Genomic DNA, 72,089 nt, shown 5'->3' with positions numbered 1-72,089 from the left:
TTCATCGCCAGAACTAACATCTGAGTTCTTAACAACCCACTTTTGGTTGTTAAGCTTCACTTTTCTTTTGTAAAAACTTTTTGAACACTCACCAACCTCAAATTTTGAATTTTTGAAAACTTTAAATTGTTTGGTTGGTGGTTCATTCTCAACCATTTTTTCTTTCAGTTTTTCAGAGACTCCCTGTTTTGTGTTGGTTGCCTTTGGACAATTCAAGGTAATGTGACCAACTACTTTGCATTGATAACAGCTTCTTGTCTCCTTCTTCTGAGCAGCTTCATTCTTCATTCCTTCTTGCTTCTTAGAAAGGAATTCTTTGTTCGTCTGTTTCTTGAACAAAGTCTCTTTTTCTTCTTCAGAAGATGTTCCTGAAACAAAAACAGTTTTTGGTTTATAAATTTTCTCATTTTTATGATTTTCTGGTGGAATAAAACCTAGACCTTTCTTTTTGAAATTACCGTTATGGTTTGGTTTCTTTTGAAAACTCGAACCAGAACTGTAACCTTTTTTCTTGTTTAACCTTCGTTGAACTCTTGAGGTGTACTTTTTAGGTTTTCCAGAAAGATTTACATCTTTTATTTTAGAAATATTAATTTCTGTTAGTTTGAAAACCTTGTTGATCATTTCAGTTTTAACACCTCTTATTGGAAATTCTTCATCAGAAAATAATTTATCAGAATCATTCAAAGTATATGCTACTTTAAATGTTTCGTCATTCAAATTATTCTTTGACATCAAAAAATCTTTATTGTAAACCCGTTTGACTGATGATTTTGAACTGTTGACTGACGAACTCGAAGTCTCAGACTCAGACTTTGACTCCTCCGTTTCATCTTTATCTAACACCTGATCGACCACTTTCTTTATTAACTCGGACTCATGATCAGTGTTAGACGATGTGAATGTGACATCAATATTATCTGGCAATCCATCTGAAGGTTCAGATTCCCACTTTAAATTGGTTGCCTTTTTTACTCTTTCTGAATTAGGATTTCGTGGAGAATATCCATTTTCAAGCGGCGGTGGACACTTGGTATAATCAGTACTATGTTTCTTACCAGTATCCTTTACTTCAGTATCCTCTTCATGTTTTGTCATTTGGTTTTAAAGATTTGCATATGGGTTTAAATTTACATATATGTCATATGGGTAGAGGCTATGATGTTTAAATTTGCACGGAAGAAGAAACAGAACATACGGTATGCCCCCTACAAAACTACATGCTTTCTTTTAATATAGCGCATCCAAATAGCATATTTATAGAGTGCTGATAATTTATGCAGAGTGCTGAATTCACCTGTCATGTTCAACTTAAGCGCATACGCAATAACCAGGAGTGGTTCACGCTGACATGTGGCGGTGGAGGCTGCATGAAAGGTGTGGTCCGTGAAGACAACAATATGTGGTGTGATGGGTGCGAAAACCCCGTTCTCTTCCCGAGAGCAAGGTTAGTTTCTGAAAGTGTGTAGTTATGTTAATTTGTGGCAATCTTCATGCAGACAAAATTGACCCTTTTATTACAAACCTTGCACAGTTTCAGGCTAGAACTCGAGGTGTTTGATTCAACAGCCGAAGCTGTCGTTGTCTGCTTTGATGACACCGCCCAACGCTTGACAAAGGCCACTGCTCATGGTATACTCACAGCAGAGTCTGGCCTATCAGGCGTCTACAACCTTTATTCCACCGACATCCAGGATAAGTTCACTCCGGTGATGGTAAGAAACCCCGACGGCAGCATTTCAGCAATGCCGAATTGTTTGCAGTCTCTTGTGGGCAGAACTCAGACCCTCCAGCTTGATTCATGTACGTACTATGATCATGGTTCTTTTGAAAGCTTTCACTGCAAGAATGTTCTTCTAGACGGAGATGGATGTGGGTGCGTTGGTTCTTCCACACCTCCTTCGCTCCCTAATAAAGACAATGGGGTAGTGCACATACCGACACCAGCTAAGCACGTTGAAACGACCGTAAGGTATATCTCGGTTTATGATTGATTTTGACTTCAAAATAGTTTTGGTATTTTGCTTCATAGGAGGTGTTTCGCCTAGCTTTTTTAAGCAAGCTTATAGCTTTTTAAGTCATCTAGAAAAGTTCTCGTTTTTTCCTTCACAGGACTACTTATGCAGATTCAGATTCAGAAGAGAACGTTGGCGATGATCCACGTGAAAGGTACACCGTTTGGACACAAACATACACCTTTAGATTTCACTTTTATAGTGTTAGTAGTAACTCATTAAATTTCAGATACCATTTAACATTTAATTCGCCTTTATTCCAAAGAAACTACCAAAGTCCATTTAACAGTTTCATTTGACTTTATTCTTAGTTAGGCTGCATACATTAGATAAAAAAAATGCATAACCTACCACTTTTTAACATTCTTCCTTTCGTTAATTCACTGCAGGCAGTCGACTGGTGATGGGATTGGGGATGACAGTGCCATGCGTTAACTAAAGTTCGGTCCATGTGTTATCCAATAAGACAGGAAGGCGTGCGAGAGCTACTACGTTTTTCCATTTATGTTTCATGTTTTTGATTTTGGAAGACTTCGTTTTCCCTTTTTTTGGCACATGAGTTATGCCAACAGAACAAATTACGATCCATGGTTCAATAAAGTTTTAGCATTCCTCTTTATATGCGTCTTTGTCTTACGTACAATGCTACTATAGATTACTCGCTTTGCCTTTTGGGTTACTATATCTCAACAATTATTATGTGGTTTTACTTTGTTTGATATAATTAAGTTGTTTAACTTAACATGAGACCAGCTAATTTGTTACGACCCGTTTAACCTGTTAGTTACAACCCTTCCCCCTGTATTGTTTAAACTGTTATATTCAAGTTTTCAACTTTAATGTGGAACCTTTGGTTTGACTTTAGACAGTCAAAATACTCTCCTTTTTAGCTTATATATTTAATATTTACTGCAATTTAATTGAAATAGCTCTAGCACAGGATTTCTGGACTCTGAGATACACTACAAGTTTAGCAAATGGTAGTCTTGAGGTAAGTTTATTGTACCATTGACGGTTCACCATTATCTTTAGAAATTTACTTCTGATGTATATGTTGGTTCTTTAAATAACTGAGAAATAGGGGCGAAACGAGTTGGTTAACGGGTATTAAAACAACATCACAGGACTATAAGCACAATGACAATTGTCACAAATAGAGGACTACATTGTACCTATGCTTCAACTAAAAATAAAATTTAATTAAATGGACTAAACAACTGCATTAAGTTTGAGACCAGGGTAAAAATCTAAAACATCATTTTTGTTTATTTTTTACTTTTATAACCAGATGTGTTGCAGGCATTTGAAAATGTTACCCTGGAGTCGGTACACAAGATTGGCAAGCTGGAGTGACATACGTGTCCAGGTAACACTTTTTAAGTCCTACATACCCTATTTATTAAGTATTGGGTTAATTGTAATAAATTTTAGTAAATAAATATATAGATTATATAACTAAACACTTGAAGAACTGTTAGGATTTGTTAATTTTGTTGGTTTATAAACTGCTTTCTGATATATAAAAGGGAACAAAACTTGCAATTTGACTTTTAGATGTCATATATATATATATATATATATATATATATATATATATATATATATATATATATATATATATATATATATAGGGTAATGCTCCATAGGAAACCTTAGATTTTTAGAAAACTTTGCAAACTCAATATGTGGCCTACATTTATCCACGTATCCATAGTCAACTGATTAACCTTTTTGCCTCTAAGGGTATATCAGTAATTATACATATATCCACCCAACCCAAGATCTCTTCCCCATTTGATTTGACATTATCATTAATGCCCATCACCTCATTGTACAAATCACCCAACCCCCCCATTTCTTTTCGATTATTTCATTTTTAAAAGCCAAAATTTATAGATCTCTTCTCCATTAATGTCCCTTATATCTCCTTTAACATCTTCTCCTACATATCATCCTTTCTCCATTAATGTCCATGGAGACAAATCCACCAACCTCCGAGTTAATGTCGCCAGTTCATCTGCTCCCCAACGAGATTAAAATTTTGAATGCTATCTACTTTCAAGTATCCCCCAATCTCTTCATTTACCCCCTTCATACACACACCACAAAGAAATAGAGACAAATGTTGATGGTGAATGGTGAGTCCAGCTCTCGGGTTTGGTGATAGAACCAACAGGTATTACTGATTTTTCTTTTCATTTGGAGAGAGAGAGAGAGAGCCTGGTTCAATCAATTTCTTCGCTCCCTAAAAATCGTCATTCCCGAGTTCTTGAAGTGTCAAATTGAAGAAGAGGAAAAGGATAAAACGATAGAGGTGGAGATTTGAGGTTCTAGTTTTTAATTGAAGAAGTGTCAAATTGCAGGTTGTGTTGATGACGATTTGGGAAATCGATTTGCAGGAAGTGATGGATGAAGATGATGTGTGTACCCGGCTTCTTATGTGAAGGTTGGATTTATTTTAATCAAGTTGTTACCCTTATTTTTCTATATTTGATTTTGATATCAAGCAATCAATTTGCTTTGAAGTTCAACTGTAGGGTTTGATTTCTTTGTGTATTGTATCCATACTCTCATCAAGATTTTTGTTTGATGTTTTCTTTATTTATTATGTGGATTAGTTCAATATGATTATTTTATATCATCTTAGAAAACCTAAGATGAAATTCATACATAGATGAAGATGAATTTGTTTGATGTTTGGTTTATTAACGTCAATTTGTTTTATTTTTGCTTCTACATACACCAGTAGACCTTTGCCTATAATCTTGGCATGTTTTGGACCAACAACATTGGTTATTTCATTTTGCTTCCAATACAATGTATAAGAAAGAAAGTAAGAAACAAGGTAATAAAATACAATTTTTAGACCAAATTAGAAATTTTGAACATATTTGAGAAGAAGAAGATAGATTGCAATGTGGATCTGATTGCAATTTTGAACATCGTCATACCCTAATGCATGTTACACTTTATCCTATTAGACATAGCCATACAGTTTAAATTATTATAGTTATGACGTGTTTAACACATGCCCGATTTTTTTATTTTTAGACGTCTAATAATCGGCACATCTGTTTTTAGAAACGAAACGCCAAGTTTGTCTTACAGCACAACCAACGTAACACGTGTTATAGTCTGAACTTCTGGCTATGAATGTGTTAATATTTATGTCTGGTTAACGACTTAACGGTTATCTTATCTTTTTGTTATTAGGACGGTGATGGATTCAAGGGAAATAAGATCCAATTCTCGGGACCGTTGGTTTCATCAAACGTGAATCAGATGCTCAAGGATCATGACCATATTTATGTTACAACACAACACAACTAACACGTGTTACAGGTTGAACTTCTCGGACATGCATGTGTTACATGTGACATGAAACCCATGTACAACGTAACACGTGTTACGTGTGACATGAAAGCACATTTTTATAACTTCCCTGGCATACGCACACCCACATGTTTACAAACCGTTTCAAGACCAACCCAAACAATAAAGCAAGGGTAGCCGCTGAAAAGCTAAGGCAACAAAGGTAGCCGCTGAAAAGCTAATGCAGACTGTAAAAGGAAGCTCCACCATTTTCTTAGAGCTATGTATTTTCGTTTACTAGTAATATGTAATGTGAGACTCTTATTTCGTTTTGTCTAGTACATGATGTTAAAACGGTATGGACTTAACACATTCTGGAAGTCTTAACACACGTTATAAAAGAGGCTTAACACACGTTATATCAGGTATGTCACACCCCCAAAATCCACACGCAGAGTATCACCGCTTGGAGGCGTGACATGACCAGGATCAAGCCACCAATCATATTGAACATTGCAAATATTAAATGAAGTTCAATCCATCAATATAAAAAGGTGTTCAAAACAAAACATAGTTAAGTGTTTAGCGGAAGCATAAATGTGAAAACCCAAACATAAGTATTAAGTTCAAAATGTCATAATGTTTTTAACATGGCATCCACTGTCCATGTCCCACAACGACTGCGCCTCCCAGTGCAAGCTCCATGAGTACCTAACGACCTGCAAGGCATGTAACAGAGAGTCAACAACAAAGTTGAGTGAGTTCACAGTTGATTGTTCAGTTAATGAGTTTGTTTCAGAAATTTTAAGTTCGTTTCATAACCATGCGTTACCCAGTACCCTTGTTTTCTTAAACCTTTACAATAGTAAGTGGGGGCTTCCCATGTTGTAAGTACTAGACTAGTTGTATCTATAAGTGTCCTTCCCAATCCGAGGACAGTGGTATGTATGAGTTTACGTAGGTTTTACGTAAGTGCCCTTCCCAAACCGAGGACAGTAGTACGTAGCGAGTACGTAGGTTTAGCGCTGGTGTCCTTCCCAAACCGAGGACAATAGTACGTAGGTTTTACGTAGGTTCTAACACTGGTGTCCTTCCCAAACCGAGGACAATAGTACGTAGGTTTTAGCACTGGCGTCCTTCCCAATCCGAGGACGGTGTTAAGTAGTCTAGTAGTGATGAAAGTACGGGTAGTTATTCAATCTCATTCCCAACCCACCGGGAATCCCATGCCTTGGAAAGAGTGTGAACTCACCTTGGTTTGCTCGGTTTGGTTAACTACTTGGTTCCAATAAATCAGTCAAAGCCTATGGTATGCACGTATACAAAATCAGTTGACATTCACATGTTCGACTAACAGGCAAGATCATCACATACATGCAAGTAACAACTAATCACATAGCATTTATCAGTTATATAAGTTCATGCAAGTCATCATCAATAACAACTAACTCACCCAGTTAACTCTTAACAGACCTAACCAAGTTACTGTGCAGTTTACCCACTTGACGAAACACCCCTGTTTCGTCATGAGTCCCCTTCGACGAAACACCCCTTTGTTTCGTCGTGATATCCCTTGGCGAAACACACTTGATTCGTCGTGCTAGTTTCGTCGTGAATGGTCTCGGCGAAACACATCCGTTTCGTCGTTACCATTGTTTCGTCAGAATGCATCAGTTACGTCGTGTTATCAGTTACCCACAGAAACCCTAACTGCCGTCATCATCATACGGAAATCATACAAATCAGAAATCATTGCTACACACAAAGTTATAACGTATGTTCGTTTAACATTTAATCTAGTGATGATTGTGGTATGCAAATATCAATCAAAACATAAACAGTGGCATAATAATTTCATTCATGAGCATCGGGCTTAGTCTAAGTGGTTCGAGACAAAACATCAAGCCCTATCTACTAACCGACAATTCATCAAGCAATCCAAATCTCAACATACGAGTCTGTAATCCGATAACCTAGACCCTATTATACTCGATTCATCATCTAAACATGAACATGAACATTACTTAGTAATCAATCCAGTCTGATTTCAATTACACAGTTACCGATGATTCCACACAAGCAATTAACAATGATTAACACTAACCGAGATAGGAGAAATAACGAGTTGATTGCTAAGAAGGATTTCGAGAACTTCAAATTGCCGTCACACAAAAGAGGGAACTCTAGGGTTTTTCAACTCTGCCAAATGTGTGACGAATAAAGTCGTTCCGTGTAATATATACGCACATAAGTGTACTGGGCCTTGATGGGCTTCGGCGAATCTCTGGGCCGGCGAAACACCCTGTTTCGTCGAGATGTTTGTGACGAAACACTCTCTGTTTTGTCGCTAAGGTTTATGACGAATCTAAAGTTGTTTCGTCGGGTTGTACGTTTTGGCTAGGCTCTTATGTTTCGTCATTTATGTATAATAATAATAATATTCATGGTTGTCATAAGTCAAACAGTTCACAATTAATCATATAGTTCATCATATAGTTCACAATTAATCAACAAGAATAATTACAACTCAACAGATTATACAAACATAGTTGTGAACAAGCAACGTAAACAATTTAACGTGCACTAAATGCGAAGATGGAAATCTTGGAAACTCGAGTTGTCACATTATCCCCAACTTGAAAGAAATTTCGTCCGGAAATTTAGCATGTGGTTACTGAGGAAGCTAGTTAAGTTGTGTTGTTTCCTGGTTTTCCTGGGGTGTCACATCATCCCCCCGTTGGTTTGGAATTTCGTCCCGAAATTCTGTAGTAGCTTCAGCCTTAGTAGTGGTTGCATTGTTTCCGAACAACTGGGGATACCTGAGTTTCATTTGATCTTCTCGTTCCCAAGTGAACTCTGGGCCACGACGGGAGTTCCAACGAACTCGAACAAGAGGTATTCTGGTGTGCTTGAGAACTTTCACATCATGGTCAGTAATCTCAACTGGTTCCTCGACGAATCGCAACTGATCGTCGATAGTGAGCTCCTTCAAAGGAACTATAAGGGTCTCATCTGACAGACACTTCTTCAGATTTGACACGTGGAAAACGTTGTGAACCCCATCGAGTTCTGCTGGTAGGTTCAGCTTGTAGGCCACCTTGCCTATTTTCTCAATGATTTCGAACGGTCTGACATATCGCGAGTTTGCCCCGTTTGCTAAAACGAACTACACCTTTCCAAGGTGAGACTTTGAGTAGCACTCGATCCCCAACCTAGAACTCGAGTGGTTTCCTGCGCTTATCAGCGTAGCTTTTCTGACGGTCACGAGCTATTCTGGAACGAAGGTTTATAACAACCTATTAGAATCCTAACGGGTCTTCAATTTAGCCTTAGCTTAGACCGGCCAATTTCAAAGGATAACCATGGTTTAATCGCGTGAAAGGCGAAAACCGGGAATGGAATGTGGTTTGGGCCCCAACAAGTTTGAAGACTTGTGTTATATGGGTATAATAACCACACTCTGGATTTTGAAGTAAAAATGATAAGGTTTGACCCGTTTCGGCTAGTTTATGTAAACTAGTTACATAAACCGAACCGTGCGCGCAAAAGGCGTAACGGGTAACCGTAGAAGTCCTACACAGGTTTCCTAAGTTAACATGCTCTAAAGAGGTTGTGGTATCAGTAGGATACCTTCCATAATGCCTGTAACGAGTTTAAATCCAATATACGCCCCGTAGGGGTATTTCGGTCTTTTTAAAGATTATAAAAGAGGTTTCTGAGTTCTATAGGAAATCTGAGTTTTCCGAGCAGTTTATAAAGTCCAAAATACTCTATTTATTATTTAAAATCAGTAGCAACTGGAATCGGGTCCAAATACCATGTAGAACTCAAGTTATGTCCAAAAAGGGTATATTCGGTATTTACCGAATCGATGCCATAACCGCCGGTTATGTGCAGGTTAAAAATAATTAAAAATCTTTAAAAAACTCAAAATAATATTTTACATCAGTGTGCAAAAGGTTTGGTGTCGAAATTTGGGTTTAGATAGGCTTTACGCTAAATGCGCCGTTTAATTACTAAAGTTTCCGTAATTGCGCTATTTAGCATAACTCCTATTCTAGACCTCGGATTGACGTGAAATTTTAGGAACATGTTTAGAAATTAGTAACTAAGGTTATTGTCCTTTCACATATCCGAAATTCTTGTTTTAAAGCAAAAAGGGCGTTATGGTCAACTTTTAGGCGTTTAACGGAAATGTGTAAAAGACTTGGACAAACAACGAACCGGTCACAGAGGGTCGCACCATCATGTAACCTGGTCCTAAGGGAGTCCTAAGGTATATCTAAATCATACCATAACGGGTCAGAACTGAAGTCAAAGCAAAAGTCAAAGTTTTGCGACTTTCGGTGCCGAACCGGGTCAAAACAGTAAATGGTCGGATCAAACAAGCTTAGACTAGTTAATATACTTATTATCATGTTATATGAGTGCTAAAACAGGTTACACGCCATCTACATTACTGATTATGCATAAAATCGCAATTTAGCATTCTGTTGACTTTTTCTAGGCAAGTTTGACTCGACATTCGGACTAGTTAGAGTGGGAATCAGAGGGTGCCCTTTTAAGGGTTTAATGCCCACATGATTACCAACATATAACTACCTTTGATTCGACAAATCACTGGACCATTTGTGATTTATCGTTAACTCAATCGTTAATTACGACAGATTGACTTTTAAGCTATATCTAAGCATAAACTTAACTAAAAAGGATGGAGCATACTTACAAGAGTCCTATGCACGACCAGGGATGCTAAGAGAGAGTTCTTGAGCTCCAGAAGTGATCAAGAAGGCAGATGAAGATGTGAAGAACAATGTTGTAACTTAAGGCCCTTTTATACTAGTTTAGGCACCTTAGATCATTGCCACACATGCCTACAAGGGTTTCTAGATCATCAACAAGTGTCCCTGAGTGCTAGGGGACGTTTAGGGGGCGCCCATGCTCTCATAATGGCATTCTAAGTCGGTTAAAACAGCAAACAGTGAACCTGTCCGCATTTTCTGCATCTGGAGGGCTGACGCGGCCCGCGTAAGAGGTCAGCCTACCTTTACGCGGGTCGCCTGAATCCTATTGTCAGAGCCCGGATCTATACATGGCTCGCGGCCTGCGTAAGATCACTCAATACCTTAACGCGGCCCGCCTGAAGCCTTATTATCAAGATTTTCAAATCTTTTGTATTATTGCCCTGGCCTTTCGGTTTCGAAGGGGTAACTTTGCGTTTTGGGCCTCGTTTATTTACGAATAAGGGCCTCGGAACTTTTACCCAACTTATTAACCCTTGGTTAATTTATTATTACCCGAAAAGTCTTAACTTTCAAAGTTTGACGCTTTTAACCCTTTTTAACGAATTCGATCATAACTTTCTCGTTTTGAATCGGAACTTCGCGAAATTTATATCGCGCATTCTAGTGAGTATAATTTACCATTACAAAGCCTCGGGTATGCCCAAAGGTCACTCAGAGGTATACTCAAACATGTTGACACATTTGGCCCCTGTAGTTTGTAATTCCTCACTTTCTTCCACAATTCGTTCCGTACGATCCATGATTCATTCGTGTGACGGTACGAGCATCACTTAGGGTTACTGTACAGTATAATTATCCCTCGAATTTACATACTTTCAATGTTTGTCAACTTTAGTCCTTTATTTAGTATTTAACACCACGTGTAAACCTAAGACACGTGTTAATACATTATTGGACGCAAAATTTCGAGGTGTTACAGGCTTAGTCTAAGTGGTTCGAGACAAAACATCAAGCCCTATCTACTAACCGACAATTCATCAAGCAATCCAAATCTCAACATACGAGTCTGTAATCCGATAACCTAGACCCCATTATACTCGATTCATCATCTAAACATGAACATGAACATTACTTAGTAATCAATCCTGTCTGATTTCAATTACACAGTTTCCGATGATTCCACACAAGCAATTAACAATGATTAACACTAACCGAGATAGGAGAAATAACGAGTTGATTGCTAAGAAGGGTTTCGAGAACTTCAAATTGCCGTCACACAAAAGAAGGAACTCTAGGGTTTTTCAACTCTGCCAAAAGTGTGACGAATAAAGCCGTTCCATGTAATATATACGCACATAAATGTACTGGGCCTTAATGGGCTTCGGCGAATCTCTGGGCCGGCGAAACACCCTGTTTCGTCGAGATGTTTGTGACGAAACACTCTCTGTTTCGTCGCTAAGGTTTATGACGAATCTAAAGTTGTTTCGTCGGGTTGTACGTTTCGGCTAGGCTCTTATGTTTCGTCGTTTATGTATAATAATAATATTCATGGTTGTCATAAGTCAAACAGTTCACAATTAATCATATAGTTCATCATATAGTTCACAATTAATCAACAAGAATAATTACAACTCAACTAATTATACAAACATAGTTGTGAACAAGCAACGTAAACAATTTAACGTGCACTAAATGCGAAGATGGAAATCTTGGAAACTCGAGTTGTCACAGTATCCCCAACTTGAAAGAAATTTCGTCCCGAAATTTAGCATGCGGTTACTGAGGAAGCTAGTTAAGTTGTGTTGTTTCCTGGTTTTCCTGGGGTGTCACAAGGTATACTATGTTGTTATTAAGTTAGTATTGGAGTTTATGCATCCATTCTGGAAGTCTTAACACACGTTACAATAGAGGCTTAACACACGTTGTACATGTCAGGCGCGTAACACATGTTATAGTATGTATATACAAATCATGGTATTTTGGAAACCACTAGCTTATACATGACACCATGTTGGGTTAAACCAAGATTATAATTCCATATTAACTTGTACACGTGTTACGATCAGTATATGCACATCATGGTGTTTTGCAAACCACTTTCATATACATGAATACAAGTCGGGTTATAATGGATGCTTACATGTTATCATATGTATACAAGTGGGGTACAACAAGATTACGATATTAACTAAGCTCACCATTAGACTCATCGCCCCCTGTCGACTGTTTTCACCCTTGTCACATGTTAAGCAATTACATGTTCCAAACAGACAAATTGTAACACATGTTAGATCAGTATATACACATCATGGTGTTTTGTAAACCACTAGCTTATACATGAATACATGTCAGGTTACAAAAAGATTATAACAGAGGCTTAACACATGTTATACGTTCCAAAATGTGCAAAACAAATGACCCGTTTCATATTATATATTCCAAAATTACTGGTACATGTGTTACCATAAATGGCTCGTTTCATATTACACGTTACATACTAACTTGTACATTTATTACTTGTACAAGTTTTACGCTCAGTATCCACATTATCGGATATTTTAAACATCAACAAAAATAAAATAGATATTACTTGTCTTTTTAAATTAACAAAAGGTTAACACACGTTATATAGGGTTACAACAAGTGGGGTTACAACAAGATTACGATATTAACCAAGCTCACCATTAAACTCATCGCCCCCGTCGACTGTTTTCACCCTTGTCACATGTTATGCAATTACATGTTCCAAACAGACAAATTGTGACACATGTTAGATCAGTATATACACATCATGGTGTTTTGTAAACCACTAGCTTATACATGAATACATGTCAGGTTACAAAAAGATCATAACAGAGGCTTAACACATGTTATACGTTCCAAAATGTGCAAAACAAATGACCCGTTTCATATTATATATTCCAAAATTACCGGTACATGTGTTACCATAAATGGCTCGTTTCATATTACACGTTACATACTATCCATATTACCGGTACATGTGTTACCATAAATGGCTCGTCTCCAGAATCCGTGACCATGTAAAACCGGCCATCACGGCCTCCAATGGCATTCCGCCCAAAACCGTTACCACAGTCTGCATGGCGCTTGTGGTTTTTCCAGTTCGGGTCACACCTCCAGCAGTCCTAGTTTCCTTCTTTCAGTGCTGTTTCTCATGCTCCTTCTCATCACAACAAACTAATATGTTGAATATGCAATCCCAGTTTACCGAAAAAGTAACTTTGCCTCTAATGAACAAAATGACTAATTGTTATCATAATCAACATATTGTAAATGGTTTTGAAACGACATAAATGAAAGTTATGGACAGACTGTTAGCACCGAAAGTGACATTTAGAAGTGTCATTGGTCAATTGTGGATATGAATTATTATTATTATTATTATTATTATTATTATTATTATTATTATTATTTTTTTAAATACAATTTGCTATTGAAATATCTTAAGTAATTTTGTTAGGAATATCATAAAGACATTGTTAATATATCAATTCCAATAATGTATCTAGATACAAGTGAATTAATAAGAATCTTACATTTCTACCATGGATACCACACTCTTCAGGGTCTTGAACTGCACTCTCATTCAAGGCTTCAGACTCCTTTGCTCTTCCTGACCGGCACCGGTGGTGGTGACGAACATATCATTCAATGAGGGAAATCAACAAGCAAAAGAACATATCATTCAATGAGGGAAAAAAACTAAAATTAAGAAATCAGCAGGCAAAAGAACATATCATTCAATGAGGAAAAAAATCATCACACCTGAGATTAGATTCCATCTCTTCCTGACCGGCACCGGTGGTGGCGACGACGGCTATAAGCAGCAACAGAAGCGAACAGCAGAACACCGGTTGGTTAACCACCGCCATTGCCGTTATAGAACTCTCTCTCTAGGCTTTGCAGGTTGTAATTGTTGTGTAGAGAGAAGGGAAAGTCATGGGGGCTAGGGTTTTGATTTGGGGAGGAGAGAAATGAGATCTGTGATTTTAGAGAGAGACAATTGAGGGAAGAGAGAGAAAGATCAGTGCATTAAAGAGAGATGATAGGATTGGACAGTGGAGAGAGAAGGAATGTACTTCCGAAAATTCCCTTCCAGTTGTACTAATGTCTATTATAAGATTTCTTTTAAATATAATTCTGACCAAAATTAAGAGAGCCATTGATCAAGTTAGATGAAAGATAATCAATGGATGACAATGGGTTTGCATAGTTTTCTTAAAAAGATAGAGTTTTCTATAGAGCCCGGCCCTATATATATATATATATATATATATATATATGTATATATATATATATATAGGGGACTGCTAGAATGAGAACCACCTCGAGTTGTAAGAACCGCGAGAACCACACCGTACGGGGCGAGGTGGACCAATTTTTTTTTTCAAAAACGTAGATGCATGTATTATAAACACATTCGTAAAAAAAAATTTCAAAAAAATGCCGTGCGTGTAGTTTTTTACACCACAAGTTTGTGGTTTACGAGTTCCGTAAGTAGTTCTCGCGGTTCTTATAACTCGAGGTGGTTCTCATTCTAGCGGCCCCCTATATATATATATATATATATATATATATATATATATATATATATATATATATATATATATATATATATATATATCTAACATAGGGTAGGGATCCTAAGAGAAGTCCACCCTATATGAGAAACTTGAGAAGCATTCTGAACCACACATTTTTCTAAGCCTTTCGTAATATACACATATGTATAGTTTAAAATTGACTATATACATATGTGTATAACTCAATATACATATATGTATATAGTCAATTTTAAACTATACATATATGTATATTACGAAAGGCTTAGAAAAATGTGTGGTCCAGAATGCTTCTCAAGTTTCTCAACTAGACTATCAGTTCTCACATGATCCTTATCCATCTAACATATATATATATATATCTAACATATATATATATATATATATATATATATATATATATATATATATATATCTAACATCTATTTTACACCATCTAAAATAAAACAATCAAAAAGAAAAAATAAAAATAAAAAATTTGAAAACTGTGACGTCTTTTGAATAGGGTTGAGAAACCACACGTCCATAGATTTGAAGTTTTGTGAGACCACATGTGGTGGGGCGCAAACCTCTCTCAAAGCATCTTAAAAACGTGGGGGAACACTGTACCCTTGGGCGTTTTGGGCCTTTTTTGACTGGTGGTGCTACCACAAAGTGCCGAATTAGGAGTAGACTTTAAAAAAAACCGGTTTTTGTTTTAAAAATCTATACTATATTCGCACTTTTGTCACGCACTATCTATATCAGTCGTCGTTCCAGGAAAAAACAATAACTATTATGAATGTTGTGCATCGCACGGGTGTTCCCCCTAGTAATGATAAATATAGAGAAAAACTTTACAAAACTCTTCTAGTCATTTATATTTTTTAGGAAGATAAAAAGACAATAATATTGGAGGGTGTGACCAGTCTTATCATGTAAAAGTAAAAATAATTAAATAAGTAGAAAGAGAGAAAAGACTACAATTATATCCATCCTCTCTTCTGTTCGTCTCCCATATTCTTCCCTTTTTTTACTCGCACTTTTGTAGAGCTCGACTTCACCGCCGACCGGAAAAACTCAGTTGCTAATTACTACTTTTCTTTCTTCACTTTAAACACCGTTAGTTCCGTCAATGCTCAGAGACATCCTTATATTTACCCGACACATAGAACAGATAAAATACAAAAATATTACACTTCACCGCCGACAAAGCTGAGGGGTATCCCAGGCAACCCCTGGGATACTTATAGATCCGCCTCTGTGAAGGGGTGGTGTTTTCACCCGGGGCTGGAAGGTCAACGACTCTCACCAAACCCCACTCCGTGGCCTCTAAGAACATATAAAATCGTTTACATATCTATACACAAATGGAGAGAGAAAAAATGAATCTCCAACATTGAAGTTATTTATTAAAGAGTTAATTACACAAATGGGTCTTGTGGTTTATACCTAATTTCGCCTTTGAGAACTAATTTTTTTAACAGGTTTAGGTTTTATGGTTTCAATTTTGTAACACCTTACCAAAATTTGTTAATTAATGACTAAAATACCCTTGCATTTTTTTAAGTTTATCAACGTAACACATTTGGGTACTAACACCTAATTTTATTTAAGTTTAAATCAATTTTACAAAATCTATTTATTTTTTTTGTTTTCATCTTTTTATTGTATCTTTTAATTAACATAAAATCTATTTATTTTTTTTATTTTCATATTTTTATTAAATTTCTTATTTAACATAAAATCTACTTGTTACACTAGTATTTTTTTTAAATAGATTTTTTAAATAAAATCTACTAGCTATATAGTTTTATGTAAATTAAATTTCTTACTCGTTTTAAATAATGTAAACCTTACCCGTTTTCAATTTTGGATAGATATGATTGATAATAATAAATATCTTTCATGTAAAAAAATTAAACCTTTTTTAACTCGTTTTTTTGTTCATTTACATTTTACTATTTTAGAAAGATATTTAATTTACATAAAATCTGCTAGTTACACTAGTAAAATCTACTAACTATATAGTTTTATGTAAATTAAATATTTTTTTTTTACAAAACAAACGAGTTTAAAAAAAGATTATTTTTTTAGTTTTATCTAAGATACCAAGCTATATAGTTTTATCTAAAATATCTAAGTATATAGTTTTATGTAAATTAAATATTTTTCTAACCCCCAACCCCCCCAACCCCCCAAACCCTAAACCCCCCAAGCCCCAAGCTCCAAGCCCCCAAGCCCCCTAACCCCTAAACCCCTAACCCCTAAAACCCTAACCCTAAAGCCCCAAAAACCCTAACCCTAAACCCCCAAAACCCTAACTCCAAACCCCAAACCCTAAACCCCTAAACCCTAAACCCCTGATCACTATTTCTCGGCAAGTTTCGTTTGATGAAACCATCTTCCCGTACACCATACCCACACCCACCCCATCATACCGGTTTCTTGACAATATAAACCCCCCCCCCCTGCCGCCGCCCCGGATTTACCTTTTCTACACCCGTGAACTCTAATAACCCGCCACCACCACCCACGACTACCCATCGGCCTACTACTACCACTACTTTTTCCCCTTTCCCCTACACCTATTCCCGTCGCCAGCGACCATCACAAACCCAACCTGTCCAAACATCCCCGGCCCCTATACAACCCTCTAGCCATCTGAGGTAATAAACTTTAGTGAAAACGAAAAGGGTTTTGTATCAGATTATATGATTAACTCTGATCAACTAACAAAAATTAGCAAGCTTAAAATCAAGCTTGACACAAAACAAGTTTTTAATCAAACAAAAACTTTACAAAATTTAGTGTCTAGAGCCTTTTCTAGAAAAAATAACATATTTTATTGTTTTAACACTGAAGAACTTTCAGTGGACATAAAAAATACATCGGGAGAAGTTTATTTGCCACTTCTTACAAAAGGGGAAATAGCTAAAAGGCTTTTACATATTAAACCAGAGTTGAGAAAATCTCTCAATATGGTACATATAGGAGCAGTCAAAATTCTCCTAAAAGCACAGTTTAGAGATGGAATAAATTTTCCTATAAAAATGGCCCTTGTTGATAATAGAATTATTAATAGGCAAGACGCTCTTCTGGGAAAAAGAAAATATAACAATTGAAGATATTTTCTCAGAAATTGGAATTGTCGAACGAAGTAAATTTTCTGAGCCTTCACAACTACAAGAAAATTGGGCAATTGATATTGCATGAAATAAACATATTCTAGGGACAAAACCTAGACACAGTTTTGCTGGACCCTCTTTACAAATAAGAGAATCTAGTAACGCTGAAGACTTAATACGATCCATGTCTGAAAGAATAGACAAATATGGAGAAATCTTAAAAGAGGTTATTGGGACGTAATGTCTTTAAAACCCATTTTAAGTTATTTACATATTACTAATAAGCAAAACGCTTATTAGCATGAGTTCTCTTGGTAAAATAGAAGAAATGCTTAGAGATTTAATTAGTAAGGTAGAAGTTTTATCTACTAACGAAAATCTTGAAGCAATTGCTGCAAAAATCATAAAGGATATTTCAGATAAAGTTGATGAAAAAATAAATTCTGAAATTCTTTTGCTCGAAAAGAAAAAAGAAAAAAATGAGCAATGAAAGAAGCTCTCGAAAATATTCATTTCCAAACTTCAACGTTGGAAATCCATCACTAGGAAGTTCTAAAAGTCCAAATGCATTATCATGGCCTTTTGGATCAACTTCAAATGACTAATAAAGGTCAAATGAAAAATCTTTTTAGAAAAATAAATCTAGAGATTTCTAGATATTGTTTCTATCTAGAAAGAAATAATCAAAGAATTTATGAATTACATTCAGATTGGAGTATTCATCCTTCTGATAAACTTTCTGAATTAACTAATTTAAAAGGAAAAAATTCTTTTATGAAAAAAGACGTTCAAAAATTAAAAGATAAAAAGATTATTTTATCTTGTGGATAAAATGAGTTCCATCATTCAAAAATTGGAGAAAATTTTAGATGAACAATTGGAAACCCTTTCAATTGAACAAATAAATGAACTTGTTCACCTCATTTCATTAGATGACAAAGAATGTGAACAAAAGTTTTCAGAAAACAAAATCTTAAATGAAAAATGTTTTTCTAAAAATAAAGAACGAATCTTTGTTTTAGAAAAGGAAGAACCACAGATCTTTGGTCTAAAGGAAGAACCTGAGACTGAAGAAAGTTCTTCTGATATTGAAATGTCTTCAAAACATAGATTAAATAAGGCCTCTACTAGCAGTAATAACAGACGTTTCAATAGAAAAAAGAATACTGAATTTTCCATGCCGTATCATAAAGGTATACCTAATTCTAATAGTAATGATAATGGTAGTTCTACTACTATTAATACTATTAAAATTGATTGTATCTTTAACCTTGACAAAAGAAAAGAGGTAATTGATAAATGGAACACTGAGATCAGTCTAATCATTCAGACTAATCCAGAAGAATTCAAGCAAGCTAAGGCTTTGTTATTATTAGTTGAACATAAGTCTGCAGGAATTGTGCAAAACCTCATCAAATGAACAACTTGGGATGAAAATATGCATGGTGAGGATCTTTTTGATCAAATAATAAATGCAATGTACATGATGTTTTTAGGTCTTGACTTCATCACAGATAAAGACCGTGAAAATCAAAAGTTGCTAGAAAAAGCAAGACAAAATCTTGCCAAAGCACAACTTTGTGATATATGTCTTTTAGACGATTTCACTTGTCTTTATGAAACAAATTTATATAAATTAGGCACAGGTGAATTCCATTCGTGGATTGATGCCTACTTAATGAAAATTCCCATCGTCGGAGACAAAGCAAAAGAACGATGGAATAAAAAAAATAAGATACTTCCCTTTTAAATGGAAAACAAAAAATTTATTTTGGAAGATGAAATTGAGGGATATTTTCCTTCTGAAAATATTTTTGATGGCTATACACAAGTATATACATTAGAAATATTAGACAACTTGTCATCCTCTGAACCTTCAACGGAAGATTCAGAATGAATTCTAACCACTCTTTTAATGAGGGGGATGATGAGAACAAAAAAACAGACTCATTATTTCGAGTTAGCAAATATAACTAATCCGAATTCAATTTATATCAAAGGAAAAATATTTTTCAAAGGATATAAAACAATTTCTCTACATTGTTATGTAGATACAGGGGCAAGTCTTTGTTTGGCAAGCAAACATGTAATTCCTGATGATCTATGGGAAAATGCTCCCAAAGATATTAAGGCAATTATTGCCAACAAAGAAATCATTAAACTAGATAAGGTGTGTAGAAACCTTATAATCTACTTTTCTAGAGAACCATTTACCATTCCTACTATCTATCAACAAGATTCAGGTATGGATTTACTTATTGGAAATAATTTCTGTCAACTATATGGACCTTCACTCAATGGTTAGACAGAGTATCTTTTCATCTTAATCAAGAAATGATTTTGATTAAAAAGGTTACGAAGGCTTTTCAAATTGGAAAACCCAATTTTCTTGAATCTATGAAAAAAGATTCAAAGATAAAACAAATTCTTGGAACCAATATAGTCCAAAAAGCTATAAAACTAGAAAGAATATTTTTTCTTGAAATACAAAAGTTTCAAAAAATTGAAAAACTACTTGAAAAGGTTTGTTCAGAAAATCCTATTGATCCTGAAAAATCCAAAAAATGGATGAAAGCATCAATAGAGCTTATAGATCCTAAAACTGTTGTTAGGGTAAAGCCTATGAAATACAGTCCACATGACAGAGAAGAATTTAATAAACAAATTAAGGAATTACTTGATTTGAAATTAATTATTCCTAGTAAATCACGTCACATGTCTCCAGCATTCTTTGTAGAAAATGAATCTGAGAAAAGAAGAGGAAAGAAGCGTATGGTCGTAAATTATAAGGCAATTAATATAGCCACTAAAGGCGACAACCATAATCTTCCTTGTATGCAGGAAATATTAACTCTCTTAAGAGGAAAAACCATTTTTTCTAGTTTCGACTGCAAAAATGGTTTTTGGCAGGTACTGTTAGATGAAGAATCTCAGTTACTAACCGCTTTCACATGCCCAGATGGTCATTATCAATGGAGGGTAGTTCCTTTTGGATTAAAACAAGCACCGAACATATTTCAAAGACATATGCAAAATGCTGTAAGAGGTTTAGAAAATTACTGTACCATCTATGTCGACGATATTATAGTTTTCTCAAACTCCGAAGATAAATGTTATTTTCATGTTTTATCAGTTTTAAAAACAATTGAAAAATATGGAATTATTTTATCAAAAAAGAAAGCAAATTTTTTTAAAACAAAGATAAACTTTTTGGGTCTTGAAATAGATCAAGGGACTCATTGTCCTCAAAAACATATTTTTGGAAAATTTACATAAATTCCCTGATACTTTAGAAGATAAAAAGCATCTTCAAAGATTTTTAGGTATTTTAACTTATGCTGAGAGCTATATTCCTAAACTCGCAGAACTTAGAAAACCTTTACAGGTAAAATTAAAAAAGGATTATGTATGGGAATGGAAACAATCCGATACAGATTATATCAAAAAGATAAAAAAAAACTTAACTAGTTTTCCAAAACTTTATCTTCCTAAAGAAAATGAATTCTTAATTATAGAAACAGACGCTTCTCATGATTATTGGGGAGGAGTTTTGAAGGCCAGAACAACCGAAAAAGAAGAAATATGCAAGTATACTTCTGGAAGCTTTAAACAAGCCGAAAGAAATTACCACAATAATGAAAAAGAATTACTTGCGGTAAAAAATACTATTTCTAAATTTTCTATTTATCTTACTCCTGTAAAATTTTTAGTCAGGACAGATAATAAAAATTTTACTTATTTGCTGAAAACAAAAATTTTGGAAGATAACAAACAAGGCTGTCTTGTCAGATGGCAAATGTGGTTTTCAAGATATTCCTTCAACATTGAGCATCTTGAGGGGGCCAAAAATGTGGTTTTCTCATGCCTATATAAGCTAGGACTTACAAATCTTTCAAACGCCATCACTTTCACTACATCAAGAATATTTTTGAAAGTTATGGAGAATATAAAGGCTTTGCGCCTAAAAGAAAAAATTCTTTTGATAGAATTAAAAGCTATTCAAGATCAAATAGCTCTCTATGATGAAAGTCTAGAAACAACTGCTAATTCAGAGCAGGAATCCGCAAGAAAACAATCTGAATCTAATCCCTTTCAAACGGGAATGGGTAAAGAAAAATCAAATCCGTTTATTCCTGTTGCTTTGGAAAAAAGCAAAAATAAAGTGAATGAAGAACTAAAATCTTCATCTAGCCCAGAAGCAAACGACTCTAGTAAAGGCATATCAAATCCGTTGATGGCTGACAGTTTGCCAAAAACTGAAAAGGTCTCTCTCAGACCAAGTTACTCTCAAGTCACCCAAACAGCAGAAAATCTTAACTCAAGATTTTACGTTATTTTTTATGGCGAACACAGAGGAATATATGAAGACTGGTCTATAATCAAGAATTATGTTGACAGAACTGACTATCCCTTCAAAAAATATGGGTGATTATTACAAGCCCAACAAGAAGCCACCCGATATTCAGCAAACCTCGGGAAAAAAGAAATACCTTTAAAGGTAGCTATTCTTCCTGAACCTTTGAAGCCCAAGAAAAAAGAAAGGGTTATTGAATTCAGGAACACTTTCTCAAAACCAACAATAAAAGAACAGAAAGAAGAAAAAAATCTTTTAGATGAATTCAGAACAATTTGGTCAAAGGCTAGGGCCCTAAGCCAAAACGATTTCGAATCCGAACATATTTACACAGAAGATAAGGCTACTAAAAGTCTTATTATCTTTTGTCCAGGTGCCAGCCAAGAACTAGTTTCTCTAGTATTTTCTGCTGGATTAGCAAAGTTCATTTACCCTTCTCCTAATTTACTTGAAATAAGTAATTTATCCGAAGGAGTGAAGAAATCTATTAAACATTTTCGAAAGAAAATTGCAGTAGCAAGAGATGCAAATATCTTCATCAAGTGTAGTTCTACACTCCCTAACTGGTATCAAGGAAGTTGAATTCTCTTAGTTTAGGCATCCCATCTTTCGTATCTTTTCCTTTCAATCTTTCTTTTGTAAACTATAATGTGGAGAAGCGAGTAGACTCCTTGCTAAAGGAGAGTGTTATGTAAATATCAAGAAGTTCTTCCTTAGGTAAAGAACAGTTATGAATAAAAATATCAGTTTCCTTTATCCAACATGTTCATCTTTAATGTTTTGCTAAAACCTGGAGCCCTGGAGCCACAAGGGTACCGTTAAGGCAGAAGGCCGTAGAGAAGAATTGGCTGGGTTGGTCACTTGGAAAAATCAAATTAAAGATTTACTTAGCCAGATAAGGAAGAAAGGTATATTTTATTCTAACTGCTAAATTAATTCTAAATATTTACAATCTCCTCAAGCATTTTTAAACATCTATTTTATAAACATAGACAAACAACAATCGATTAGCTACTATCGAAATTAAATGATTTACTCAATCAAAAATTGTAGTAATAAACAACCAATTGAAAAGAATCTTTTGTCTACGACAAGATTTCAATCAAAAAATGAATCCAATTTACAAATTGAATTCAATTTACAAGAATCATATATGACATCTTTTCTCATTTATAGAAACTATACATGTTTGCATTTGAAAAATGGATCTACGAACAAATTTGTAATCAAGTTGAATAATTACAAAACACTTCGTAAGGCATCTTTGGTCTACCAAATTTGGATGGCATCTTTTGCCATAAACAAAGTTTGCACTAAAATTGGTGAGTTCAAATTTCAAGTACATGTGCTTGACCTTTGTCTTCTACTTGCCATCAACTTGTCTTTTTTTTTTTGAAAAGTAAACTTCATTAAAAACACACGCCGAAAATGGACCTCAAAGCGGGGACCACCGGCCAAACCGATTACAACGCATTCAAAGGACTATTACACCACGTATTCCACTCTACCCTTTTAATTCTCGATCTATGTCTAAACCAAAAAAACGACACGGTTTTTATATTCGCTAAGAGTTCCAAAGGGCGCCGATGTTTGCCTTCAAACACTCTCGAGTTTCTTTCGATCCACAACATCCATATAGTAGTATAAATAATACCTCTAAGGATATCCTTCTCCTTCTTCGAGTATGGTTGTAGGTCCGCTAACGCAAGAAGGTCCTTGACATCAAAAACGATCGGCGGGGTAATGTTACACCAAGATGATACTCTAGCCCAAATCTCCGTGGAAACAATACAACCGGTTAATAAGTGCATTAGCGTTTCATTATCTTCGCCACACATGAGACAAACCACATCTTCTATCAACACCCCGCGTTTCAAAAGCTCCATTTTTGTAGGAAGACGATTCAAAGCAGCGCGCCATACCATAATCTTACACTTTAGTGGTGTCCATGTCTTCCATTTGATAAAAACCTCACTCTGCGCTGCTGTACCAGGATCAGCTAACACTTGTTTAGCGCCTCGAACCGAAAACAACCCATTTTTATCACCTTTCCACGACCATTTATCCGCACCAGGCTTCCACCTATACTCGAACAAATCTGATAGCAGCTGAAACAATTCGCTCACTTCTGCATCAGACGAAGGTGTTTGTCTCCAGCTCCAAACCATCCCAGTCCGTGACCCGTTAACGAGCTGCACGCGCTGATTAACTGCTGCCCATTTATTAGATTCCAGGCGAAACAAGGCAGGATAAATCAAGCGCAAAGGCTCGTGACGCAGCCATGTATCCGTCCAGAAGTTAACCGCCGAGCCATCACCAACCTGCGCTGCAAATAAAGTATTAAATTCCGACCCGTTAGCAAGCTTTTTGGAGCCTATTTTCACAATCCTCCTCCAACACCCGCTAGCGAGAGGACCACAAGGAAGTAACGACCAAGCTCTTGTTGCCCCATTACAACCTTCGATAATCTTTTTCCATAGGCTCACAGCATCACATTTGTACCGCCACGTCCATTTAAGCAAAAGCGCTTCATTTGTATCTTGTATACTAGCCACTCCCAACCCACCTTTATTTTTTGGTCTTGCTATAACCTCCCAAGCGACCCATGGTATCTTATAACACCCGAAGAACCGGCCCAAAAGAACCGTCTAAAGATCGCCTCAATACTTTGAACCACCGCTTTAGGCGCTTGATACAATGAAAAATAGTACACCGGAAGGTTTTCAAGAACCGACTTAATCAAAACCAAGCGCCTTCCTATAGATAACGTTCTCGCCTTCCATGTTTCTAACCTTCTTTTAATCACGTCAATAACCATATTCCAGTTATTAATTCTGGACATATTTGCTCCCACTTTAATCCCCAAATACACAAACGGAAAAGAACCACGTTTACAACCCAAAATCGCCATCATATCGTCTACTTCAAAATCCTCCGTACCAATCCCATAAAGATTGGACTTATGGATGTTTATTCGAAGGCCCGAACAAATATAAAATATTCTCAAAATGCGAGCCGTGTTTTGAATGTTCTCTTGCGACCATTCCCCCATAATAAGCGCATCATCCGCATAAAACAGGTGGGTAATATCGGCTTCACTCTCAGAAAAATTAATACCTTTAAGGACCCCAATCTCTTGAGCTTTTTTCAACAACCAAGACAACGCCTCCATCACTATAAGGAATAAGAATGGTGAAATAGGGTCGCCTTGACGAAGACCCTTTTCACAATTAAATTCGAAGGTTGGAGACCCATTCACAAGAACCGCGGATCTAGATGCCTTCAATATTCCTTCTATCCACTTACCCCATCTTGATTTAAAACCCATTTGGTGCATCATAGACAACAAAAAATTCCAATTCACATTATCATACGCTTTTTCGAAATCAATCTTTAGGATAAACGACTTACGGTTCTTTTTCTTCAACCATTCCATGAGCTCATTTACTTGTCTACTGTGTACGACAACTTTTTGGGTACAAAAATTAATGGTTTCAAATAGTAACTTATTTGTTACTCTATTTACCGTGGTACATAGCTGCACGGTACGTAAATAACCGCACGGTACGTAAATAGCCGCAAGTGGTAAACTACCGCAGTACCATTCCGCAAGTGGTATCAGAGCAATCAGCTAGCACGTTTTTGGCCCCCTCAAGATGCTCAATGTCGAAGGAATATCTTGAAAACCACATTTGCCATCTGACACAAAACACATAACCCTAAACCCTAAACCCAGATCACTATTTCTCGGCAAGTTTCGTTTGATGAAACCATCTTCCCTACACCATACCCACACCTTTCAGCCCACTGCTCCCTATTCCCAACCCACGGCCCGAAACCAGTCGGCCCACTATACTGCAGCCCATCCGCCGACCCTGAACCCACCCGCACCCGCCTACGGCCCGCCACCTTACACACCACAAGCCCACTACAGTGCTAACCAACCTACGGGTTACAATCCTATGTGTCCATCAGACCTTAATGCAGCCTTCTCCTCGATGCAGCTCAACTATGACCCAAACTCAGTTATGGACACGGGAGCAACATCACACGCCACAGATGAACAAGGTATGATCAAAACTCCCGACTCTTTTCCTATTAACAGTAATATATTAGTCGGCAATGGCGCGTCTTTGCCCGTTCATGGGTCGGGAACGAGCTATTTAACCTTACCCAACCGAACTTACATACTACCCAGAATCCTTTATTGCCCACAAATCATTAAAAAGTTAATTTCTGTTAGACGATTTACTCGTATCAACAGTGTTTCTATTGAGTTTGACCCCTTTGGTTTTTCTTTGAATGACCTTCGAACTGGGCGTCTTCTTTCCCGCCACAATAGCACCGGGGATCTCTATCCAATCACACCACCAGAACTACCCACCTCAAGCAACCTTCATCACCTCAGCATCTCTTCCATGGCATGATCGTTTGTGGCACCCCGGCGCTCAAGTCTTGGATGTTCTTAGTCGTCATTTTAATTTTAATTTATCTTGTAATAAGAACAAATCATCTAGTATTTGTCACTCTTCTCAACTTTCCAATAGCAAACGTTTACCTTTTTATGCATCAAATTCTATTACTTTTTCGCCATTTGATATCATTCATAGTGACCTTTGGACTTCCCCCGTACTAAGTAAATCTGGATATAAATATTATATGGTTTTGATTGACAACTTTTAACACTTCATTTGGGTATACCCCTTAAAATTTAAATCTTAAACTTTTCCAACTATTGTTAAGGTTTCACCACATGATTGCCACCCAATTCAACAGACAAATTAAAACCTTCCAATGTGACCTCGGCGGTGAGTTTGACAATAATGCTTTTAAAATATTTGCCACCCAGCACGGCTTGTTATTTCGTTTTTCCTGTCCCCAAACTTCTTCTCAAAACGGCCGTGCCGAGCGCATGATCCGTCGTCTAAACGACATCATTCGCGCTCTCCTTATCCACTCATATCTTCCACCTACTTTCTGGGTTGAAGCTCTTCACACTGCTGCTTACCTTCACAATATTCTTCCTACGAAAAGACTTGACTTTTTTACTCCTACTTTTGCCCTCTACCTTCGACACCCAATATACGACTATCTTCGGGTGTTCGGATGCGCTTCGGGGGTACCGATGCTTCGACCCTACGATCGGGAAAGTCACTATTTCTCGGCAAGTTTTGTTTGATGAAACCATCTTCCCGTATACCATACCCACACCCACCCCATCATACAGGGTTCATTGATAGACGATTTCCAGGTTTTGTTTGTAGGTTGAAGAAATCTTTATACGGGCTTAAACAGGCTCCACGAGCTTGGTACACACGGTTTGCGAACTACATCTTATCCCACGGGTTCAAGAGTAGTGTGTGTGACAATTCTCTATTCATATACAGTAGCGGCCAGGAAATTGCGTATCTTTTGTTATACGTAGATGATATTGTCTTCACAGCTTCCTCTGACAAGTTGTTGCACGACATTATTCAGACACTCTCACGAGAGTTTGCCATGTCTGATCTGGGTTCATTGCATCATTTCTTGGGCAGTCGGGTCACTCGTCAAGCAAATGGCCTATTTTTGGATCAGACACAGTATGCCAAAGACATCATTGCTCGGGCCAACATGACATCTTGTAAACCCTGTGCAACTCCAGTTGATCTATCTTCTAAATTAAGTGCCACACATGGCCCTCTGTTTCATGACCCAACTCTTTACCGCAGCCTTGCTGGAGCTCTTCAGTACCTCACTTTCACCCGCCCGGACATATCTTATGCGGTACAACAAGTTTGTTTATTTATGCACGAGCCTCAGGATCCTCATTATGCTTTCATGAAGCGCATACTTCGGTACATTCAGGGGACGTTGGACTATGGCATTCCTTGGTTGTCTACTCCGACGCTGACTGGGGCGGGTGCCCGGGTTCTCGTCAATATACAAGTGGTTATTGTGTATTTCTGAGGAATAATTTGCTTTCTTGGTCCTCTAAGCGCCAGCCTACTGTTTCGCGTTCAAGTGCGGAGGCTGAATACCGAGGTGTTGCGAATGCCGTTGCTGAGGTCACTTGGTTACGCAATTTACTGCTTGAGCTACACGTCCCCCTCCTCCAAGCCACTTGAATACCGTAGTGTTTTGTGATAATGTTTCCGCAATATACTTGTCTGATAATCCTGTACAACATCAGCGTACGAAGCATATAGAAATCGATATCCATTTTGTACGCGAGAAGGTCCGCCTAGGACATGTCCGGGTCTCTGATGTCCCTGCTCCGTATCAGTACGCGGATATATTTACCAAAGGATTATCTCGGCAACTTTTTCAATCATTTCGATCCAGTTTGACCGTTTGCCCAAGGACCGCTCAAACTGCGGGGGAGTATTAGCCGAGATTTATGCATAAGATTAGGATTTTCATATATTTGTGATTATATTGTAATTATGTATAGATTACAGTTTCCATGTTTAGTGCTAGGGTTAGTCCCTATATAAAGGGATCCTTTGTAATCGTTTTATTCATTCAGAAAATATAATTCACAGCCACTTTTACTATTAAGGTTTGAATATGGTATTTTAGTAATCTTTACTTTGTTATTTGTGGGTTTTAGGTGTGTTTTATGGCTGAAATCATAGTGTTTTATGACTTTTTGCACTTTTTTAGGAAATTTGGATTTTGTAGCTAAACCCTACCCTATCTTCTAAAAACTTGACATAATAGAATGGAAGTCGATTAGTAAACCGGGAAGAAATTAAGACTCATGACATACGTTGCGTGTGTTTCGCTGTGAGCTACAGTCTTCAAGCCTCATGTAGAAAAAAATGTGAAACTTAAAACAGTGGACGGGTAGTAAAACTGAAAAAAGAAGTAAGATTCTAGAACATACCTCAATAGTGTTAGGTTGTGAGGACAGCCGTCTTTGAATCTCGCGAAGAAAAACCTAATATTGCAAAGAGAAGTCGTTTAGTAAACAGACCAGACTAGTGCTAATATTGCAAAGAGAAGTCGTTTAATATTGCGCTTCGGGGGTACCGATGCTTCGACCCTACGATCGGGAAAGTCACTATTTCTCGGCAAGTTTTGTTTGATGAAACCATCTTCTCGTATACCATACCCACACCCACCCCATCATACATGGTTCATTGATAGACGATTTCCAGGTTTTGTTTGTAGGTTGAAGAAATCTTTATACGGGCTTAAACAGGCTCCACGAGCTTGGTACACACGGTTTGCGAACTACATCTTATCCCACGGGTTCAAGAGTAGTGTGTGTGACAATTCTCTATTCATATACAGTAGCGGCCAGGAAATTGCGTATCTTTTGTTATACGTAGATGATATTGTCTTCACAGCTTCCTCTGACAAGTTGTTGCACGACATTATTCAGACACTCTCACGAGAGTTTGCCATGTCTGATCTGGGTTCATTGCATCATTTCTTGGGCAGTCGGGTCACTCGTCAAGCAAATGGCCTATTTTTGGATCAGACACAGTATGCCAAAGACATCATTGCTCGGGCCAACATGACATCTTGTAAACCCTGTGCAACTCCAGTTGATCTATCTTCTAAATTAAGTGCCACACATGGCCCTCTGTTTCATGACCCAACTCTTTACCGCAGCCTTGCTGGAGCTCTTCAGTACCTCACTTTCACCCGCCCGGACATATCTTATGCGGTACAACAAGTTTGTTTATTTATGCACGAGCCTCAGGATCCTCATTATGCTTTCATGAAGCGCATACTTCGGTACATTCAGGGGACGTTGGACTATGGCATTCCTTGGTTGTCTACTCCGACGCTGACTGGGGCGGGTGCCCGGGTTCTCGTCAATATACAAGTGGTTATTGTGTATTTCTGAGGAATAATTTGCTTTCTTGGTCCTCTAAGCGCCAGCCTACTGTTTCGCGTTCAAGTGCGGAGGCTGAATACCGAGGTGTTGCCAATGCCGTTGCTGAGGTCACTTGGTTACGCAATTTACTGCTTGAGCTACACGTCCCCCTCCTCCAAGCCACTTGAATACCGTAGTGTTTTGTGATAATGTTTCCGCAATATACTTGTCTGATAATCCTGTACAACATCAGCGTACGAAGCATATAGAAATCGATATCCATTTTGTACGCGAGAAGGTCCGCCTAGGACATGTCCGGGTCTCTGATGTCCCTGCTCCGTATCAGTACGCGGATATATTTACCAAAGGATTATCTCGGCAACTTTTTCAATCATTTCGATCCAGTTTGACCGTTTGCCCAAGGACCGCTCAAACTGCGGGGGAGTATTAGCCGAGATTTATGCATAAGATTAGGATTTTCATATATTTGTGATTATATTGTAATTATGTATAGATTACAGTTTCCATGTTTAGTGGTAGGGTTAGTCCCTATATAAAGGGATCCTTTGTAATCGTTTTATTCATTCAGAAAATATAATTCACAGCCACTTTTACTATTAAGGTTTGAATATGGTATTTTAGTAATCTTTACTTTGTTATTTGTGGGTTTTAGGTGTGTTTTATGGCTGAAATCATAGTGTTTTATGACTTTTTGCACTTTTTTAGGAAATTTGGATTTTGTAGCTAAACCCTACCCTATCTTCTAAAAACTTGACATAATAAAATGGAAGTTGATTAGTAAACCGGGAAGAAATTAAGACTCATGACATACGTTGCGTGTGTTTCGCTGTGAGCTACAGTCTTCAAGCCTCATGTAGAAAAAAATGTGAAACTTAAAACAGTGGACGGGTAGTAAAACTGAAAAAAGAAGTAAGATTCTAGAACATACCTCAATAGTGTTAGGTTGTGAGGACAGCCGTCTTTGAATCTCGCGAAGAAAAACCTAATATTGCAAAGAGAAGTCGTTTAGTAAACAGACCAGACTAGTGCTGAGTTGTTAGGTGCAGTCTTCAAGTCTGGTATTGGAAAGCTATAAATTATAAACCCGTAGCTGGTTAAACAGAAAATGATGTAATATCCGAGAACATACCTCAATAGTGTTTGGCATGAGAAGCTGTCTTTGAGTCTCGTGCAAAACACATGAAATTCCTTAAATAATCGTCTGTTAGTAAATTGTAAAGGAAGTAATACTCGAAAACTTAACTGACTAGTGTTGGGGTTATGAGCTGGAGTCTTCAAGTCTCGTGAAAAACCGATAAGTTTAAATTTGAAGCCAGTTGTAAACTGAAAAGAAAGTACAATTCGAGAACATACTTCAATAGTATTAGTCTTTGAGTCTCATGAAGAAAAACCTAAAATTGCAAAGAGAAGTCATTTAGTAAACTGAAAGGAATTGAGATTCGAGAACAGACCAGACTAGCGCTGAGTTGTGAGATGCAATGCATTCTTCAAGTCCTGTATAGAAAAACCTGAATTATAAAATGGGCGCTGGTTATTAAACAGAGAAAGATGTAATATTCGAAAACATACCTGCCTAGTGCGGGGCTGTGAGTTGCAGCCTTGGGATCTCATGTAGAAAAATGTCTACTTTAAAACGAAAGTTGGTTAGTAGGTGTAACATGCCGACTACTTATGGGCTGTGATAAGCTGTAGGTTTCAAGTATCGTGCAGAAAAAAAAATGACATTTTAAAACAGAAGTTGCTTAGTAAACTTAAAATGAAGGTTCAAGAACATAACTACCTAATGCTTGGCTGTTAGGTGCAGTCTTCTGGTCCCGTGTGAAATACATGAAATTCTAAAACAAAATTCGGTTAATAAATTGAAAGGGTAGTTATATTTGAAAACATACCTGACTAGTGTTGGGTTATGAGCTTGAGTCTTCAATAAAAGGACCCGTGTTTAATTATAAAGCTTGGATCAATTTAGATATGCTTGAATGAACAATATACGAATATGAGTATACACATGAATGTGCAGGGACTCTCTTGGTGAAACAGAGATACAAAGAACCACACACTAATATTCTATTTCACACACTTACAAATGTCGTCGTTAATGGGCATTTATACCCTTACATGAAACGTTTAAATAACCATTAAACTAAATGACACAACCTAAACCAATCAGCACAATAATACAAACAGTCACACTTTCTTTTAAGCACAGTTTCACTTCTAATTACATCAAATTTCTTGATTATAAATATTCCAACATTCAAATCTCGTGAAGACCCTAAAATTTTAAAATGGCAGTCGATAGTAAACTGAAAAGGAAGTAATATTTGAGAACATACCTCACTGGCTCACTAGTGCTAGGCTGTGAGTCTTTGGGTCTCGTGCATGGTTGTAAAACAAGGTCTCCAAGGCCGAGTACTCCCCGAGTAGTCGCTACAAGGTAGGTTGCCGAGGCGACTTTCTTCAACTCCGACTAATTGCTTGGAATCGATCAAATGCGGTGAACATAGGCCAAAACCGTATCTAGTAGGTCAACTCGGGCCGACTTTGACTTAAAATAAAATAAAACATAATTTCTATGACTATCATATTAAAGAATGAATATCAATTTCACGTATTTTGTTATAAATATTAGTAAATTTATGTTATTTGACATATATTTAATTTCCGAAAACTAATTTCTTTATAATTTGGCATGTCCGAGTACTCCCCGTGTACTCTCCGCCTAGGCTGAGTACTCTCAACTCCCCGGCCGACCGACTAGGGAGCGCCTAGCGACTTTTGCAACCATGGTCTCGTGTAGAAAAAACAGAATTTTTGAAAGGAAGTTGGTTAGTAACTAAAAATGAAATAATAAATGGGAACATACCTCACTAGTGTTGCGCTGTGAGTTGCTGTCTTAGAGTCTCATGTAGAAAAACCTGACATTTTAAATGTGACACTCGAGGTTTTTCCATACGAACACTTTGTAATATTTTGTGTATATAAATATTATTAAATGAAAACGTGACCTTTGTGCATGATATGTGATGTATGTATGTATTGTATATATATATATATGAGAGCCGAAACCACGACCCGAGACCATGACTCGCAACCGGGCGGTTGCGAGTGGGCCACTCGGTCTCGAGTGGGCCGTTGAGCCGAAACCGGTTTGGGCCGAAACCCCAAGCCCAACCCGAAAACACCCCTTGTATATATAATCCCCACCATCTCCTCATTTCCCTCATTTGCTACTAAAACATACACACACACTCCTTACTTTCTCTCAACTAAGAAAACCCCAAAACAACATCCAAACTCTTCCAAATTCTCGGTTCAAGCAAGGATCTCGGACAAGGACTCGGTCAAGCTCGGATCACTCGGACACTTCATCTTCTCTCATTCTCTTCTCTTTGTTTTCGGCTCCTCCTTTTTCATAACCGGTTAGTGTGTAGTAAATGCCTTGTTTATGCTTGCTTGAATGATATGTTTATGAAATAGAAAAATGCTTGGTTAGTAGTTTATGCATGATTCTTAGGTTGATTTGTAAAGTTTGACAATATGTGGAAACATGTTTGAAAAGGGTTAGTTAAAATTGTTATGCATGACTTCTAGTATGACTTGTGAAGATTAACTATATGTGAAAACTCTTATGTATGAAGTTTGACAACATGTTCATAATGGCTATAGAATAGTGGTTTAAAATGTGCTTATGAGCAACCCAAAACTATGTTCTAAGTCATAAGGTGTATGTTTTACTTGTTCTTGCATAAAAATCTTGCTAGTAATATGTGATTTTTGGTTAATAAATGTATGATTTGTTAAAGAGAAAACCCTAGAAAAATATGAATATAGGATGAACTTGTTGAATGTTGGTTTGAAGATTTAAAATGGCAAAGTTTGATCCATATTTTATTAAAGGCAGATTAGGAAAAGTGTTTGTAGAAATCTTATTGGTAGTTTCCTAATCTGGGTCTGATTTCATATGTACAAATTGGACTGTCTTTTCTGCATCATCACGTGTGTATGAAAGTGACAGATTACGACTCGCAACGACGGCATTACGACTCGAAACCACATGGTTGCGACTCGCAACCAAAGCATGACAAGTCGAAACCACGAGATTGCGACTCGAGACCACGCCGTTGCGACTCGCAACCAAAACGTGACAACTCGAGACCACGGTTGCGACTCGCAACCATAACACGACAAGCCGAAACCACCTGGTTGCGACTCGAGACCAGCTGGTTGCGAGTGGGCTGTTCATTTTGGTTATTGGGCCATTCTGTGTTAACTTGGGCTATCTGTTAAATGAACTATGTGTTGCTGTGTTCAGTTTGACTGTGTTACTGTTAGGGCCGGCCCAATAATCCCATGACTATTACTTGTATGCATGTTATGTGCCTATATATGTTCTTACGTGATTGCTTGCACACCGAACCTGACCTATACCGGTAACCATGTTAGGACGTGGTGACCAACGTGATTGACAAGTAACCTAAACCTACCGAGCAACCCAAGGTGAGTTCACAACTTAAAAGCATGCGTCCCGGTGGTTTGGGACACGAGACTAGCAACCCTATCCCCTGGTAAAAGGGGATACCATTTACATACCTTCCCTAGTTATTGGGAACAAAACTTACTTTTCCTTCCCGGGTATTGAGAAACCTTTTGGTTAATTACTGTTTATACGGATTGCAACTAACGGCACTAAACGAAACTCTATCACTCAAGTCCCTACTACAAATACCGATTAGTCGCCGGGTTAGGCGAGCGGGTTATTAGTTGATAGCGCTATTTAGGTGTTTACCAGCCTCACACCGTGCCCTGGTTTGGGACGGTCGTGAACTAATGTACTCAGAAATCCGTCAATGATGATAGAACATTGACATCGGGGCATCCTGCGGATACGCAACGGTTACCTAGTGTTCGGTATTGGAAAAACAGTTTAGTCGCTAACTTTTGGGGTAGCTCCCCAGGGCATGTATAAACGGATAAATTAACCGGTGAAACAAAGTTTTTGGTAATTAAAACTGGACAACTAGTGAACTCACTCAACATTATTGTTGACCCCTTACTGCATGCTTTGCAGGTAACCAGTGACGGAGGAGCTTGCAGCGTGGGAACGTGTAGTGTCTGTTCACCCTTGTGTTGGGTGTTACCTTATTTTGAATCATGAACTTTGTTTTAAACTACCGTACTTATGCTTCCGCTACTTAATACTGTTTTGGAACTTAAAACTTTAAACTCTGAACTTAATATTTGCTAAGCTTATGATTAGTAAGTATTACTTTTGTTATCAACTCGAATACTCAGTATAATTGGTGGCTGGATCCTGGTCAGTCACGCCCCCGAAGCGGGTGTTATCCGCAGGTGGATTTTGGGGGTGTGACAGATTGGTATCAGAGCCATTGGTTATAGTGAACTTGGTTTTAAAAAGAGGAAAATCTTTTTGGAGAAAACCAGACTATAACCCGTGACTCGCGACGACACTACACTCCAAGTGCAAGGCTCGACACATTTGACCTCATAGCTCGGACCAGTGTTTACTTGTTTGCTTTATGTTTCCTGTTATGATATACGTACTAGTGTGCCTAAACTAGATAGATACACCTCTCTCTTCTATCTCATTCTCGCTACACTACGACATCACACTCATACTGTGTTTTCTGGTTATGAAGACAATGAGTGGACGCGGAAGAGGAAACATTAACATGACGCAGGCTCAGTTCACTAACCTGCTCAACACAGTGGCTGCGGCTTTTGCAGCTCACCCTATAGGTAAGCTCGTTGTTTTAGGATGTTTAGATCCTACCGCCACATCGACTTTTCGCCTCTAAACCTATACGCTTCGCTTCTCACGAACAGGTCAGCATGCACCTGCGCAACCACCAGTGTGTACTTTCAAAACTTTCATGGATTGCAAGCCTCTCCCTTTCAACGGCACTGAGGGTGCCATAGGTCTTCTGCATTGGATTGAGAAAATTGAAGCTGTCTTTGCTGTTTGCGAGTGTCCCCCTGCAAATTGGGTGAAATTTGCTACTGCTACGCTTGAAGGAAGCGCGCTTTCTTGGTGGAAGGCGCAGATTCAGATGTTTGGATTGGAAACTGCAAATGCTACGGCATGGGAGGATTTCAAGGATATGATTAAGGAGGAATACTGTCACCGGGATGACATCCACAAGCTTGAGAATGAGTACTATGAACTCAAGATGGTTGGGTCGGAAATTGAAACCTACACCAAGCTGTCTAATGACTATGCCGCTCTTTGCCCAAACATGTCACGACCAATGTACCGAAGGATCGAACTGTATATCAAAGGTTTGGCTCCAGAGATTCGAAGCCATGTCACTTCAGCCAACCACACTACCATTCAGCCGATTGTTCGACTTGCTCACAAACTCACTGATCAGGCTGTAGAGGAGGGCAGGCTGCCCAAAAGGATCAGTGCTACTGTCGGAACTTCTAGTGACAGCAAGCGTAAGTGGGAAGGAAGTCAGAGCAAGGATGCTAACCCCACTCAGGCCCCAGCACAGCAAAGGAAAACTGAAAACAACAAAGGCACCCAGCAACAGGGTGGCTACCGGGGAAGCTACCCTAAGTGCAACAAGTGTAACAAGCACCACAATGGGGCATGTAACAAGGGCCAGTGTCAGCGATGCCACAGGATGGGGCACGACGCCAAGGATTGTCGAAGTCAGTTCCCAGCTAGACAGAATCAGCAACAACCCCAACAGCAACAGCAGCAGGGAAACAACCGGACATGTTTTAAGTGTGGAGCTGAGGGGCACTTTAAGAAGGATTGCCCTGAACTGAATCAGAACCGCAACAATAATCAGGGAGCTGGGAACAACAATCAGAACAACAATGCTGGGAATGGTGCTAGAGGAAGAGCTTTCGTGATTGGAGCTGGTGAAGCAAGGAATGACCCCAATGTCGTGACGGGTAAGTTCCTACTCGATGATCGTTATGTTTCTGTGTTATTTGATTCCGGTGCCGATGCTAGTTATGTATCCCTACGTATTAGTAAGAAGCTTAAGCGTCCGCTTTCGTTACTAAGTTCTCCTCATATCGTCGAGTTAGCTAATGGTAGAAACATCGAGGCCTCACACGTTGTCAAGGGTTGCAAACTAGAGTTGTCTGGTCAGACATTTAGTATCGATCTTTTCCCTGTTACTCTCGGAAGCTTCGACGTCGTTATTGGTATGGATTGGTTATCCAAACATCGCGCTGAGATCCTTTGTCAAGAGAAAGCAGTTCGTATTCCTCGCCGTTCTGGCAAACCCCTCATTGTACAGGGTGGCAAAAGTGGAGAAATCTCCGGCATTATCTCGTTCTTGAAGGCCCAGAAGTGTTTACGAAAAGGGCACACCGCTATCTTAGCACTTGTTACCAACACGCAGGAAAAGGAAAAGAGGATTGAAGACTTTCCAGTAGTGCGTGACTACCCCGAGGTATTTCCTGAGGAACTACCTGGACTCCCTCCCCATCGTCAGGTCGAATTCCAAATCGAGCTAGCTCCCGGAGCAGCGCCAATAGCTCGTGCACCTTATCGACTAGCCCCCGCAGAATTGAAGGAACTCTCTACTCAACTACAAGAACTTTTGGATAAAGGATTTATCCGTCCTAGTTCATCACCCTGGGGAGCACCGGTACTCTTTGTTAAGAAGAAGGATGGCACGTTCCGAATGTGTATTGACTATCGTGAGCTGAACAAGGTTACCATCAAGAATCGTTACCCTCTCCCTCGAATCGACGACCTATTCGATCAGTTGCAAGGATCGAGCTACTATTCTAAGATTGATCTGCGATCAGGCTACCATCAGTTAAGGGTCCGTAATGAAGATATTTCCAAGACTGCATTCAGAACTCGTTATGGTCATTATGAATTCCTCGTTATGCCCTTCGGAATGACCAACGCTCCTGCAGTGTTCATGGATCTCATGAACCGGGTATGCAAACCCTACCTCGACAAATTTGTGATCGTGTTTATAGACGACATCTTGATCTACTCGAAAAGTCAGGAAGAGCATGAACAGCACCTACGCCTTATCCTCGAACTCCTCCGCAATGAGCAACTGTATGCCAAGTTCTCGAAATGCGACTTCTGGCTTCGAGAAGTCCATTTCCTTGGGCACGTGGTTAACAAGGATGGAATCCACGTCGACCCAGCTAAGATCGACTCTATAAAGAATTGGCCTACCCCTAAGACTCCGACTGAAGTTCGCCAATTCTTGGGATTGGCAGGTTACTACCGCAGATTCATTCAGGGATTCTCAAAGATCGCTCAACCCCTCACTACACTCACTCAGAAAGGCGTCACCTACAAGTGGAATGAAGCGCAGGAATCTGCTTTTCAGAAATTAAAGGATAACCTCTGCAGCGCTCCTATTCTATCGTTACCTGAAGGAACGGACGACTTTGTGGTTTACTGCGATGCGTCTATTCATGGGCTCGGTTGCGTGTTGATGCAACGCGAGAAAGTTATTGCTTACGCCTCTCGACAACTTAAGACACATGAAAGGAACTACACAACACACGACTTGGAACTGGGAGCAGTGATATTTGCGCTTAAGATATGGAGACATTACCTGTACGGTACCAAGTGCACCATTTACACCGATCACAGGAGTCTCGAGCATATCTTTAAGCAGAAGGAATTAAACATGCGTCAACGTCGATGGGTTGAACTTCTGAATGACTACGAGTGCGCCATCAAGTACCATCCGGGCAAGGCCAATGTTGTGGCAGACGCCCTCAGCCGGAAAGACACTGTACCAAAGCGCGTGCGAGCATTGCAACTTACCATCCAGTCTAGTCTCCCTACCCAGATCCGAAATGCTCAGATTGAAGCTCTGAAACCGGAAAACATCAGGGCCGAGTCCCTGCGAGGATCGAGACAGCAACTAGAACAGAAAGAAGACGGCGCCTACTATGTGGCAGGACGCATTTGGGTCCCACTTTACGGGGATTTACGAGAGCTTGTGATGGACGAAGCCCATAAGTCCCGTTATTCGGTACATCCTGGTGCAGATAAGATGTACCACGACTTAAGGACCACTTACTGGTGGCCTGGCATGAAAGCCCACATAGCAGCCTATGTTGGCAAATGTTTGACCTGCGCAAGAGTCAAAATCGAGTATCAGAAACCAGCAGGCCTACTACAACAACCGGAAATCCCGAAATGGAAATGGGAGCAAATTTCCATGGATTTTGTTACAGGGCTACCTAGATCCCAACGCGGGAATGATACTATCTGGGTGATAGTAGATCGTTTGACTAAGTCTGCACACTTTTTGGCCATTAAGGAAACGGACAAGTTTTCTACCTTGGCAGAAATCTATTTGAAGGAAGTAGTCTCCAGGCACGGGGTGCCAACTTCTATTATTTCCGACCGAGACGCTCGTTTTACTTCCGAGTTGTGGCAAGCTATGCACAAATGCTTTGGTTCACGTTTGGACATGAGCACCGCTTATCACCCGCAAACGGATGGGCAGTCTGAACGCACCATCCAAACCCTGGAAGACATGCTTAGAGCATGTGTGATCGATTTTGGCAAGAACTGGGAGAAGCATCTACCGTTGGTGGAATTCTCCTACAACAACAGCTACCACACTAGCATTCAGGCGGCACCTTTTGAGGCATTATACGGTCGTAAATGCCGATCGCCTCTTTGTTGGGCGGAAGTCGGTGATAGTCAACTCACAGGCCCAGAACTAGTAGTAGATACAACAGAAAAGATTTCCCAGATCAGGCAACGCATGGCGGCAGCTCGTGACCGTCAGAAAAGCTACGCTGACAAGCGTAGGAAACCGTTAGAATTCCAGGTCGGGGACCGGGTTCTACTTAAAGTCTCACCCTGGAAGGGTGTGGTCCGTTTCGGTAAACGGGGCAAGCTGAATCCACGGTATGTTGGACCATTCGAAATTACCGAGAAGATCGGTAAGGTTGCTTATAGATTAAACCTGCCTGCAGAGCTGAGTGCAGTGCACAACGTTTTTCACGTATCTAACCTGAAGAAGTGTTTGTCGGATGAAACACTTGTAATTCCTTTTAAGGAACTGACGATTGATGAACAGCTACACTTTACCGAGGAACCGATTGAGATCACGGATCGAGAAATCAAAACCCTCAAACGTAGCCAGATACCCCTTGTGCGAGTTCGTTGGAACTCACGACGCGGCCCAGAGTTTACCTGGGAGCGGGAGGACCAGATGAAGTCCAAGTATCCCCAGTTATTCCCAAACGAAAACCCCAGCCCTGAAGCTACAACCGAATTTCGGGACGAAATTCCAAACTAACGGGGGGATGATGTGACACCCCGTTAAAACACGCTAGCTTGGCAGTGGCTGCTTCAACTTTCGGGACGAAAGTTCTTAAAACTTGGGGATAATGTGACACTCGAGGTTTTTCCATACGAACACTTTGTAATATTTTGTGTATATAAATATTATTAAATGAAAACGTGACCTTTGTGCATGATATGTGATGTATGTATGTATTGTATATATATATATATATATGAGAGCCGAAACCACGACCCGAGACCATGACTCGCAACCGGGCGGTTGCGAGTGGGCCACTCGGTCTCGAGTGGGCCGTTGAGCCGAAACCGGTTTGGGCCGAAACCCCAAGCCCAACCCGAAAACACCCCTTGTATATATAATCCCCACCATCTCCTCATTTCCCTCATTTGCTACTAAAACATACACACACACTCCTTACTTTCTCTCAACTAAGAAAACCCCAAAACAACATCCAAACTCTTCCAAATTCTCGGTTCAAGCAAGGATCTCGGACAAGGACTCGGTCAAGCTCGGATCACTCGGACACTTCATCTTCTCTCATTCTCTTCTCTTTGTTTTCGGCTCCTCCTTTTTCATAACCGGTTAGTGTGTAGTAAATGCCTTGTTTATGCTTGCTTGAATGATATGTTTATGAAATAGAAAAATGCTTGGTTAGTAGTTTATGCATGATTCTTAGGTTGATTTGTAAAGTTTGACAATATGTGGAAACATGTTTGAAAAGGGTTAGTTAAAATTGTTATGCATGACTTCTAGTATGACTTGTGAAGATTAACTATATGTGAAAACTCTTATGTATGAAGTTTGACAACATGTTCATAATGGCTATAGAATAGTGGTTTAAAATGTGCTTATGAGCAACCCAAAACTATGTTCTAAGTCATAAGGTGTATGTTTTACTTGTTCTTGCATAAAAATCTTGCTAGTAATATGTGATTTTTGGTTAATAAATGTATGATTTGTTAAAGAGAAAACCCTAGAAAAATATGAATATAGGATGAACTTGTTGAATGTTGGTTTGAAGATTTAAAATGGCAAAGTTTGATCCATATTTTATTAAAGGCAGATTAGGAAAAGTGTTTGTAGAAATCTTATTGGTAGTTTCCTAATCTGGGTCTGATTTCATATGTACAAATTGGACTGTCTTTTCTGCATCATCACGTGTGTATGAAAGTGACAGATTACGACTCGCAACGACGGCATTACGACTCGAAACCACACGGTTGCGACTCGCAACCAAAGCATGACAAGTCGAAACCACGAGATTGCGACTCGAGACCACGCCGTTGCGACTCGCAACCAAAACGTGACAACTCGAGACCACGGTTGCGACTTGCAACCATAACACGACAAGCCGAAACCACCTGGTTGCGACTCGAGACCAGCTGGTTGCGAGTGGGCTGTTCATTTTGGTTATTGGGCCATTCTGTGTTAACTTGGGCTATCTGTTAAATGAACTATGTGTTGCTGTGTTCAGTTTGACTGTGTTACTGTTAGGGCCGGCCCAATAATCCCATGACTATTACTTGTATGCATGTTATGTGCCTATATATGTTCTTACGTGATTGCTTGCACACCGAACCTGACCTATACCGGTAACCATGTTAGGACGTGGTGACCAACGTGATTGACAAGTAACCTAAACCTACCGAGCAACCCAAGGTGAGTTCACAACTTAAAAGCATGCGTCCCGGTGGTTTGGGACACGAGACTAGAAACCCTATCCCCTGGTAAAAGGGGATACCATTTACATACCTTCCCTAGTTATTGGGAACAAAACTTACTTTTCCTTCCCGGGTATTGAGAAACCTTTTGGTTAATTACTGTTTATACGGATTGCAACTAACGGCACTAAACGAAACTCTATCACTCAAGTCCCTACTACAAATACCGATTAGTCGCCGGGTTAGGCGAGCGGGTTATTAGTTGATAGCGCTATTTAGGTGTTTACCAGCCTCACACCGTGCCCTGGTTTGGGACGGTCGTGAACTAATGTACTCAGAAATCCGTCAATGATGATAGAACATTGACATCGGGGCATCCTGCGGATACGCAACGGTTACCTAGTGTTCGGTATTGGAAAAACAGTTTAGTCGCTAACTTTTGGGGTAGCTCCCCAGGGCATGTATAAACGGATAAATTAACCGGTGAAACAAAGTTTTTGGTAATTAAAACTGGACAACTAGTGAACTCACTCAGCATTATTGTTGACCCCTTACTGCATGCTTTGCAGGTAACCAGTGACGGAGGAGCTTGCAGCGTGGGAACGTGTAGTGTCTGTTCACCCTTGTGTTGGGTGTTACCTTATTTTGAATCATGAACTTTGTTTTAAACTACCGTACTTATGCTTCCGCTACTTAATACTGTTTTGGAACTTAAAACTTTAAACTCTGAACTTAATATTTGCTAAGCTTATGATTAGTAAGTATTACTTTTGTTATCAACTCGAATACTCAGTATAATTGGTGGCTGGATCCTGGTCAGTCACGCCCCCGAAGCGGGTGTTATCCGCAGGTGGATTTTGGGGGTGTGACATTAAAACCAAAATCAGTTTGTAAACTGAAAATGAAGTAATATTCAAGAACATACCTAATTAGTGCTGAGACGTGAGATGTGGTCTTCGGGTCTTGTGTAAAAAATCCGAAACTATAACACAGAAGTGGTTAGTAAAATGAAAAAGATACAAGATTCCAGAAATTTAAAAATAGATGCCAGTTGATAAGGAAATAACATTGAGAGCACACGTGACTAGTGATGGGCTGTGAGTTGCAGTCTTCAGGTCCCTGTAGAAAAACATGAAATTTTGAAATGGAAATTGGTTAGTAAACTGAAAAGGAAGTAAGAATCATGAGCATACGTGACTAGTGTTACGCTGTGGGCTGTAATTATTGAGTCTTGTATAGAAAAATGTGAAATTTTAAAGCAGACAACGGTTAGTAAAACTGAAAAGGAAGAATAATTCCAGAAAATACCTGACTATTTCTGGGTTGTGAGCTGCAAAGGATTAGGTTATGCAGGATAACTACATTTGTGTCAGCTCCTGCATCCAGAATCAGAAAGTCAAAACGGTTTGTACACGCCACATCAGAAAAAAAGTCAATGTAGTCAGCAATACAATTTTTAAAACCCTTTTAAAATATAACACAACCCAAATCAGCTCGTTCCAAAGAATTTTTTTAATTGCCATCTCTAAATACACATACAATCAAGCATTGAGAAAGGTATATGTAATTCTTTTTAAAATAGCTACATATAGAACTATGGGTAAGATGTAACCTCAAATATATTATGAAAGCATGGTTATAGATACTACTACTTAAATTAAATGATGACCACAGTTTGCTGCATCATTTGTGTATAAGTACTTATTATCAAGTCTCTACTTTGCTAATGCAACCTATTCTAATAAAAAAAAATTAAATTTAAAACTAATTACACGTTGAATGTTACTTGAATGCTAGGGACGGATCAGAAGTCAATCAGTCGGATAAAAAGACAAATTAATTACATGAGTCCTTGTGAAGGAAGTAGCTCTGAAACATAATACCAATCACCAGGGCTGCCTATATGAATCTGGCACCGGTTTCTGTCTGTATACATTGAACTATTCAGTTTCTAAAACAGCAATGAGAACAACGAACAAGTACAAACATAGAGATTATAAAGAACACCGAAACAAGTTTCATAAGAACTTCAGAAATCAAACAGAGGAAATGAAAACAGAAACAACATTTAAGAAAACAAAAACAGAATATATGTGATCAAAAAATCAAACAGAAGCAACTTTCAGAATAACTAGAAATCAAAGATCTTTCTAGACAATTTGATTGATGTGTGTTCATGTGTTGGGCCGTCTTAAAATGTTTAAGCAGATTATAACCTAATTGGGTTGATAGCAAGTTATATAAGTCGCTCATGAATCAAAGTCCAAACTTATTAAATCAGTGGTGAGTTTCTAACATTGAGGTACCACAGGGAAAGGATCAAATACAAAACAATCTTAACCTAGGAAGTGTAGGAAACCGGGTCAAACAAACTCCGATTGATCTCGTTCCAGTAGCGTTGGAACCGTCTCGTCGAATCTTGTTCAAATATATATAGTGTTTAGCTTTTAGGGTTTAGAGTTTACCTTTTCGGTTTTAGCTTTAGGGTTTAGCTTTAGGGTTCAGTGTTTAGGGTTTAGCCTTAGGGTTTTGCTTAGGGTTGTTTCGATTTTAGAATTATGGTTTGGGATTTAGCTTTAGGGTTTAGGGTTAAAGGGTTTTGGTTTCTGGTTAGGTTTCGAAGAGGCGGTTCCAACGCCGCTGCAATGAGCTCCACCAGAGTTCGTTTGACCCACTTGTTAGGATTTAGATCACACACACACGATCAATAAACGAAAGCAATAAGAAAAGTAGACACGAGATTTACGTGGTTCGGTCACAGTGTGTAACCTACGTCCACGGGGGCAACTAGGGTTTGTATTTTATTGAGTGATAATGCTTACAAGTACAAGAGATATATTTATAGGCTAGAATTAGGGTTAGTCCCTTGCTAAACAAGTAACTAAACATATGGGCCTAAAACACTTAAAACCCATTAGGGTTAGGGCCGGCCGAACCCTTTCCCTTCTTCTCTCTAATTCTTGGCTAGCCTTAATGGGCTGGGCTGAAGACAACATCTCCAACAATCTCCCACTTGGTGTCTTCGGACCTCGAACTGCACCATCTCTTCTGTACTTCTATAATGAAAATCCCCCTTGATCTTCAAAACCCCCTAGTTACCCCGCCTTCTCAACATTATTCCTGAAGGCCAGCTGAAGCTATGCATAGCTTCAGCTTATCCAGCACCACAACCTTGGTAAACATATCTGCTGGATTCTTAGCACCTGGGACATTCTTCAAACTGATTAATCCTTCACTGATCAATCCTCTAACAAAATGATACCTCATCCCTATGTGCTTCGTCTTCCCATGATAAACGGGATTCTTTGCAAGTTTCACTGCACTTTCATTGTCACAATACAACGGGTAGTCAGCTTGATTCTTCCCTAACTCTTTCAGAAAAGCTTTCAACCATACTAGTTCTTTACTGGCCTCAGCTACTGCCATGTATTCAGCTTCTGTAGTAGATAAAGCCACACTTTTCTGAAGTTTGGACATCCAACTCACTGCTGTTCCTCCCACTGTAAAGACATATCCTGTAGTGCTTTTAAATGTATCTTTACAGCCACCCAGGTCAGCATCTGTATAACCCTTGAGAACCACATCCTTTCCTTTAAAACACAGCCCCATCTTTGACGTACCTTTCAAATAACGAAGCACCCATTTAACTGCTTCCCAGTGTTCTCTTCCCGGATTTGACATAAAGCGACTGACAACTCCAACTGCGTGTGCTATGTCAGGTCTCGTGCATACCATAGCATACATTAGACTTCCTACAGCAGATGCATATGGAACTCTAGCCATATCAGCTTTTTCTTCTTCTGTTCTGGGACACTGTTCTTTAGTAAGCTTGAGGTGACTTCCTAAAGGCGTGTTTCTAGGCTTGGTCTTCTCATTGTTCATACCAAATCTCTCTAACACTTTCCCGATGTACTTCTCCTGGGATAGTGTCACTGAGCCATCTTTATTGCTTCTAGTTATACTCAACCCGAGTATCTGTTTGGCTGGACCCAAATCCTTCATCTCGAATTCTTTGGACATTTGCTTCTTTAACCTGCTTATTTCTTTCATATCAGAACCTGCAATTAACATATCGTCAACGTAAAGTAACAATATGATATAAGAGTTGCTGAACTTCTTCAAATAGCAGCAATGGTCCATCTGACATCTCTTGTACCCTGACCTCTCCATGAAGTTATCAAACTTCATGTACCACTGTCTGGGTGCCTGTTTAAGACCATACAAACTCTTCTTCAATTTGCAGACCCAGTTCTCTTTCCCAACAACCTTGAATCCCTCAGGTTGTGCCATATAAATGTCTTCCTTTAGGTCACCATGTAGAAAAGCTGTTTTCACATCTAACTGCTCTAGATGCAACTTTTCTGCGGCTACAATACTAAGAACCAACCTGATGGTAGTCATCTTCACCACTGGAGAGAAAATCTCATCATAATCAACTCCCTTTTTCTGCTGAAACCCCTTGACTACTAAACGGGCTTTGTACCGTTTAGAACCATCGTGTTCTTCTTTGACCCTGAAAACCCATTTATTTTGTAAAGCTCTTTTATCAGGCGGAAGCTTTACTAAGACCCAAGTCTTGTTTTTATCTAAAGAGCTCATCTCATCCTTCATTGCATGCTCCCACTGGAGAAAATCTTTCATCTTGACTGCCTCAGAGTAGCTTTCTGGTTCACCGTTTTCTGTCAAGAGAATATAATTAACTGAAGGATTATATTTATTAGGCGGTTTACTAACTCGGGTGGATCTCCTGACCCAATTTTCTGACGGGTCAGGCTGCTGTGGAGGCTGTTCTTCTTCATGCTCTGAGCTCCCACTGTCAGAGACTTCTCCTGTCTCATTATATCCACCTTCAACCTCTGGTCCTGTGTCATCTTCAGAATCTGATTCAGGTTCTATAATTGGTTCATTCTTTTGACCATCAGTGTCAAACTCGACCACTTCTTTCTGAATCTCTGACCTCTCCGAATTTCTGTCTTTGTACAGCTCCGCTTCATTGAATTCGGCATGTTTGCTTCTGACTAGCTTCCTGCTTTCATGATCCCAAAGCCTGTAGCCCATTTTATCAGACCCATATCCAACGAGCGTGTACTTCTTTGCTTTGGCATCTAACTTGTCACCTTTAAGATCAATATCATAAGCACTACACCCGAAGATTCTCAGGTGATCATACTCAACTGCTTTTCCCTTCCATTCTTCCTGAGGAATCTTAATCCCAATGGTACTGAAGGCCCACGATTGATAAGATAAGCCGCGGTGTTAACCGCATCAGCCCAGAACATTTTTGGGAGCCCTGCATTCAATCTCATACTCCTGGCTCTCTCACACAATGTTCTGTTCATCCTCTCTGCAACCCCATTCTGTTGCGGAGTTCCTGGAACTGTATTTATCATCCTGATCCCCCTCTCAGCACAATAATCTGTAAATTCTTTGCTGATATATTCACCTCCGTTGTCAGACTTCAAGCATTTCACCTTCAAATCAGTTTCAAGTTCAACAGCAGCTTTCCATTTCTTAAATTTATCAAAAACTTCAGATTTATGTTTAAGAAAGTAAACCCGTACCTTGCGTGTTGAATCGTCTATGAAGGTCACATAATAGCGAGATCCTGCAGGTGAAGCAACTGATGTCGGCCCGTACACGTCTGAGTGAATCAGCTCCAATTTCTGAGCTTTTGGTGCTCTCCCTGTCTTCACAAAAGTCACCTTCTTTTTCTTGCCAAGGATGCACGGTTCACAAAACTCAGACTCGACCTGTTTCAGTTCTGGAAGCTTTCCCTTGGTAACAAGCATCTTCATCCCCTTTTCACTCATGTGGCCGAGTCGTTGATGCCATAACTTTGATAGACTCGGCCCATCAGATACTACATTAACCCCCTCAGTTGGTACCTCAACCATGTATAGTGTACCTTTCTTCTTTCCTCTTGCAATGACCATACTGCCTTTAACAACTTTCCATTGTCCTCTACCAAAGTGGACATCATATCCCTGATCATCAAGCTAACCAATGGATATCAACATCCTCTTCAAACCAGGAATGACCCGAACATTCTTCAAGGTCCAAACGGTTCCCAATGGTGTTTTTAAGTCTATGTCTCCAATTCCTGTAATATCAAGACTGTGATTATTAGCCAAACGAACTTTACCAAAGTTACCTGTTCGTAGATTCTTCATCTTCTTTGTGCTAGAAGTAGCATGAAACGATGCTCCTGAATCCATAATCCAGTCTTCAACAGTATTTTTGACACAACAAATAAGGGCATCCTCTGAATCTGAGGCTGTGGTAGCATTCACCTCCTTTTTGTCTTTATGAGGTTTAGTACACTGACTTCTAAAGTGCCCATGCTCATCACAGTTCCAGCACTGTATGTCTTTTCTCGGTTTTGCTGGTCTTGACTTGCTTCTTCGTTTTGACTTTGACCTTCCTCTATTTCCACCTCTATTATTACTTCTCCCTCTCCCCTCAGTACTGAGCAACGAACTTGTCTCTCCAGAATTCCTCCTTCTTGAGTCCTCATTCAATATCAAGTCACGTACTTTAGCAAAAGTGAGGGTCTCAACTGCCCCAGTGACTGCAGTAATAGTTCCTGACCAGCTGTCAGGTAATGAGGACAAGAGCAAGCATGCTTGCAGTTCATCATCTATCTTGAATTTTACTGAATTCAAACGAGACAAGTGAGAATTAAACAAATTAATATGCTCAATAACAGAACTTCCCTCTTTCATGCGGGTGTTGACTAACTCCCGTATCAGAAACACCTTGTTGGCAGGAGACGGCTTCTCATACATATTTGACAAAGCCTCGATGATTCCTCGTGCTGAGGTTTGTTCAGAAATATTGTAGCCAACATTCATAGAAAGAGTGAGCCTGATAGTTGACATAGCTTTCTTGTCAATGGCTGTCCACTTATCCGTTACAGGTGTAGGAGGAGGCTCGAAGGCTGCATCCAGATCCTTCTGTATCAGCAAATCCTTGATTTGCATCTTCCACCATCCGAAATTCTTCCCATCAAACTTCTCAATTCTGACTTTTCCATCGCCAGACATCTTTGCTGAATAACAGAGACTAACCAGAGAATCGTGAGAGAATAAACTGAAAAAAACAACCCTGGAATCTGACCTCGAAAAACGTGCAGGAAATCCGAAAAATGCAGCAACGAAAATCGGTAAAGAAACCCTTCTTTTTGAGCGGCGGCGGCTGGAAACGAGTCAAAGGGTAGGTCTTGGGAATTCTACTTCATCCGGTTCTTGCGTAGGGTCTTGGAAGGGTCCACATATGCCTCCTAGACCTAAGTAATGAGCCGATCCACGAACTCGTGTTATAGGTCTGTTATAAGGGAAGTGTCGTGTACCCGGGTATTGGGCAAAACTATAAAAATTTTGGACCGAGGTAAAGGGTAGTTCTAGGGATTTCTCTGAGATCCGGTATTTGCGTAAGGTCTTGGAAGGGTCCACGGACGCCTTCTAGACCCAAGTAATGAGCCGATTCCCAAACCCGTGTTATAGGTATGTTATAAGGGAAGTGTCGTGTACCAGGCTATTGAGTAAAACTATAGAAATTTGGAATTGCGTAGGGTCTTGGAAGGGTCCACGGACACCTCCTAGACCCAAGTAATGAGCCGATTCACAAACCCATGTTATACGTCTATTACAAGGGAAGTGTCGTGTACCTGGGTATTGGGCAAAACTATAAAAATTTTAGAACGAGTCAAAGGGCAGGTCCTGAGAATTCTCCTCGATCCGGTTCTTGCGTAGGGTCATGGAAGGGTATACGGACGCCTTCTAGACATTGGTAATGAGCTGATTCACAAACCCGTGTTACAGGTGTTTTGTAAGGGAAGAGTCGCGTACCCGTTTATTGGCAAAACTATATAAAGTTTGGAACGAGCAAAGGGTAGGTTTAGGGATTTCCCTTCGATCAGGTATTTGCGTAGGGTATTGGAAGGGTCCTCGAAAGCCTCCTAGACCCATGTAATGTGCTGATTCACAAACCCATTTTATAGGTATGTTATAAGGGAAGTGTCGTGTACCCGGGTATTGGGCAGAACTATAAAAAGTTTGGAACGAGTCAAAGGGTAGGTCTGTGGATTTCTCTTTGATCCGGTATTTGCGTAGGGTCTTGAAAGGGCCTACGGACGCCTCATAGACCCAAGTAATAAGCCGATTCACAAACCCGCATTATAGGTATGTTATAAGGGAAGATTCGTGTACCCGGGTATTGGGCAAAACTATAAAAAGTTTAGAACGAGTCAAAGCGTAAGTCTAAGGATTTCTCTTAGACCCGGCATTTGCGTAGGGTCTTGGAAGGGTCCACGGACGCCTCCTAGACCCAAGTAATGAGCCGATCCACGAACCCGTGTTATAGGTCTGTTATAAGGGAAATGTCGTGTACCCGGGTATTGGGCAAAACTATAAACATTTTGAAACGAGTCAAAGGGTAGTTCTAGGGATTTCTCTGAGATCCGGTATTTGCGTCGGGTCTTGGAATGGTCCACGGACGCCTTCTAGACCCAAGTAATGAGCCGATTCACAAACCCGTGTTATAGGTCTGTTATAAGGGAAGTGTCGTGTACCCAGGTATTGGCAAAACTATAAAAATTTTGGAACGAGTCAAAGGGTAGGTCTTGGGAATTATACTTCATCCGGTTCTTGCGTAGAGTCTTGGAAGGGTCCACGGATGCCTCCTAGACCTAAGTATTGAGCCGATCCATGAACCCATTTATAGGTATGTTATAAGGGAGGTGTCGTGTACCAGGGTATTGGGCAAAACTATAAAAATTTTGGAACGAGTCAAAGGGTAGTTCTATGGATTTCTATGAGATCCGGTATTTGCGTAGGGTCTTGGAAGGGTCCACGGACGCCTTCTAGACCCAAGTAATGAGCCGATTCAGAAACCCAAGTTATAGGTCGGTTATAAGGGAAGTGTCGTGTACCCGGGTATTGGCAAAACTTTAAAAATTTTGGAACGAGTCAAAGGGTAGGTCTTGGGAATTCTACTTCATCCGGTTCTTGCGTAGGGTCTTGGAAGGGTCCACGTATGCCTCCTAGACCTAAGTAATGAGTCGATCCACGAACTCGTGTTATCGGTCTGTTATAAGGGAACTGTCGTGTACCCGGGTATTGGGCAAAACTATAAAAATTTTGGAACAAGTCAAAGGGTAGTTCTAGGGATTTCTCTGAGATCCGGTATTTGCGTAGGGTCTTGGAAGGGTCCACGGACGCCTTCTAGACCCAAGTAATGAGCCGATTCCCAAACCTGTGTTATAGGTCTGTTATAAGGGAAGTGTCGTGTACCCGGCTGTTGGGTAAAACTATAGAAAGTTTGGAATAAGTCAAATGGTAGGTCTTTGAATTCCTCTTAGATCTGGTAATTGCGTAGGGTCTTGGAAGGGTCCACGGACACCTCCTAAACCCAAGTAATGTGCCAATTCACAAACCTGTGTTATAGGTCTATTATAAGGAAAGTGTCGTGTACCCGGGTATTGGGCAAAACTATAAAAAGTTTCGAATGAGTCAAAGGGCAGGTCCTGAGAATTCTCCTCGATCCGGTTCTTGCGTAGGGTCATGGAAGGGTCTATGGAAGCCTCCTAGACATTGTAATGAGCCGATTCAAAAACCCGTGTTACAGGTGTTTTGTAAGGGAAGAGTCGTGTACCCGTTTATTGGCAAAACTATATAAAGTTTGGAACGAGCAAAGGGTAGGTTTAGGGATTTCCCTTCGATCAGGTATTTGCGTAGGGTATTGGAAGGGTCCTCGGAAGCCTCCTAGACCCATGTAATGTGCTGATTCAGAAACCCATTTTATAGGTCTGTTATAAGTGAAGTGTCGTGTACCCGGGTATTGGGCAGAACTATAAAAAGTTTGGAACGAGTCAAAGGGTAGGTCTATGGATTTCTCTTTGATCCGGTATTTGCGTAGGGTCTTGAAAGGGACTACGGACGCCTCATAGACCCAAGTAATGAGCCGATTCACAAACCCGCATAATAGGTATGTTATAAGGGAAGATTCGTGTACCCGGGTATCAGGCAAAACTATAAAAAGTTTAGAACGAGTCAAAGGTTAGGTCTATGGATTTCTCTTTGATCCGGTATTTGCGTAGGGGGTTGGAAGTGGCTACGGACGCCTCCTAGACCCAAGTAATGAGCCGAATCACAAACCCGTGTTATAGGTCTGCTATTAGGGAAGTGCGTGTAGCCGGGTATTGGGCAAAACTCTAAAAAGTTTGGAACGAGTCAAAGCGTAGGTCTAGGGATTTCTCTTAGATCTGACATTTGCGTAGGGTCTTGGAAAGGTCTACGGACGCCTCCTAGACCCACGTATGGAGCCGATTCACAAACCCGTGTTATACATCTGTTATAAGGGAAGTGTCGTTTACCCGGGTATTGGACAAAACTATAAAAAGATTGGAACGAGTCAAAGGGTAGGTCTAGGGAATTCTCCTAGATCTGGATCTTACGTAGGGTCTTGGAAGGGTCCACGGACACCTCCTAGACCCAATTTATGAGCCGATTCACAATTCCGTGTTATCTGTCTATTGTAAGGAAGTGTCATGTATCCGGGTATTGGGCAAAGGTATAAAAAGTTTGGAACGAGTCGAAGGGTAGGTTTAAGGAATTCTCCTAGATCTGGTTCTTGCGTAGGGTCTTGTAAGGGTCCAAGGACGCCTCATAGACCCAAGTAATGAGCCGATTCATAAACTCATGTTATAGGTCTGTTATAAGGGAAGTGTCGTGTAGCCGAGGATTGGGCAAAACTATAAAACGTTTGGAACGAATCAAAGGGTAGGTTTAGGGATTTCTCTTAGATCCAGTATTTGCATAGGGTCTTGGAAGGGTCCACGGACGCCTCCTAGACCTAAGTAATGAGCCGATTCACAATCCCGAGTTACATGTGTTTTATAAGGCAAGTGTCGTGTACCCGGGTATTGGGCAAAACTATACAAAGTTTGGAACGAGCAAATGGTAGGTTTAGGGATTTCTCTTAGATCTATTATTTGCGTAGGGTCTTGGAAGGGTCCATGGAAGCCTCCTAGACCCATGTAATGTGCTGATTCACAAACCCATGTTGTAGGTCTGTTCTAAGGGAAGTGTCGTGTACCCGGGTATTGGGCAGAACCATAAAAAGTTTGGAACGAGTCAAATAGTAGGTCTATGAATTTCTCTTTGATCCGATATTTACGAAGGGTCTTGGAAGGGTCTATGGACGCCTCCTAGACCCAAGTAATGAGCCGATTCACAAACCCGTGTTATATGTCTGTTATAAGGGAAGTTTTGTGTACCTGGGTGTTGAGCAAAACTATAAAAAGTTTGGAGCAAGTCAAAGCGTAGGTCTAGGGATTTCTCTTAGATCCGGCATTTATGTTGGGTCTTGGAAAGGTCTTCGTAGGCCTCCAAAACCCAAGTAATGAGCGTATTCACAAACCAGTCTTATACGTCTGTTGTAAGGGAAATGTCATTTACCCGGGTATTAGACATGTCACACCCCCAAAATCCACGTGCGGAGTATCACCGCTTGGGAGCGTGACTGACCAGGATCAAACCACCAATCATATAGAACAATGTATATTGTTAAAGTAATAGCAATTAAACCAAACCAAATCCATATGAAAGGTGTTTCCAAAACGTAAGTAAGTTATCATTGTTTAGCGGAAGCGTATAATCAAAACCCAACATAATTAAGTACGAAATGTCATAAGTGTTTAATAAGGTAATTACGATCCAAGCCCACAACGACCAGCTCCTCCAGGTGCAAGCTCCATGTACCTAACGACCTGCAAGGCATGTAACAGAGGATCAACAACTAGTTGAGCGAGTTCACAGAAAGTAAATGCGTATCAGTATATTCGTTTGTAACATGTGGCTCTACTGGGCCGATAGTACGTTCTATTAGTGGGGGCTTCCCATGTTGTATAACCACTAGACTATTCGTAACCATAAGTGTTCTACATATCCCGAGAACAGTACCACGTACAAGTTTACGTAGGTTTTATGTAAGTAATCCTTCACAACCGAGGATAGGGGTACGCAGGGGTTTACGTAGGTTTTACGTAAGTGCCTGACACAACCGAGGCAGTAGTGAGTATAATTTCACGTAGGTTTTACGTGAGTATCCTTCACAACCGAGGATAGCGAGTAGCATAAGTATACGTAGGTTTTACTTATGTGTCCTGCACAACCGAGGACGATGGTATGGTAGTCTAGTAACAGCGTATGTACGAATCTAGTCAATCTCATTCCTTTAATCCCATTCCCAAGCCCTTGGGAATCCCATGCCTTAGTAAGGGTGTGAACTCACCTTGGTTTGCTCGGTATGCTAGGTTATGCACTCACAAATAATCAATCAAAGCCTAGAGTATGCATGTGTCCACAGTCAGTACATGTTGTAAGGTTTCGCATGTAAAGTTCATCACAAAGTGTGTGTAACAGTTAACAGCAGGCAATACAACCAGTTAATCGTCTTCATACAATTCATGCTCGATAGGAAGAACATGTAGTTAACATACTTCACCAAGTTTACACACTTAACAAGATTTACACACTAGCAAGGTTACACGTTTACTGAGTTAACACCTTTACAGTCATGACAGAGTTCACACGTTTAACTTAATTTACACTCTAGCGTAGTTTATCAATAACACCCGCTACGGTTTACCAGACTAATCAATTGGCATAAATTGTTTATATCTAATAAGTGTAACACAGTTACATTCTACCCATTTAAATCCCTTAACAGGAAATCAAAACTCATAAACAACCATAATATACAAAAGTTCGGACAAAAGACGGAGGGGGGGTGGTTCCCTGTTTGAAAGTCGGACCATGAGAAACAAGTCACATAAACTCGGACCATGGAAGCCTTCTAAAACTCGGACCATGTGGGTGTTATTGAAGGTCGGACAACAAGAAGGAAGTGAAACTCGGACTTGGGGTTTTGGGGCCAAGAAACTCGGACCAATTAGGTGGGGGTGGGGGTTACAAAGGTCGGACATGAGGGAAAGGCCATCCATGACAAAATTCGGACAAGAGGGGTTCCCTAAGCACAAGTTTGGACCCCCCCTTGTTTAAAAGAACTCGGACATCATGCTAACTGTTAAACATCGGATCAGAGATCATATGTTTAAAAATTCGGACACCCTCATCACAAAGGTCGGACAAGATTAGTTACTAAAAAGGTCGGACCTCTTATTTATATGAATAAACTCGGATCACCACACTTATTATAAACATCGGACAATCAATTCTTCATCATACTAAAGAGATTCGGACCTTATGCTTGTATCATAACCTCGAATCTAAGTATATATATAACAAAACTCGGATAAACATGCCCTCTTAAAACTCAGATATTTAAATCAAGGTTTCAAAACTCAGACAAGTAAAATCATTAAAACTCTGACTAGAGTTTTAGGGTTACAAAACTCTGACATAAGAATGTTCATATTCAATTGTGATCGTAGCAGTTACATTCTTGTTTTCATACGAACAGAAACCCTAGTTACCTACTTTCACAATGCAGGATCAATCAATCAATCGATACTTAACAACAACCATCATCACAGGATCAATCTATCAAGCATACACTAATCATCATCATCATTTCAATAATCAAGATTCAAATTAAAGCACAGAACCATCAAATGATAAACTAGGGTTTTCAAAAATTACAAGAATCATGCATTGTTAACAATCCAACAATCAATAAACAATGATTACACAATTACCTTGAATGGTTCTAGAGAAAGAGAGGAATCGAAAGTGATGAATGCCTTGTGCCAATGATGGTGGTGATGATGATTGCTAGGGGATTAGAGAATTGCAAGTACGTGTTTTGTTTTGTGTGCAAATGATTAGTGAAAAGGGATTAGGGTTAAGTATCTCTAGGATTTCACTAATTACCCTCTACCTCCCTAAGTATCATATTTTACACATGTACACCATCTCATAACCATTTCCTAGTTTCACCACCAAGTTCATATATTTACCAAGTCTTTCACAATTAACAAACAACCATGTACAATCACACAATACGATTCATTGCATCAAAACGTATATAATTCCATAGCAATTAATTGTGCAATTAATCAACTAAACGATACAAGAACGTGCAATAAATGCGAAATGGAAATCTTGGAAATTCAAGTTGTCACATTATCCCCAACTTGAAAGAAATTTCGTCCTGAAATTTGGTACGCACTCACTGAGGAAGCTAGGTAAGCTGTAGTGTTCACTGGTTTTCCTGGGGTGTCACATCATCCCCCCGTTGATTTGGAATTTCGTCCCGAAATTCCGCAGTAGTAGCTTCAGTCTCAGTAGTGGATGCATTGGTTCCGAATAACTGGGGGTACTTTTCTTTCATTTGGTCTTCGCGTTCCCAGGTGTACTCTGGGCCACGTCGGGAGTTCCAACGAACTCGAACAAGAGGGATTCTCTTGCTTTTGAGGACCTTAACATCCCTGTCCGTAATTTCAACTGGCTCCTCGACGAACTGCAACCGCTCGTCGATAGTGAGTTCCTTAAAAGGAACTATGAGGGTCTCATCTGACAGGCACTTCTTCAGATTCGACACGTGAAATACATTGTGAACTGCACCGAGTTCAGCTGGTAGGTTTAGCTTGTAGGCCACTTTGCCTATTCTTTCTATGATCTCGAACGGTCCGACATACCGCGGATTTAATTTGCCCCGTTTGCCAAAACGAACCACACCCTTCCAGGGTGAGAATTTAAGTAAAACCCGGTCCCCGACCTGAAATTCCAATGGTTTCCTACGCTTATCCGCGTATGCTTTCTGACGGTCGCGTGCTGCCGCCATGCGTTGTCGTATCTGCGCAATCTTTTCCATGGCGTCCACTACAATCTCTGGACCCGTGATCTGACTATCCCCCACCTCTGCCCAACAGAGAGGTGACCGGCATTTACGTCCGTACAATGCCTCGAATGGAGCGGCTTGTATGCTGGTGTGATAACTGTTATTATACGAAAACTCCACCAAAGGGAGATACTTTTCCCAGCCGTTGCCGAAATCAATAACACATGCCCGAAGCATGTCTTCAAGAGTCTGAATTGTTCGCTCAGACTGCCCATCCGTCTGAGGATGATATGCTGTGCTCATGTCTAATCGTGAGCCAAAAGATTTGTGCATCGCTTGCCATAGCTCTGACGTGAATCGTGCATCCCGATCCGAAATGATAGAGGTTGGCACTCCGTGCCTCGAAACAACTTCTTTCAAGTAGACGTCTGCTAAGGTAGAGAACTTATCTGTTTCCTTAATAGCCAGGAAATGAGCAGACTTTGTGAGTCGATCTACGATCACCCAGATAGTGTCATTCCCACGCTGGGATCTAGGCAGGCCAGTAACAAAATCCATGGAAATTTCTTCCCATTTCCACTGTGGTATCCTGGGTTGTTGCAGTAGGCCCGCTGGTTTCTGATATTCCACTTTGACTTTTGCACATGTCAAACACTTGCCGACGTAAGTCGCGATGTGGGCTTTCATGCTAGGCCACCAATATGTTGTTTTGAGGTCGTGGTACATCTTATCCGACCCTGCATGTACCGAGTAGCGGGACTTGTGAGCTTTGTCGATCAAAGCTCGCGTAAACCGCCAAAAAGTGGGACCCAAATACACCCCGTTACATAGTAGGCGCCGTCTTCCTTTTGTTCCATTCGTTGCCTTGAGCCGCGTAAGGCTTCAGCTTTGACGTTTTCAGGCTTTAATGCTTCCATCTGAGCAGTTCGTATCTGTGCGGGAAGACTGGACTGAATAGTGAGCTGCAAGGCTCGTACGCGTCTAGGTAGACTGTCTTTTCGACTGAGAGCGTCAGCCACAACATTGGCCTTGCCTGGATGGTACTTGATGGCGCATTCGTAATCATTAAGTAGCTCGACCCATCGTCGTTGACGCATATTCAATTCCTTCTGCTTGAAGATATGCTCGAGACTCCTGTGATCGGTGTAAATTGTGCACTTGGTACCGTACAGGTAGTGTCGCCATATCTTAAGTGCAAAAACAACAGCTCCCAGCTCTAAATCGTGCGTCGTGTAGTTCCGTTCATGAACCTTGAGTTGACGAGAGGCGTAGGCAATAACTTTATCCCGCTGCATCAATACACAACCAAGCCCCTGTATCGATGCGTCACAATAGATGACAAAAGCATCCGTGCCCTCTGGCAATGAAAGAATAGGTGCGCTGCAAAGCCTATCCTTTAAGTACTGAAAAGCCGCTTCTTGTGTACTACCCCAACGATAGGTAACACCTTTCTGTGTCAACATAGTAAGCGACTGTGCGATCTTGGAGAAGTCTTTAATGAATCGCCTGTAATACCCCGCCAAACCCAAGAATTGGCGTATTTCCGTTGGTGTACGCGGCGCGGGCCAGTTCCTGATCGAATCTACCTTGGATGGATCGACATGAATCCCATCCCTGTTCACCACATGGCCTAAGAAGTGGACTTCACGAAGCCAGAAGTCGCATTTTGAAAACTTTGCGTACAGTTGTTCCTTTCGAAGAAGTTCCAAGATAAGATGTAAGTGCTGCTCGTGCTCCTCCTGACTCTTGGAGTAGATCAGAATGTCGTCAATGAAGACAATGACGAACTTGTCAAGATAAGGTTTGCACACCCTGTTCATAAGATCCATGAAGACTGCAGGCGCGTTCGTAAGCCTGAATGGCATGACCAGAAACTCGTAATGGCCGTAGCGAGTTCTGAATGCTGTCTTGGAGACGTCCTCATCCCGGACTCTCAGCTGATGATACCCTGACCTTAAATCAATCTTGAAATAGTAACTCGACCCTTGCAACTGGTCGAATAAGTCGTCAATACGAGGAAGAGGATAGCGGTTCTTCACTGTGACTTTGTTCAATTCACGGTAATCAATGCACATCCTGAAAGTGCCATCCTTCTTTTTCACGAATAGTACTGGAGCTCCCCAAGGCGAAGAGCTTGGACGAATGAAACCCTTATCCAAGACCTCTTGTAGTTGCTTTGATTGTTCTTCCAGTTCCGATGGAGCTAAACGATACGGTGCGCGAGCTATAGGTGCTGCTCCTGGAGCTAGCTCGATTTGAAACTCGACCTGGCGATGAGGCGGTAGGCCAGGTAAATCTTCAGGAAACACCTGAGGAAATTCGCGTACAACTGGAATATCCTCTATCCTTTTCTCTTTCGTCAATGCATCAGTAACAAGTGCCAGGATAGCCGTATGACCCTTTCGTAAGCATTTCTGAGCCTTCAAGAAAGAGATGATGCCAACTACAGCACCACTCTTGTCGCCTTGAACTTCGAGAGGTTCCTTTCCCGTGCGAGGAATACGAATGATCTTCTCCTTGCATAGGATCTCCGCCTGTTGCTTGGATAACCAATCCATACCGATGACGATGTCGAAACTACCCAGAACTATAGGAATAAGATCAATTGAGAAGGTCTGACCCGCTAGAACGATGTTACAACCTTTGACTACATGTGTGGCTTCTACACTCTTACCATTTGCTAGTTCTACGACATGTTTGGTGTTTAGGGGTGTTGGTGTACGCTTTAACAATTTACTCATTTTTAAAGACATATAACTCGTATCCGCTCCCGAATCAAACAAAACGGTAACATAAATATCGTCGAGAAGAAACTTACCCATAACGACGTTGGGATCATTTCTGGCATCACCCTGCCCCAACACAAATGCACGACCCCTTGCTTCATTGCTGTTGTTCCCACCATTGTTGTTGTTGCCATTTCCCTGATTGTTGTTATTGTTGTTGTTGTTCTGGTTCCTGTTTAGCTGAGGGCAGTGCCTTTTGAAGTGCCCTTCTGCGCCGCAATGAAAACATCCTTTGTTGCCCTGTTGCTGATTCTGCTGTGCTTGAGGCTGCTGCTGATTCTGGTTCGCAGGCCGAGGGCTTCTACAATCCTTGGCCTCATGACCCATCTTGAGGCATCTTTGACAGCGACCCTTGTTACACTGGCCACTGTGGTGTCTGTTGCAGGTGTTACACTTTGGGAGGTTCCCTCGATATCCGCCCTGCCTGTGACTGCCTGAGGAGTGTTGACTGGGACTCTGATAACTGCCAGTCTTCGCTGCTGAACCTGTAACTGAACTGAAGCTGACCCCTTGCTAGAATCCCCATCCCATTTTCTCTTGTTATCGCTGGGAGTAGCAAGTGTAGTAGCAGTGGTAGCGGTAGCAGTAGCGCTGATACGTTTAGGCAGTCTGTTCTGATCCACTGCCTGATCTGTGATGCGATGAGCGAGGCGTTGAATAGCCTGGATGTTGTCAAGATTAGCCGATGTCACATGGCTCTGAATCTCTGGTGCTAATCCCTTGAGGTACAACTCGATACGCTTGTATGGAGGGTCCACCATAGTTGGACACAGCACGGCCAACTCGTTCGACCGTTTAGTATAAGCTTCGATCTCTGACCCAGTCATTTTCAAATGATAAAACTCATCCTCCAGCTTGTGGATGTCTTCCCGAGTGCAGTATTCACGTTTAATCAGTTCCTTGAAATCATTCCAAGGGGTGGCGTTAGCAGCTGCCAACCCTAAGATCTGCACTTGCGCGTTCCACCAGGTTAACGCGATCCCTTCCAAAGTACCAGTGGCATACTTAACCCTGCGAGCCTCAGGGCATTCACACATCTCGAACACAGACTCGAGCTTTTCAAACCAGTGGAGGAGTCCAACCGCTCCTTCAGTGCCACTAAATGTGCTAGGACGACAATCCATAAAGTTCTTGAAGGTACACACAGGTTGCTGAACGTGTTGACCTAATGTGTAAGAACAGAATGAGGTTAAACATAAGAGTTGATTAGGAACTTAGGATCTAAAGATCCTAGAATGAGTTACGACTGCAGGGTATACCTCCTGCGTTTGCAGCTGCAAGTGCCGCAGCAACTTGTTCTTGAATGAGAGCCGCCAACTGGGCTTGTGTCATGTTCACACGTCCGGACATGATCTTCATAGTAAAGGTAAAATAGGTGAGATTGGTTCGCGAGTAGTGCGATGACAGAAGAGTGTAAGCACACAAGTGTGTTCAAGCAATAACAAGTAGCGAGCAATGTAATCTAAGCATACAACGAGCAAAGTTCTATGCAGTTCTTGCACGTGGAGCGAAGCGTCGTTGTGGATCGTTGAGAGCACTGTTCTGGTTATAGTCTTGTTTTAATAAAAACGTTTTCCCATATTAAAACCAAGTTCTCTATAACCAATGGCTCTAATACCAATCTGTCACACCCCCAAAATCCACGTGCGGAGTATCACCGCTTGGGAGCGTGACTGACCAGGATCAAACCACCAATCATATAGAACAATGTATATAGTTAAAGTAATAGCAATTAAACCAAACCAAATCCATATGAAAGGTGTTTTCAAAACGTAAGTAAGTTATCATTGTTTAGCGGAAGCGTATAATAAAAACCCAACATAATTAAGTACGAAATGTCATAAGTGTTTAATAAGGTAATCACGATCCAAGCCCACAACGACCAGCTCCTCCAGGTGCAAGCTCCATGTACCTAACGACCTGCAAGGCATGTAACAGAGGATCAACAACTAGTTGAGCGAGTTCACAGAAAGTAAATGCGTATCAGTATATTCGTTTGTAACATGTGGCTCTACTGGGCCGATAGTACGTTCTATTGGTGGGGGCTTCCCATGTTGTATAACCATTAGACTATTCGTAACCATAAGTGTTCTACATATCCCGAGAACAGTAACACGTACAAGTTTACGTAGGTTTTATGTAAGTAATCCTTCACAACCGAGGATAGGGGTACGCAGGGGTTTACGTAGGTTTTACGTAAGTGCCTGACACAACCGAGGCAGTAGTGAGTATAATTTCACGTAGGTTTTACGTGAGTATCCTTCACAACCGAGGATAGCGAGTAGCATAAGTATACGTAGGTTTTACGTATGTGTCCTGCACAACCGAGGACGATGGTATGGTAGTCTAGTAACAGCGTATGTACGAATCTAGTCAATCTCATTCCTTTAATCCCATTCCCAAGCCCTTGGGAATCCCATGCCTTAGTAAGGGTGTGAACTCACCTTGGTTTGCTCGGTATGCTAGGTTATGCACTCACAAATAATCAATCAAAGCCTAGAGTATGCATGTGTCCACAGTCAGTACATGTTGTAAGGTTTCGCATGTAAAGTTCATCACAAAGTGTGTGTAACAGTTAACAGCAGGCAATACAACCAGTTAATCGTCTTCATACAATTCATGCTCGATAGGAAGAACATGTAGTTAACATACTTCACCAAGTTTACACACTTAACAGGATTTACACACTAGCAAGGTTACACGTTTACTGAGTTAACACCTTTACAGTCATGACGGAGTTCACACGTTTAACTTAATTTACACTCTAGCGTAGTTTATCAATAACACCCGCTACGGTTTACCAGACTAATCAATTGGCATAAATTGTTTATATCTAATAAGTGTAACACAGTTACATTCTACCCATTTAAATCCCTTAACAAGAAATCAAAACTCATAAACAACCATAATATACAAAAGTTCGGACAAAAGACGGAGGGGGGGTGGTTCCCTGTTTGAAAGTCGGACCATGAGAAACAAGTCACATAAACTCGGACCATGGAAGCCTTCTAAAACTCGGACCATGTGGGTGTTATTGAAGGTCGGACAACAAGAAGGAAGTGAAACTCGGACTTGGGGTTTTGGGGCCAAGAAACTCGGACCAATTAGGTGGGGGGTGGGGGTTACAAAGGTCGGACATGAGGGAAGGGCCATCCATGACAAAATTCGGACAAGAGGGGTTCCCTAAGCACAAGTTTGGACCCCCCCTTGTTTAAAAGAACTCGGACATCATGCTAACTGTTAAACATCGGATCAGAGATCATATGTTTAAAAATTCGGACACCCTCATCACAAAGGTCGGACAAGATTAGTTACTAAAAAGGTCGGACCTCTTATTTATATGAATAAACTCGGATCACCACACTTACTATAAACATCGGACAATCAATTCTTCATCATACTAAAGAGATTCGGACCTTATGCTTGTATCATAACCTCGGATCTAAGTATATATATAACAAAACTCGGATAAACATGCCCTCTTAAAACTCAGACATTTAAATCAAGGTTTCAAAACTCAGACAAGTAAAATCATTAAAACTCTGACTAGAGTTTTAGGGTTACAAAACTCTGACATACGAATGTTCATATTCAATTGTGATCGTAGCAGTTACATTCTTGTTTTCATACGAACAGAAACCCTAGTTACCTACTTTCACAATGCAGGATCAATCAATCAATCGATACTTAACAACAACCATCATCACAGGATCAATCTATCAAGCATACACTAATCATCATCATCATTTCAATAATCAAGATTCAAATTAAAGCACAGAACCATCAAATGATAAACTAGGGTTTTCAAAAATTACAAGAATCATGCATTGTTAACAATCCAACAATCAATAAACAATGATTACACAATTACCTTGAATGGTTCTAGAGAAAGAGAGGAATCGAAAGTGATGAATGCCTTGTGCCAATGATGGTGGTGATGATGATTGCTAGGGGATTAGAGAATTGCAAGTACGTGTTTTGTTTTGTGTGCAAATGATTAGTGAAAAGGGATTAGGGTTAAGTATCTCAAGGATTTCACTAATTACCCTCTACCTCCCTAAGTATCATATTTTACACATGTACACCATCTCATAACCATTTCCTAGTTTCACCACCAAGTTCATATATTTACCAAGTCTTTCACAATTAACAAACAACCATGCACAATCACACAATACGATTCATTGCATCAAAACGTATATAATTCCATAGCAATTAATTGTGCAATTAATCAACTAAACGATACAAGAACGTGCAATAAATGCGAAATGGAAATCTTGGAAATTCAAGTTGTCACAAGACAAAACTATAAAAAGTTTGCAACAAGTCAAAGGGTAGGTCATGGGAATTCCCCTCGATCCGGTTCTTGCGTAGGGTCTTGGAAGGGTCTACGAACTCCTCCTAGACATTGGTAATGAGCCGATTCACAAACCCGTGTTGCAGGTGTTTTGTAAGGGAAGAGTCGTGTACCCGTGTATTGGGCAAAACTATAAAAAGTTTGGAACGAGCAAAGGGTAGGTTTAGGGATTTCCCTTCGATCAGGTATTTGCGTAGGGTATTGGAAGGGTCCTCGGAAGCCTCCTAGACCCATGTAATGTGCTGATTCACAAACCCATTTTATAGGTTTGTTATAAGGAAAGTGTCGTGTACCCGGGTATTGGGCAGAACTATAAAAAGTTTGGAACGAGTCAAAGGGTAGGTCTATGGATTTCTCTTTGATCCGGTATTTGCGTAGGGTCTTGAAAGGGCCTCGGACGCCTCCTAGACCTAAGTAATGAGTCCGATTCACAACCCGTGTTATAGGTCTGTATAAGGGAAGTGTCGTTGTACCCGGGTATTGGGAAAACTATAAAATTTTGGAACGAGTCAAAGGGTAGTTTAGGGAATTTCTCTTGATGCGGTATTGCGTAGGTCTTGGAATGGTCCACGGACGCCTTCTAGACCCAAGTAATGAGCCGATTCACAAACCCGTGTTATAGGTCTGTTATAAGGGAAGTGTCGTGTACCCGGGTATTGGCAAAAACTATAAAAATTTTGGAACGAGTTAAAGGGTAGGTCTTGGGAATTCTACTTCATCCGGTTCTTGCGTAGGGTCTTGGAAGGTCCACGGATGCCATCCTAGACCTAAGTAATGAGCCGATCCATGAACCTGTGTTATAGGTCTGTTATAAGGGAAGTGTCGTGTACCCGGGTATTGGGCAAAACTATAAAAATTTGTGAACGAGTAAAGGGTAGTTACTAGGATTTCTCTGAGATCCGGTATTTGCGTAGGGTCTTGGAATGGTCCACGGACGCCTTCTAGACCCAAGTAATGAGCCGATTCACAAACCCGTGTTATAGGTCTGTTATAAGGGAAGTGTCGTGTACCCGGGTATTGGCAAAACTATAAAAATTTTGGAACGAGTCAAAGGGTAGGTCTTGGGAATTCTACTTCATCCGGTTCTTGCGTAGGGTCTTGGAAGGGTCCACGGATGCCTCCTAGACCTAAGTAATGAGCCGATCCATGAACCCGTGTTATAGGTCTGTTATAAGGGAAGTGTCGTGTACCCGGGTATTGGGCAAAACTATAAAAATTTTGGAACGAGTCAAAGGGTAGTTCTAGGGATTTCTCTGAGATCCGGTATTTGCGTAGGGTCTTGGAATGGTCCACGGACGCCTTCTAGACCCAAGTAATGAGCCGATTCACAAACCCGTGTTATAGGTCTGTTATAAGGGAAGTGTCGTGTACCCGGGTATTGGCAAAACTATAAAAATTTTGGAACGAGTCAAAGGGTAGGTCTTGGGAATTCTACTTCATCCGGTTCTTGCGTAGGGTCTTGGAAGGGTCCACGGATGCCTCCTAGACCTAAGTAATGAGCCGATCCATGAACCCGTGTTATAGGTCTGTTATAAGGGAAGTGTCGTGTACCCGGGTATTGGGCAAAACTATAAAAATTTTGGAACGAGTCAAAGGGTAGTTCTAGGGATTTCTCTGAGATCCGGTATTTGCGTAGGGTCTTGGAATGGTCCACGGACGCCTTCTAGACCCAAGTAATGAGCCGATTCACAAACCCGTGTTATAGGTCTGTTATAAGGGAAGTGTCGTGTACCCGGGTATTGGCAAAACTATAAAAATTTTGGAACGAGTCAAAGGGTAGGTCTTGGGAATTCTACTTCATCCGGTTCTTGCGTAGGGTCTTGGAAGGGTCCACGGATGCCTCCTAGACCTAAGTAATGAGCCGATCCATGAACCCGTGTTATAGGTCTGTTATAAGGGAAGTGTCGTGTACCCGGGTATTGGGCAAAACTATAAAAATTTTGGAACGAGTCAAAGGGTAGTTCTAGGGATTTCTCTGAGATCCGGTATTTGCGTAGGGTCTTGGAAGGGTCCACGACGCCTTCTAGACCCAAGTAATGAGCCGATTCACAAACCCGTGTTATAGGTCTGTTATAAGGGAAGTGTCGTGTACCCGGGTATTGGCAAAACTATAAAAATTTTGGAACGAGTTAAAGGGTAGTTCTAGGGATTTCTCTGAGATGCGGTATTTGCGTAGGGTCTTGAAATGGTCCACGGACGCCTTCTAGACCCAAGTAATGAGCCGATTCACAAACCCATGTTATAGGTCTGTTATAAGGGAAGTGTCGTGTACCCGGGTATTGGCAAACTATAAAAATTTTGGAACGAGTCAAAGGGTAGGTCTTGGGAATACTACTTCATCCGGTTCTTGCGTAGGGTCTTGGAAGGGTCCACGGATGCATCCTAGACCTAAGTAATGAGCCGATCCATGAACCCGTGTTATAGGTCTGTTATAAGGGAAGTGTCGTGTACCCGGGTATTGGGCAAAACTATAAAAATTTTGGAACGAGTCAAAGGGTAGTTCTAGGGATTTCTCTGAGATCCGGTATTTGCGTAGGGTCTTGGAATGGTCCACGGACGCCTTCTAGACCCAAGTAATGAGCCGATTCACAAACCAGTGTTATAGGTTTGTTATAAGGGAAGTGTCGTGTACCCGGTATTGGCAAAACTATAAAAATTTTGGAACGAGTCAAAGGGTAGGTCTTGGGAATTATACTTCATCCGGTTCTTGCGTAGGGTCTTGGAAGGGTCCACGGATGCCTCCTAGACCTAAGTAATGAGCCGATCCATGAACCCGTGTTATAGGTCTGTTATAAGGGAAGTGTCGTGTACCCGGGTATTGGCAAAACTATAAAAATTTTGGAACGAGTCAAAGGGTAGGTCTTGGGAATTCTACTTCAATCCGGTTCTTGCGTAGGGTCTTGGAAGGGTCCACGGATGCCTCCTAGACCTAAGTAATGAGCCGATCCATGAACCCGTGTTATAGGTCTGTTATAAGGGAAGTGTCGTGTACCCGGGTATTGGGCAAAACTATAAAAATTTTGGAACGAGTCAAAGGGTAGTTCTAGGGATTTCTCTGAGATCCGGTATTTGCGTAGGGTCTTGGAATGGTCCACGGACGCCTTCTAGACCCAAGTAATGAGCCGATTCACAAACCCGTGTTATAGGTCTGTTATAAGGGAAGTGTCGTGTACCCGGGTATTGGCAAAACTATAAAAATTTTGGAACGAGTCAAAGGGTAGGTCTTGGGAATTCTACTTCATCCGGTTCTTGCGTAGGGTCTTGGAAGGGTCCACGGATGCCTCCTAGACCTAAGTAATGAGCCGATCCATGAACCCGTGTTATAGGTCTGTTATAAGGGAAGTGTCGTGTACCCGGGTATTGGGCAAAACTATAAAAATTTTGGAACGAGTCAAAGGGTAGTTCTAGGGATTTCTCTGAGATCCGGTATTTGCGTAGGGTCTTGGAATGGTCCACGGACGCCTTCTAGACCCAAGTAATGAGCCGATTCACAAACCCGTGTTATAGGTCTGTTATAAGGGAAGTGTCGTGTACCCGGGTATTGGCAAAACTATAAAAATTTTGGAACGAGTCAAAGGGTAGGTCTTGGGAATTCTACTTCATCCGGTTCTTGCGTAGGGTCTTGGAAGGGTCCACGGATGCCACTAGACCTAAGTAATGAGCCGATCCATGAACCCGTGTTATAGGTCTGTTATAAGGGAAGTGTCGTGTACCCGGGTATTGGGCAAAACTATAAAAATTTTGGAACGAGTCAAAGGGTAGTTCTAGGGATTTCTCTGAGATCCGGTATTTGCGTAGGGTCTTGGAAGGGTCCACGGACGCCTTCTAGACCCAAGTAATGAGCCGATTCACAAACCCGTGTTATAGGTCTGTTATAAGGGAAGTGTCGTGTACCCGGGTATTGGCAAAACTATAAAATTTTGGAACGAGTCAAAGGTAGGTCTTGGAATTACTACTTCATCCAGTTCTTGCGTAGGGTCTTGGAAGGGTTCACGGATGCATCCTAACCTAAGTAATGAGCCGATCCATGAACCCGTGTTTATAGGTCTGTTATAAGGAAAGTGTCGTGTACCCGGGTATTGGGCAAAACTATAAAAATTTTGGAACGAGTCAAAGGGTAGTTCTAGGGATTTCTCTGAGATCCGGTATTGCGTAGGATCTTGGAAGGTCCACGGACGCCCTCTAAACCAAGTAATGAGCCGATTCCACAACCGTGTTATAGTTTTGTTATAAGGGAAGTGTCGTGTACCCGGTATTGGGCAAAACTATAAATTTTGAACGAGTCAAAGGGTAGGTCTTGGGAATTATACTTGATCCAGTTCTTGCGTAGGGTCTTGGAAGGTCCACGGATGCCTCCTAGACCTAAGTAATGAGCGAATCATGAACCCGTGTTATAGGTCTGTTTATAAGGGAAGTGTCGTGTACCCGGGTATTGGCAAAACTATAAAAATTTTGGAACGAGTCAAAGGGTAGGTCTTGGGAATTCTACTTCATCCGGTTCTTGCGTAGGGTCTTGGAAGGGTCCACGGATGCCTCCTAGACCTAAGTAATGAGCCGATCCATGAACCCGTGTTATAGGTCTGTTATAAGGGAAGTGTCGTGTACCCGGGTATTGGGCAAAACTATAAAAATTTTGGAACGAGTCAAAGGGTAGTTCTAGGGATTTCTCTGAGATCCGGTATTTGCGTAGGGTCTTGGAATGGTCCACGGACGCCCTTCTAGACCCAAGTAATGAGCCGATTCACAAACCCGTGTTATAGGTCTGTTATAAGGGAAGTGTCGTGTACCCGGGTATTGGAAAAACTATAAAAATTTTGGAACGAGTCAAAGGGTAGGTCTTGGGAATTATACTTCATCCGGTTCTTGCGTAGGGTCTTGGAAGGGTCCACGGATGCCTCCTAGACCTAAGTAATGAGCCGATCCATGAACCCGTGTTATAGGTCTGTTATAAGGGAAGTGTCGTGTACCCGGGTATTGGGCAAAACTATAAAAATTTTGGAACGAGTCAAAGGGTAGTTCTAGGGATTTCTCTGAGATCCGGTATTTGCGTAGGGTCTTGGAAGGGTCCACGGACGCCTTCTAGACCCAAGTAATGAGCCGATTCACAAACCCATGTTATAGGTCTGTTATAAGGGAAGTGTCGTGTACCCGGGTATTGGCAAAACTATAAAAATTTTGGAACGAGTCAAAGGGTAGTTCTAGGGATTTCTCTGAGATCGGTATTTGCGTAGGGTCTTGGAAGGGTCCACGGACGCCTTCTAGACCAAGTAATGAGCCGATTCACAAACCCGTGTTATAGGTCTGTTATAAGGGAAGTGTCGTGTACCCGGGTATTGGGCAAAACTATAAAAATTTTGGAACGAGTCAAAGGGTAGTTCTAGGGATTTCTCTGAGATGCGGTATTTGCGTAGGGTCTTGAAATGGTCCACGGACGCCTTCTAGACCCAAGTAATGAGCCGATTCACAAACCCATGTTATAGGTCTGTTATAAGGAAGTGTCGTGTACCCGGGTATTGGCAAAACTATAAAAATTTTGGAACGAGTCAAAGCGTAGGTCTTGGGAATACTACTTCATCCAGTTCTTGCGTAGGGTCTTGGAAGTATTGAGCCGATCCATTAACCCGTGTTATAGGTCTGTTATAAGGAAAGTGTCGTGTACCCGGGTATTGGGCAAAACTATAAAAATTTTGGAACGAGTCAAAGGGTAGTTCTAGGGATTTCTCTGAGATCCGGTATTTCCGTAGGATCTTGGAATGGTCCACGGACGCCCTCTAAACCCAAGTAATGAGCCGATTCACAAACCCGTGTTATAGGTTGTTATAAGAGAAGTGTCGTGTACCCGGGTATTGGCAAAACTATAAAAAATTTTGTAACGAGTCAAAGGGTAGGTCTTGGGAATTCTACTTCATCCGGTTCTTGCGTAGGGTCTTGGAAGGGTCCACGGATGCCTCCTAGACCTAAGTAATGAGCCGATCCATGAACCCGTGTTATAGGTCTGTTATAAGGGAAGTGTCGTGTACCCGGGTATTGGCAAAACTATAAAAATTTTGGAACGAGTCAAAGGGTAGGTCTTGGGAATTCTACTTCATCCGGTTCTTGCGTAGGGTCTTGGAAGGGTCCACGGATGCCTCCTAGACCTAAGTAATGAGCCGATCCATGAACCCGTGTTATAGGTCTGTTATAAGGGAAGTGTCGTGTACCCGGGTATTGGGCAAAACTATAAAAATTTTGGAACGAGTCAAAGGGTAGTTCTAGGGATTTCTCTGAGATCCGGTATTTGCGTAGGGTCTTGGAATGGTCCACGGACGCCTTCTAGACCCAAGTAATGAGCCGATTCACAAACCCGTGTTATAGGTCTGTTATAAGGGAAGTGTCGTGTACCCGGGTATTGGCAAAACTATAAAAATTTTGGAACGAGTCAAAGGGTAGGTCTTGGGAATTCTACTTCATCCGGTTCTTGCGTAGGGTCTTGGAAGGGTCCACGGATGCATCCTAGACCTAAGTAATGAGCCGATCCATGAACCCGTGTTATAGGTCTGTTATAAGGGAAGTGTCGTGTACCCGGGTATTGGGCAAAACTATAAAAATTTTGGAACGAGTCAAAGGGTAGTTCTAGGGATTTCTCTGAGATCCGGTATTTGCGTAGGGTCTTGGAATGGTCCACGGACGCCTTCTAGACCCAAGTAATGAGCCGATTCACAAACCCATGTTATAGGTCTGTTATAAGGGAAGTGTCGTGTACCCGGGTATTGGCAAAACTATAAAAATTTTGGAACGAGTCAAAGGGTAGGTCTTGGGAATTCTACTTCATCCGGTTCTTGCGTAGGGTCTTGGAAGGGTCCACGGATGCCTCCTAGACCTAAGTAATGAGCCGATCCATGAACCCGTGTTATAGGTCTGTTATAAGGAAAGTGTCGTGTACCCGGGTATTGGGCAAAACTATAAAAATTTTGGAACGAGTCAAAGGGTAGTTCTAGGGATTTCTCTGAGATCCGGTATTTGCGTAGGATCTTGGAATGGTCCACGGACGCCCTCTAAACCCAAGTAATGAGCCGATTCACAAACCAGTGTTATAGGTTTGTTATAAGGGAAGTGTCGTGTACCCGGTATTGGCAAAACTATAAAAATTTTGTAACGAGTCAAAGGGTAGGTCTTGGGAATTATACTTCATCCAGTTCTTGCGTAGGGTCTTAGAAGGGTCCACGTATGCCTCCTAGACCTAAGTAATGAGCCGATCCATGAACCCGTGTTATAGGTCTGTTATAAGAGAAGTGTCTTGTACCCGGGTATTAGGCAAAACTATAAAAATTTTGGAACGAGTCAAAGGGTAGGTCTTGGGAATTCTACTTCATCCGGTTCTTGCGTAAGGTGTTGGAAGGGTCCACGGATGCCTCCTAGACCTAAGCAATGAGCCGATCCATGAACCAATGTTATAGGTCTGTTATAAGGGAAGTGTCGTGTACCCGGGTATTGGGCAAAACTATAAAAATTTTCGAACGAGTCAAAGGGTAGTTCTAGGGATTTCTCTGAGATCCGGTATTTGCGTAGGGTCTTGGAATGGTCCACGGACGCCTTCTAGACCCAAGTAATGAGCCGATTCACAAACCCGTGTTATAGGTCTGTTATAAGGGAAGTGTCGTGTACCCGGGTATTGGAAAAACTATAAAAATTTTGGAACGAGTCAAAGGGTAGGTCTTGGGAATTCTACTTCATCCGGTTCTTGCGTAGGGTCTTGGAAGGGTCCACGGATACCAACTAGACCTAAGTAATGAGCCGATCCATGAACCCGTGTTATAGGTCTGTTATAAGGGAAGTGTCGTGTACCCGGGTATTGGGCAAAACTATAAAAATTTTGGAACGAGTCAAAGGGTAGTTCTAGGGATTTCTCTGAGATGCGGTATTTGCGTAGGGTCTTGGAAGGGTCCACGGATGCATCCTAGACCTAAGTAATGAGCCGATCCATGAACCCGTGTTATAGGTCTGTTATAAGGGAAGTGTCGTGTACCCGGGTATTGGGCAAAACTATAAAAATTTTGGAACGAGTCAAAAGGTAATTCTAGGGATTTCTCTGAGATCCGGTATTTGAGTAGGGTCTTGAAATGGTCCACGGACGCCTTCTAGACCCAAGTAATGAGCCGATTCACAAACCCGTGTTATAGGTCTGTTATAAGGGAAGTGTCGTGTACCCGAGTATTGGAAAAACTATAAAAATTTTGGAACGAGTCAAAGGTTAGGTCTTGGGAATTCTACTTC

General features: G+C 40.6%; 2 long non-coding RNA genes across 2 annotated transcripts; both read right to left on the bottom strand.

Annotated features, from left to right (window-relative positions):
* Positions 1 to 30,554: 30,554 nt before the first annotated feature.
* LOC118492051 lies at positions 30,555 to 32,366 on the bottom strand. The gene is made up of 4 exons (XR_004892500.1): positions 31,517 to 32,366; positions 31,399 to 31,441; positions 31,077 to 31,270; positions 30,555 to 30,929 (listed from the first exon to the last, which is right to left on the bottom strand). It is a non-coding gene; the product is annotated as an uncharacterized LOC118492051 (long non-coding RNA).
* Positions 32,367 to 32,726: 360 nt separating this feature from the next.
* LOC110887018 lies at positions 32,727 to 44,556 on the bottom strand. The gene is made up of 5 exons (XR_002563105.2): positions 43,736 to 44,556; positions 43,200 to 43,267; positions 42,959 to 43,010; positions 42,817 to 42,873; positions 32,727 to 32,862 (listed from the first exon to the last, which is right to left on the bottom strand). It is a non-coding gene; the product is annotated as an uncharacterized LOC110887018 (long non-coding RNA).
* Between the last annotated feature and the right edge of the window lie 27,533 nt (positions 44,557 to 72,089).

The sequence above is a fragment of the Helianthus annuus genome, chromosome 1, assembly GCF_002127325.2.
Source record: "Helianthus annuus cultivar XRQ/B chromosome 1, HanXRQr2.0-SUNRISE, whole genome shotgun sequence".
Classification (NCBI taxonomy): domain Eukaryota; kingdom Viridiplantae; phylum Streptophyta; class Magnoliopsida; order Asterales; family Asteraceae; genus Helianthus; species Helianthus annuus.
This window is presented reverse-complemented; position numbering and strand designations above follow the sequence as displayed.